The 52,911-nt window shown below is 37.3% G+C and overlaps 1 protein-coding gene across 2 annotated transcripts; it reads left to right on the plus strand.

Annotated features, from left to right (window-relative positions):
* The first annotated feature begins 14,523 nt into the window (after positions 1–14,523).
* LOC122067031 (pre-mRNA-splicing factor CWC25 homolog) lies at positions 14,524–32,632 on the plus strand. Of its 2 annotated transcripts, none has more exons than XM_042630879.1 (4): positions 14,524–14,939; positions 15,196–15,325; positions 30,609–30,773; positions 31,466–32,632. In XM_042630879.1, exons 1-4 carry the CDS (start codon positions 14,752–14,754, stop codon positions 32,315–32,317), a joined length of 1,335 nt encoding a protein of 444 aa, XP_042486813.1. In that variant the 5' UTR covers positions 14,524–14,751; the 3' UTR covers positions 32,318–32,632. The 2 variants fall into 2 exon arrangements, with proteins under 2 accessions (XP_042486813.1, XP_042486814.1); XM_042630880.1 differs by having other exon boundaries at positions 14,526–14,939; positions 30,612–30,773.
* Positions 32,633–52,911: the final 20,279 nt, after the last annotated feature.

The following is a 52,911-nucleotide window of genomic DNA, read 5'->3' on the forward strand; positions in this document are numbered from 1 at the left end:
CGTTGGAAAGATTGGATTTTTGTCGTATTGTTACATGGAGAACACTTCCTTTAAAAAATTCATCTTTAATACTGAAACTGTCCTCGACTGTCACAAATATCGTAACTTCTTCATACGGTATTAGAATGCGACAAAATCAGATGCACTGGGCTAGATAAATTACAATCTATATTTTTTATGAAGAAACTATCTTCCAAAAATGTTATTTTCACTACCAAAAATACCTCTGATCATAAATAGGACAATTTTGCCAGTTTTGACCTAGAAACCCGCACCACATACTAAGGATATATCAAACCATTCCATACATACCAAGAAGTTCTGTTATCTCATTGATAACACTAGACACTGTCATGTCATGATTTTCATTCATGTCACCAAAACTGGCCATGTCATCATTGCCACGTGACTGGGCTGCCAACAAGGACAACCATAAAACAACAATCTCCCCCTTTGGAGTTGTTGACAACCACCTCATCACTAATACACTCCAGAGCTCCGATGAGTAACTCTCTCCCCCTTTGACAACAAGTACAAAGGGTGGAACCAATGGACTCCCCCTGAGTCCAATATGGGGGTAGCAACATCAAGCAACTTGCTCCCTCTCTCTCAATGCCACTAGTGCTTTGGAAAAACCACCACTCCTAGCTTTTGTCTAAGGAACTCAAACTGATCTTTGGAAAGTGGTTTAGTGAAGATATCAACCACCTGCTCTACTGTGGGAACAAACTCCATCCTTACTTCACCTTCCATCACTTTGTCTCTTAAGAAATGATACTGGATAGCAATGTGCTTTGTTCTAGAATGCATCACCAGGTTCTTGGAGATATTGATAGCACTAGTATTGTCACAATATAGTGGCACTGCCTGCTCAACCTCCACACTCAGATCCTTCTACATTTGCTTCATCCACAACACTTGTGTACAACAAGATGTAGCTGTAATGTATTCTGCCTCTGCAGTTAAAATAGAGACTGACTCTTGCTTCTTACTATGCCATGCCACCAAGCTGCTCCCCAAATAGAATGCACCACCACTGGTGCTCTTCCTGTCATCTACACATCTGGCCCAATCTGCATCTGAAAAAGCAGACAAACTAAAGCTCTTGACTTTCGGATACCATAACCCAAACTCACTAGTCCCTTTCAGATATCTGAAAATTCTCTTCACTGCTGCCACGTGTGTCTCTTTTGGTTCTGCTTGGAATCTGGCTACCATACACACAGCTTGTAAGATGTTAGGCCTACTAGTTGTCAGATATAATAGGTTACCAATCATTGACCTATACGAGGTGTGATCAACTGATGGAGAGTCATCTTCCTTGCTCAATTTACACCCAGTCATCATAGGTGTACTAACTGGCTTGCAATCCTCCATAGTGAATCTCTTCAACATCTCCCTTACATACTTGGACTGAGATATAAAGATACCTTCCTTCTTCTGACTGATCTGCAAACCCAAGAAGAATGATAGTTCACCCAACATGGACATCTCAAACTCATCTTGCATCCTCATAGCAAAGTCTCTGCACAACTCATCTTTGTGACCCCCAAAGATGATATCCTCTACATACACAACCACCACAAGTTGACTGCTTTCTTCAGTTCTGATGTAGAGATTACTGTCCACTAAGGCTTTCTTGAAACCCAACTTGCACAAGTAAGAGTCCAATCTGGAGTACCATACCCTTAGAGCTTGTTTCAAATCATACAATGCCTTCTTCAATCTACACATAAAAGTGGGGTCCTCACTCAACTGAACCCATCAGGCTGCTATATGTAAACCTCCTCTTCTAAGTTTCCATTTTGAAAAGCTGATTTGACATCCATTTGATAGACCTTGAACCCCTTCTACACTGACAACGCCAAGAACATTCTGATAGCATCAAGTCTTGCCACTGGAGTAAAAGTTTCCTCAAAATCAATGCCTTCCGCTTGAGCATACCCCTTGCATACAAGTCTTGCTTTGTTCCTCACCACTTGACCATCTTCATTGAGTTTGTTTCTGAAAAACCATTTAGTACCAATCACATTCTTGTCAACTAGCCTAGGGACTAGATCCTAAGTGTGATTCCTCTCTATCTGATCAAGTTCTTCATTCATGGCCTTCATCCAACTCTCATCATTGCTTGCCTCATCAACAGTTTTGGGTTCAATTTTCGAAAGAAGAGAGTAGGTGTTGGTCTTCATTCTTCTAGTCTGAACACCTACAGTGGGGTCACCAATGATTAACTCATCTGTTTCCTGTTGATCAACTCTATTGTGTCTCCTCTGCTCATCTGAATCTACCTCAACCTATTCAACATCAACCTCATCTTTGCTTTTGGGTCTTCTATCAACCAAGTCATTCTCATCATCAAGATCTTCCAATTCTAGAAGATCATTTCCTGAGCCTGAAGGAATATCCATTTTTTCATCAACTATGACATCAGCACTCTCTACAATTTTTCTAAGTCTGTTGTTGTAGCATCTATAGGCCTTACTTGAAGTAGAATAGCCTAAAAATATACCCTCATCAGCCCTATCATCAAACTTACCCAAATCTTGGGTTGTGTTCTTGATGCAACACTTGCTACCAAAGACCTTGAACTGTCTTGCTGTAGCCCTTCTTCCAAACCATATTTCATATGGAGTCTTGCTTTCATGAGGTCTCAATATACTGTTATGGATGTACACTGCAGTTAGAATTGCCTCCTTCCAGAACTTTTTACCTATGTCATTCTCTGCCAACATTGTTCTAGCCATGTCTTGCACTGTTCTATTCTTTCTCTTTGCAACACCATTCTGTTGGGGTGTTCTTGGAGCTGAAGTTTGTTTTCTGATACCATGCTCATAGCAATATTCTTCAAAATCATCCCAACTATACTTACCTCCTCTGTCAGATCTCAGACACTTTATTTTCTCCCCTGTCTGATTTTCAACTTGCTTCTTAAAGATCTTAAATCTTTTTAAAGCCTCTGACTTATGTTTCAAGAACATCACCCACACCATTCTTGAATGATCATCAACAAACAACATGATGTATCTCTCTCCTGAGGTGCTAGGTGTCCTCATAGGACCACATAGGTCTGTGTGAATCAACTGCAATGGAGAACTGAAATAGTACTCCTTAGACTTGTAGGTGATTCGGTTTACTTTCCCTTCTGACAATATGCACATATAGGATTGGAGAGCTTCTTCAACTCCGGAACATCTCTCACTGCCTTCTTTGAAAAAATCTTGGTAAGGTTCTTGAAACCAATATGCCCAAGTCTTCTGTGCCACAACCGTGTCTCCTCATCTATGCTAACTATGCAAGAATCTTTCTCTAACTCTGTCAAGGTGTATAAGTTCCCTGAAGTTCTCTGTCTAGTAGCTACAACCTTTCCACTGCTTGATCTTCTTATCTCACACCCTTTATTAATAAAAGTTACTTCATGCCCTTTGTCACAAATTTTACTGATGCTGAGAAGATTGTGTTTGAGCCCTTCAACATAAAAGACATCAAGGGATTTCACCTTTTCATGGTTCAGACTTATGGACCCCTTCCCTGTAATTCTGACACCATTATTGTTGCCAAACTTCATAGATCCACCTTCAAAGTCATGTAATTGTTCAAACCTTTCCTTATCTCCTGTCATGTGGCTTGAGCAACCACTATCAAAAATCCATGGAGTAGAGTCTCCTTGAGCCTTAAAAGCTCTCTGAATAACAAATGCTGCTACATCTTCTTCATCTTCTACTCTCTCTCCCTGAACCCAGACTTTCTTGACAGATTGAGATTTCTTTGCTTTCTTCTGTCTTGAGAACTGTCTCTCCATCTCATCATCTTCTATGTTTCTGAAAACTCTCTGCCTACCTCTATTCTCCTATCTTTGTGGGGGAAACACAGTTCTACAATTCCTTGCAATATGTCCAAGGTTGTTGGATCTGTAACATTCAACTATTTTCTCCATAAGGGGAGCAAAAGGATTTCTGTCCACATAACTCCTTGGACTAATATTAAACTTGCAATCTGAGATCTTGTGTCCAAAAGTGTTGCATTTGTAACAATAACCTTGAAAGGTGTGCCTATGCATCACAGGTTCCATCTGTCATCTGTAAGGAGCTCTGAAGTTGTCAAATGCTCTAGGTCTCTGTTGAGGACCATGACTATATCCATAGCTCTCTGCTCTCCTGCTTGGCCTTGCCAACTATTGTTGTCTAGCATGGTTAGTCTTATGAAATATAGATGAATTTCATCTTCTGATTGGACCAATCTGCACTTTATTTTTTTGTACTGCTCTCTTGACATTGCCAGCAGCAGTAACATGTGCCTTTCCACTTTGAGCATTCCTATCATTGACTTTGATAGGATTATATACTGTTCCCTTACCATTTGCCTTGGTATTTTTGAAAGATTCCCCAACAAAGTGAGTTGGTCTTTGAGCATTGATGATGTCATTAAGCTTCTTACTGCTAGGATGCTCTTTTAGAGTAGAGTCATCTTTAACATCTTCATTTTCTAAGTCTTCTCTCTCAATCTCAGTTCTCCCATAGCCTTCAACGTTAGCCTTTAATAAGGTTAGCTCATCTGCATAAACATCAAATTGTGCAAGAATCTCATATTGCTCCTTTAGCTGTGTTTTCAAAGCCACTTTCTCTAACTCAAGAGTGTTGCAGTCAATGGTCTTCTGTGAGAGTTGATACTCAAGATCATCTAAGGTCTTCCTTTAACTTATTGGCTTGATCTCTCAACTCAAGAACTAATTGTTCTTGCCCCTTAAGGTCTTGAGTGACCTTTTTCACTTTCTTCCGTTCTCTTTTAAGCTCTCTAAGGGCAATTGTGAGTTCAGCCTTTAGATGTGATTTTTCACCTTCCTTTTCTTCTTCTGTAGAATCTTCCTTGCTAGAAGAATCTTCTTTGTTTTCTTCCACATCTATTGAGACCATGAATATAGCCTCATCATCTTCATCATTAAATGATTCTTCAGACTCTTCATCAATGGTCTTTAGTCTTCCCCATATATCCTTGGCTGAGTCACAATCCATTACCTTAGCCATCACACTCTTATCCAATGCTGAGAATATTGCATTCATAGCCTTCTGATTGTAACAATAAGCCTTTTTAGCTTTATTGTCAATCAGACCTCCTTCAGGTTTCGTGTACCCAATCAGAACTGATGCCCAGACATCATAACCTAATGAACCTAGGTACGACTGCATTCTCCTCTTCCACAAGATAAAATTAGATCCATCAAACTTTGGTGCATGTCCTGAATAACCTTCACCTGCTATATTGTCACTGCCACTGCCTCTGGATCACTCAGCTGTTAATCAAACTGTCACTGAGTATCGACTCTGATACTAATTGTTGTAACCCAGCAGTCACTGAGTGGGGGATGAATCAGTGAGTCTAATACTGATCTTGGGACCTGTCTGATGTCGGGCTAAGAAAAACCTGATATACCTGTCCCTGTTTGCACACAGTCGTATGCACACTCAGCCTTTCATAGGCACTTCCAAGTGTGCACACCCATTCCACATTCCATGCACTTCAATATAAAATACAAACAACAAGCACTTACAACACAGGGTTTTTACAAGGTTCGACAATTTGCCTACATCCCCGGAGTAGCGCCTGTAAAGGCTTCGTACCTACTCAATACACTACTTTTGACTACACCCATAGTCGGGAGCACCCACACCCAATTTTCTCAAACTGAAACTGAGATGGCACTCACGGTGCCGGTACAATGTTAACACCCACTACACGGGAGCACCCACTCCTAGTGCTTAGAACCCACTAAGTACTCAATAAAGAATACAGTAAATTTGGGCTTATATCAATACCCTACAATCAAGCTCTGCCTAGTATATACATCCATAACTAGCTAGCATGCTTACAGTTCATCCACAACTAACCTAGCATGTATACATTCGTCCACAAGTAACACTAACATATATACATGCATATAATGTAAATCAAAGGTTAGAGAATCTCACAACCGATTGCCTGGGATGACTGGAAACTTGTACTGACAAGTTTGGTACTTACACCTTCTCTCTCCTTGGCTTCTTGCTCTTTAAAGCAGACACCTCCTTGATTTCTTCTCTTTCTCATTGGCTTTGAGTTAATATATCATTAACACACCTCAACCAGTACAGTCAAGCTCTGCCTAGCATATACATCCACAACTAGCTAGCATACTTACAGTTCATCCACAACTAACCTAGCATGTATATATTCATCCACAACTAACACTAACATATATACATGCATATAATGTAAATCAAATGTTAGAGAATCTCATAACCAATTGCCTGGGATGATTAGAAACTTGTACAGACAATTTTAGTGCCTACACCTTCTCTCTCTCCTTGGCTTCTTACTGTTCAAAGCAAACACCTCCTTGCTTTCTTCTCTTTCTCATTGGCTTTGAGTTAATGTATCATTAACATACCTCAACCACCTCTTTTACCTCCTTTAATGGCCTAAGAACATTTATCATCAAGTATTCATGTTTATTCAAGGACCAACAAAGAGGGGAAAGCTTTTCCTATCAAAACTATAGCATTTTTTCACTCAAAACTCATTTTTCTTACTTTCATGGTGTAGGGCTTGAAAAAATGAAGAAGCTGCAACTTGGTTCATCCAAATCCGAGTTAAAATGAGGGAGATATGACCATTTAAAGTTGGAGCAATGAGATAGCCTGAAATGAAATCTTCGTAGGAGTGGTGTAGGCTATACTGGCGGTGCGCACAATAGGGGCGCAAATCTGGCCGTAGATCTCATCAAGGAGAATCTCTTAATCTAGATCGTTCGATAAAAATAATGAATAGTAAATCTCAACCACAAGATTTGAATAAGATAGTCAACTGATGACATCATGATGAAGTCAGCGGTCAGCTGGTACTTTTTGTTGTCGATCTTTGATTGGTTGCTTTTCTGGATTTTAAGGGAGCTTGTCTCCCCCTCATAAAAGTGAAAGGCTTATCGACCATTGGATCCGAATCTTTCATGATGGCTTTAATCAGCTCTCATGAGATCCTTAAGATCGGAATCCTTTTTGTACCTTCCATGCACGAGCGAAACACCACAATATACCTTGATAAGGTGTAGTGCTAGTGCATCAAGGATTATGCACCTAACCAATCAAATCCTACATGCAAGCATCTATCTCATCCATGTCAGCGCAAAATCTCAGCGGCCTTCAGATGGGCATCAAGCCTACGTGGTCGAATTTGGACCATCCATTTCACTTCCCTTTACTCCTCTTTATTACAATCAAGCCCCTGCCTCCATATATTTCAGTGCTTAAAGACCCCCTGCAACTCAGACCTTCAAAATCTTGAAATTACACAAAAGCCCTTCAAATTTCAAAAATAAATTCCAAAAAATCCACCCAACACCGAGAGCAACTGATGGATTTTCGATTTGGTTTTTCGAACTTGCTTTACAGAAACACTTATAACTTTTTCATACGATATTCGATCGAGATGAAATGAAGTGCGTTAGAACCGTAACTGGATGCTCTACGACTTTCTAGAAGACTCAATCATTTGACTCATCTATGTAAAAATACTAAAATGCCCCTAGACCTTTCTAATGATGTATCTTTCTCATATAAAATCAGAACACGATGAAATCAGAACCGTTGGAAATATTGGATTTTTGTTGTATTGTTATATGGAGAACACTTCCTTTAAAAAATTCATCTTCATTGCTGAAACTACCCTCGACTGCCACAAATGCCGTAACTTCTTCATAAGGTATTAGAATGTGAAAAAATCAGATGCACTGGACTAGATAAATTACAATCTATATTTTTTATGAAGAAACAATCTTCCAAAAATGTTATTTTCGCTACCAAAAATGCCCCCGATCGTAAATAGGCCAATTTTACCAGTTTTGACCTAGAAACCCGCACCACAGATGTATCAAACCATTCCATACATACCAAGGAGTTTTGTTATCTCATCGATGACACTAGACACTATCATGTCATCATTTTCATCCACATCACCGAAACTGGCCATGTCATCATCGCCACGTGGCCGGGTTGCCAACGAGGATAACCATAAAGCAACAAGTGTCTTACTTTATGCTAATTATATGATGACAGGCAAGCATCTTGAGGTAACAGCAAGGAGCCTACTATATGGGATGAACCATGCTAGGAAAAAAGGATGGGAGATAGACGAAATCTGGAGTGATGCAAGGGAGTTGGAGAATCTCTTGGCTACTGACAGCACATGCTTATGGCCATGGAGCGCAATACCCCTCTTCTTGGAAACTGTAGATGTTTTGTTTAAACCAAAGTTTTGTTACAGAAGTAACAATGACCTAGTTTTCTGCCTTAGCCCACAAGGCTATGAACTTAAAACACTAATTAGGGATCCTAATATCTTGATGGACACTTATTTTAGTAGTTAATAAATTTTCTTTTGTTTTGATAAAAAAAAAAAAAAAAGAATCCCATATGAGTATCAAAACCCATGAGTGAAGATTCTCTTTTTATGGTGGGTGGATAGTGGTCCTTTGACATTTGTTGAGGGACTTACTAATGAAGATCGTGTTTACAAAACTTTGTAAGGGTATGAATGAACACATTTATTGATATTTGTGTTAGCATAACAAACAATTGTAGCAATTGTTATACTGAGGAGGTCTACAATTCAAAATAATTTGACTAATTCAGAATACTATTCTTTTTTGGTATGCCAATCGAGAAATCTATTGAATTTTGTTTTACAAATTTTTCCTTCACCGCTAGAGAGGGTAATGTTGGCTTTGTACTGTTCTGAAAAACTAATTCATGTGTTTTTCCGAATTTTTGAAATAGAAATATGTTAAAAGTTGTATGGTATGCCCAGTTCAATTTCTTTTTTCTTTTTTTTTTTTTCTTTTAAATGAATGGGGCACTTTTTATAACTTGGAGTCTTTTTTTTTTTCACATGAAAACCTTTCTTTTCATACTCAGAATCGATTATGAGCAAAAGGCCCAAAATCAATTGACTCAACTTAAGTGAGGAGGGGGCATAAATGCCAAATGCCACTACAAACATAACATTCCCCTAAAAAACCTCTCATTTCTCCTTCATTACTCTCTATGCTAGAGTACGAAGTTGCAGAAGTGTAAGCTATCTTCATAATTTATCTGCAATCAAAGCTCTTGTTCTACAAAGTAGAATCTGCCAGAACTAAGTGAATATTTCTCAAGTTAGGGTTTTGGAAAACACCCAACCCAACAATGAAAGCCTTGATGACCCAGTCGTTTTCGTTCCATTGTTCCTTCCCTCAATAAATACTTTTGAAACAAAAACTTATGGCTGGTGGTGATCGATTTTTGCGGGATCTAGTCATCGAAGGTTCAAATTCTCATTTTTGGGATGGGACTCTTGTTCTAGTTTAAGGATGAGAAAGGAGGGGAAGAAGCTAAAGAATATTACAGAGGTTTTTTTTTTTGGATTGAAGATAAAAATATATTCAGCCAGGAAAACTAGCAATGTACAAAACGGGCAGCGGTAAGTCTACAGTTAGCCATATTTGCTTCCGCTATGGAAGCAAAGAAAGATACCTGGTCTTGGTTAGACAGCAACTTACATGTTATATTTGTTAGGGTTTTATACATTTCCAAAAGGTAGGTGCTACATTAAGTGGCCACAAAAAATTTTCTAGATCAAAAGTAAGTTTGTGCACTGTGTCTGAGTTAGTCCATATTTCTGTGATAGATAATCCACGTCCTATTGTAGCTTGTACTCCACATTGAATGGCCCTGGCGCTTCCTTCAGTAAGATTTCCTGTCATTAAATAATCTGTTATTAGTAAATGCCTTTCATTGCCCTTCAGTAAACCTACTGCCCAACCTGTTAAGCCTTGTTGAGGTTTATGGATAACTGCACAAATTAAAATATTGCAATGTTGACTATATGCTTTGAAAGGACTAATGGGGTTAGTCAATATGTTGCATTCATGGGGTGGTTCCGGAGGCATCTTAGATTGCCCAAAGTCTTGCACTTGCAATTGATAAATCTATCTTAAGGCCGGATCCAAAACATCATGAGGGGTTGGTTTTATATTCCTAAAAATTATGCTATTCCTATGACTCCAAATAAAGTAACATATTGTGATGAAATTGGAAAAAAATAGTTCCCGATCTTATCTTGAGAAACTATGGAATTTAAAGAAATACATAATAATATGTTGAAAGGAAGGGGCTTGGAGAACCGTGGTATTTAATCCTAATGGGCTGGCTGCCCATATGCCCTTTGAGAATTCGCATGATAGTAATAAATGCCAAGCGGTTTCTTGTTTTGAATTACACAGGACATAAAGATCGTTCATGGGAACCCATTTTCCTAAGATATCCCCTTGTTGGAAGTCCTCCGTGGGCAATCCTCTAGAAAAATAACTTAAATTTGGGGTGAATATGTATCTTCCAAAAGAAACACCACCAATGTGAGCATAGAGATAAGCAAGAGCACCTGTTAGATGATCCAATAATGTTAGTGGGTTGCTCATTACTTAAAACCTTTGCAACCAACTTGGCAATAAGGGTTCCTGATCATGCAATTTTGCATCGCCAGAAGTCCCGTTGAATTCCAGGAGAAATAGATACAATAGAGGAAACAAAATGTGCAGGGAGGAGAGAGTTTAGCAGATTAATATTCAAACAATTATCTATTAGTAAATCACTTATCTTTTTGTTCTGCAAAGATTCAGGGATGGATAACCCTGAGGCGGCTAGAGTTTTCCAAGATAGTGTGCTTGAGAGAGCTAGTATCCACGGGTCCCATACTAAATCGATATTCTGGCCATTTCCAATTATGCGAGTGCACCACTAGGATAGATAGGGTAGAATAGTAGTTAAACTATTCCACGACCAAGATCCTTTTTTCCTCAAGGTTGCAGGGTGAAATAAACTTCTAGTAGGAAAATATTTTCCTTTTAAAATTCTTACATAGAGAGATTCCTGTTCATTAATTAGTCTAAGCCTTGAGAGTTTTCCTCAATCGGTATTGTGCTTCCCTAATTTCTGATCTAAGCCTTGTATCTCCTATGGGTTTTTCTTTATCTAGGTAATGCTGAATTGAATAATCACTGGTACATGCAAGATAAATTGCAAATGCATCATCGTTTCATGAGCATTGCTTTGTTCATCTGTTAATTTGTTCACCTCCTAATCACCCAATTCATAAGTTTAAGGGCTTCTCCTTCAACAATTTCTGCTAATACTTTTATTACATTGCAAAATTATAATAATAAAATGGGTTTTTCCTCAAACGTCATGATTTAAGGCTTGTTCAACATTTCTCACTCATTTCTGTGATCTGTTGTGGCAATTGGTTGATCCCTCAATTATAAGTCCCAAGATTTCAGTTTTCCAACATTGAAGAACTTCTTCTTCTTCTTCTTCAAATTCAATCTCAACTAGCTTTCAATTACCTGTGATTTTATGATAGATTATGCCAGGATAAAGTTCTTATTTGTTAAGCCCTTGCTTTTCTCTTTTCTTTTCTTCTGTACATCATTTCCATTTATTTTTATCTGAGTAGTGCTAAAAGAAAATGAATTGGCAGATGGGTAGCGTTTAACCAATGAATGATTAATATGGCTCAGATGATTCAGATTTAACTCCCCAATCCCCAACCAGAGGGAGTGAGTCTCAAATGAATTGCTTTTCTCTTTCTTTTCCGCTGTACTACTTTTATAAATGGGTAGTGTTTAACCAATGACTGATTAATATGGCCTCAAAGATCTTTGTTTTAGGGTCTTGCAGTCTTGCTTCAAGGATCCTTGTTTTTGCTATATTGATGCAGGTGGAAATCTTGGGTTAGGAATTATAAATGATAAAAATTTATTATTACTATACTACTTTTCTAAATGCATAGTGTTAAACTATGGCATGCATATGGCTATGTTAAAACCCCAGGGTTGAAAATTGTGACTAAGTTTAGGTGATGAATGAATTGAATAAAAATGATTCAGTTAATTACAAACTATATAGGTTTCTGTTTCTTCCAAGTTGCAAATTTTTTTTTTCAGCATTACCATACAACATTTAAGATGCAGAATCACTCCAAATCACAGAAATACAAAAAAGTGTGCTGGGCCCAAGATCAAGTTTTTAAAACATAAACGTTACAGTATGGAGCCGCCCCCCCTCTCTCCTTATATATATCCCCCTCTTCCTATTGTATGGTGTTTATGAGGCACAGTGAACTAGTGGCCATTCATTGTGGCCTTAGGGAAACCTCTCTCTTATTTATTAATTTTTTTTATTCATACATTTTGAACTTGGTACAAGCCGTAATCTCGAATGTCCTGAGTTTGACTCCCACTAGGCACACCTTGGGCCACTCACACGGGGTATTTAGTGCTCTTTACTAATTTCAGTGAAAGTTGAATAGTTCTCATTCAACCCCGGTATGACCTGATCTATGCTGTTGTAGGGTCTGTATGGGCCCGCAGGACTAGTTAGGCCGAAGGCTTGGACACCCATCGTTAGCAGAAAAAAAGGAAAAAGAAATGTTAGTTAATTAAAAATATTAAGGATGTAAATTTTCTATCTTCTTACCTTTCCCGCCTCAAATCATGCAATGCTTCCTCTTACTATGACTTTGACGTCCCCCCCCTCTCTCTCTCTCTCTCTCTCTCTCTCCTTCCTCCCGATCACTTATGGTTGTCACTTTAACCAAGTATGGCCGCTTCGATCAGACACTCGAACCCTCCCTCCGCTTGCAACTCTTGGCCCCCCTTCTTGCCCCATGCTTGCAAAAAACCTCACTTCTCCAATCACCTCAATCTCTAGCCGCCTTCCGTCCCCTCTAACAAAGTCGATATCAATAGTTTTTCCACTAGTCTTCGCCACTAACAAAACTCTCCCTAATGCCCCAAAATTAGGGGTGTCAATTGGACGGTTCGGTTTGGTTTCAGTCAGGTTGAATTGGTTTCGGTCTAGGAATGAGGGAGACCAAAACCAATCCATTAAGGAACTTCGATTTTCGGTCGGTTTCAGTTTCGGTCCGGATTGGTTTCGGTTTATTTCAATTTTTCAATATCGGGTTAATACCAATTTAGATCGGTTTATTATTGGGCTTGAACCATAATGAATCTTACATTCATATGACAAGATTTGACGAAGAAAACAATTTAAATTTATGATTAAATCATGGTTTATCATTGTAAGGGAAAGATAACTAATATTGAAATCAATGGATAACAAATTACTAAGAAGATAACTAATATTGAAATCACAAAATGAACCCTATTATCCAATCATTCATTTAACTATCCATCTAGTTTTCTATAGGGAACAAAGATATCAATGGAAGCATTATTACAATTTACAAATCAATTTATCTATTCATAACCTAATATTCAATGATTTGTAACAATTTCCCTTATAATAAAAAATTTTCCCACTCATATTGTTAAAGATGGATGGTCAATTCACCAATTTATAATCTCATAATCATTTATTTTTTTATCGGTTTCATTCGGTTTGGTTATTGGTTGGTTTGGTTTGGACCGGTTTTCAATCGGTCACAACATCACTCAGTCCAAAATCAATTCAATAAGGATCAGTTTGGTTCGGTTTGGTTCAGGTTTTATCGATCGGTTTTAGTCGATTTGATCGGTTCGGACTAGGTTTTGACACCCCTACCCAAAATGGCACTCTCAACTGAAGTAACAGAAACAATGGTTAACTATCCGCTTGTCACCTACATATGTTAGTTATGTTAGAAAATAATAATATTAAGGACTGAAAGTGGCACAATGGTGGGGATGACAATACTTGGGAAGCCTTTTTTTTTTGTTTTCCCCTTTCGGGTTTTGATGAGGAGGGAGATGTGAAAATCCTAGGAACTCATGTTTTTAAATTAGTAATGGACCACTCGAGGAATCAAATTAAAACCAAAGGCACTCCTCTTGCCTCTTGGTATGATCTTGATACCCTCGAGGTCAGGAATGAATTTAAGCAGGCGACTTATTACAAATTCAATTAATTCAGTTGGACAGGTTTTTTATTTTAATTTTTCTATTTTAAAACCAAAGAAAAGAACAAACATCACTAAAACTTTTATAATATCCATTATGCCAGAGCTACAATCATATAAGGAGTTCTTTGCAGTCGAGCCTATAAATTTAACAGCTCATTACAAACTTGACCGAATTGATCTGGTATTACAAGTAGATATTGATTTATTTATTTATTTATTTTTTTGAAGAAAGTCATGGTCTTCTCAAGTAGATTGTGAAATATGCTGAAATAAATGTAATATAAAAAATTTGTACCTGAGATAAAAATTCAAACGCCATCCTGAATATTTTTTATTTAAAATCTAATGTGAATGGCATTTGAAGAAAGCTAAACCTACGATTTTTTGTTTGTTTTTGGGTGTAAGCGAAGGTGGCCACTGAAGAGCACATTAGACCACAATCGGGTGAGAGTGAATATATTTTTTCCCCTTTTTAGGAGAAAGTGTTCCCTCAATCGGAGATTCGGAATTGGGTTCACACTTCACATACCCATATTAAATTGTTTTTTGCTAAACTGTGGTCTACCGGCTACGTATCAGACTGATCTAAACTGGTCAAACCTGAACCAGGGCTCTACTTTCAGTTCGATGCCCGGTCCACCACCTGCTTTTCCAAATTTCCAATTCGGTGGAGAACAAGTGATCCCTCTGAATCTCTGATCGGTTGTTTACAAAGGATCAATCTCGCCATCGCGAGCAAGCTTCTCTATATAAACCTCTCGTGTCTGTGCGTGCTGGTGAGGTAAAATGGCTTCGAAGTTTCTGAACAAGAAGGGATGGCACACGGGAAGTCTTCGCAATATAGAGAACGTGTGGAAGGCGGAGCAGAAGCGCGACGGGGAGCAGAAGAAGTTGGAAGAGCTCCGGAAGCAGATCCAGGAGGAGAGGGAGCGTTCTGAATTTCGGCTTCTCCAGGAACAAGCAGGCCTCGTTCCGTAATTTGTTTTCCCGATCTTTGACCTTCTTCTACTTCTTTCACCCTCCCTCTTCGTACTAGGATTAGGGTTTAAAAAAAAAAAAAAAAAAAAAAATTCTCACTGTAGTCTTTCCTTTTCTCTTTTCGCCAAATCATCATGTAACCAAGCAGATGTCCTTTGCATGTCTATCATTCTCATTGCTCGTCCCGTATTTCAACAAATTTTGGTCCAAAACAATTTGTTCACTAATTTTTAATTTTGTTCGATTTTGCAGAAAGCAGGAGCGTTTGGATTTCTTGTACGACTCTGGATTGGCTGTGGGCAAAGGTAGCTCTGATGGATTCAAGGCGCTTGAAGCTTTGCCCAAGACTCAGACGGATACAACTTCCTGCTCATCCTCGAAGGTATAAATTTTGAATTTTCTTGTAATCGAATTAAGTACCGCTTACAATAGGAGTTCGTTTCCTCTCTTATTTATTTGTTGGTTGAGAAGGGGGGGGGGGTGGTGGGTTCGAGGTGTGTTGTTGTTGTTTTTTTTTTGGATAGGTAATATCAAATTAATCGAAGAAAAAACAGGGATAAGAGAACAAGAAGGAAGAATGTGCAAGAATGAAAAAGGAAAGAAAAAACTAATTGCCTCTCATGGAAAACACCAGGAGAGCAAGAACAAGAAACCTTAGGACACTAGAGCACCCCCTCCATCAAGATAACCTTCAATGAGTCAATAGGGACTGGACTCCCCAGTTCTCTACCAAAATATATGTTCCAGTTCGAGTTCTTCCCCTTAAGGGGGATAGAATGTAGATGATCCACCACATCAGATTTGATATCCTTAACAATTGTCGGATGGGGCCTTGTTTTGTTTAAAAAAAGTCTAAAATTTCTCTTCTTTCAAATATGGGGGATAGTTGAGCTGAAGGCTAGCTTCTCAATGGAGCTGACAGCCACTATCCCACCCACAACTATCCTTCTTCACTTTTCACTTCTTTTATTCTTACTTATTCTTTAATTTCTGCTGTGAGAGAGTGATCTGAGAGTTGTTTTAACCTTACTTGAAGACCTAAACAAGGATCGAATCCAGCTTGAAGACCAGCCCAAAACCCCAAGGTTGATTTCAGCTTGTCAGGGTTTTGGGGCCAAATCAACAGGGCTCTTTTCTTCTGTTCTGTCTAGCATCTGTGTGCCTCCTTTGGGGGTATTGAAGGCCACCCCAAGGGGCCCCTTCGACCACGAGCTGAGGCTGTTCTGACCAGCGAAAAGAGAGCCGCAGGTTTTCTCTTCTTTGGCCTGCTGAAACCTAATTCTGTTAGGGTCGATTGCTGGTTCTGCTACCGTATTTCAGATTTGTTCAGCTATGGTCAGGTCATCTCCAGCAGTACTTTGAGGACCCTTGTGGTCATGTTTGACAGTTCCAACATCCATTCACTTGTGAGTTTCAGTTCAGCCTTACATTAAGCTTTACTATTGCTTTATTACCTTCCCAACCTGAGTTTCAGATCTAATATTGGTTGAGGGTTGTTTATCATTGGGGTTTGTTACCTATGGTGAACTAGCCTTACATTAGGAATGCTTTGCTTCAGGCCTCTAACCACATCATAACAAATGAAAATATTATCTGCTATGGAACTACCATTGATAAATGCATATTGTTATGAGAAACCAGATAAGCAACTACAGCTTGGGGTCTATTGGCTAGAATCTTGGAAAAAAATTTGTAGAGTAAATGGCAAAGAGAAATAGGTCTATACCCATTAAACCTCGAGAGCTGGCCAGATTTGGGGATGAGGGAAATAGAAGTGTTCACTGATTGGGGCATAATAGCATGAGAGAACAAAAAATTGCACTATAGCAACAAGATCCAAGCAAACGAGGTCCCAAGAAGTCTTGAACAAGTGAGCATTGAAGCCATTTAGGCCTGGGGCTTTGTTTTTTTCTTTCGAAGTCCCCAAATTTTCTACTATATCCGATTCTGATCCTTGAAACAATGCAAGATGATGTAGAATTTTTTTTTTTTTGGTGATGCATCTCCCTTATTCTCCCATGTTTGAAGAAATTGTGCAGAGGAATAGACGAACCAAAAGTTGTAGAATTCATTTTACAAATGGTCATATGAAACTTATTTCTCATTCTGTAATATATTCTGTCTAGCAGTAACCAAATGATTATTACTTATGGCTACGAGTGTCAAAACCTAGCCCGAACTGACGAAACCAAAATTGAACCAACCGACACTGATAAGACACTGAACTGAACTTAAAAACCGGGCCCAAAACCGATAACCGATCAGAAACCCATTCCAACCCGAAATTTGTTAAAAAAAATCCCCCATAATTCTGAATATATTTACATGGCAAACCGAAACCAAACTGATAGTGAGCCGATAAGGAAACAAAACCGAACTGAACCATACTGAAATCGGTGCACCCTTATTGGATCATGTTTTGGACTTACTCATTCTAACACCGAAACTGGTCCAAACTGAGCAATTAGTAACCCTACTTATGGCACATAACATTCTCATAAATACGATTAGTAATTATACCAACCGGATTTGATGTTTGAAAAAATCTTGTTAACTCCATCTTTCTTTCTTTGGTCTCTAATAAGATACATGACCTAGCTTTGGAAGAACTAATCAAATGCTTAACAATTCGGTTCTTTTTCGGTATTAAACCCCGGGATATTCCAGCTAATAGCATTTATTAAAACTGGGGGATATGGAGAGAACCAGCCATTCAGGTGTTACCCGCATAACCCCCCAATCAGTAAACTCTGCAACCTGGCTGGCAGCATTAAACTCAGAATTATGAAGATGGGAATCATGCCTCAGATTCTTACCTCTTCTTTTGTTCTTCCCCTTGCCATCATAACCTACTTGCTGACTAGGTTCGTTGACCTTCACATGATCGACCAAAGCTTTGGAAGTCGATGATGCACTCCTATGCATGCCCTTCCTCAAAGAGTTAGATATAAACTCCTTACACATAGTACACACCTCCTGGACATAGGTAGTCCCCTTTCCCCCGAGATTGGCTGGGTTCCTCCCCGGTTGAAACTACAAGCCTGCAACATTCCTGTCCTGACTCTTATCACCTACGGGAGAGTCCATAGTTAGCAAATTCGGATTCGGGAATTATTCGGGCGGAGAATTATTCGGAATAATTCGGTTGATTAATTTAAGGATTCGGTCAAAAAAGCTTATTGGGTTTTTTTTTTTTAAATACTGTTTAATTGGACCGAATAATTCGGTTTTGGTCCGAATTATTCGCGTTTTATATTTACTTTTGAAAAAATCGCGAATTTTACCGAATTTTATTTTAAATTCGGATTCGGTCAGAATTCGGAAAAATTCGGTTCGGCCGAATAATTCGCGAATTATTCGGCCGAATTGATAACACTGGGAGTGTCACCTCCAACAATTGAACAACTAGAGCTTGCTTGAGCCTAAGATGGGGTAGCGGATAGGGCTCTATTACCCTCTTCAAGATCAGAGAAAGTTTTGAAGCAACTCCTTGGCATAGGGTCGTACCAGGGATATCCAATGCGAGAGTTTGGAGGAAAAGAGAACTTGTCTGTTCCCTCAGAAATCAGAAAATGGTTCCAATACACCCTTCTACTTGCTCCCTTGTCTAGATTCCATATTAGGGTCACCTCAATCCTTAACCCACCGGTATAAGGGATCGTATGAGTCGACCTGGAAAATGTTGGGAAGCTCGATCAGATTTTGATCACCACCGTCCATGGCTTGTATGTGTTGCATCCTAAATGTTATGATATGATGCACGTACACAAACAACTATTGTTGTTTGTGACCCAGTAGGTTACGTCTCTTGGAGTGGATGTGTGAGAATGTTGCATTTGGAGGTAGAACAAGTTTGGGAGAGCACCTTAATTGTTCTCTTTATCAAGTTAGGTGCATCTTAGAGCACCAATTATTCTCCTGCATTAGAATATTATTCATTTTAAGTGATTATACTTGGTACATAGGTATATGATTTAATGGAGACAAGATAAAAAATAATGTGGTGGACCTACCAAGTTTTGGGCTATTTCTAGTAGACTTTGCGGCTGCACGATCGAAACTCGTAAGAGCATCCCTCAAGGTATTTACCTATACTCATTTCAAACATGCCTCTCATTGGTACAAAAGTGAGTAATTACATTCCTTACACCAATGCAATGTGGAACAAGATGTCACGTATATTAAGAAGGTTGCTGAAGAGGTCTTAGGGGAATCGAAAGGAAAATGACATGCCTCTAGGGAGATTTGGTGGTGGGGTAATGAGGTTCAAGTAACCATTATGACTAAGAAAACTAGTTTTGGACTTGATGATGTAGATCAAAGCATGAAGAACTAGGACTAGAATATTCGCGACTTACTGTTCATGTGAACAGTACCACGTGTTACTGTTCACGTGAACAGTAACAGAAGGAGATATGGACATCTGTTCAGTCTTGGACAGAAAGCAATGGAAGATTCTTCTAGCCTTGGACAAGCAAGATCAATTGGGAGTTCCAAAAGATTTACTTCAATATTTTGTTTCCTTTTTTGTAATTGGTGACTTGTCTTTGCTCAAGTCCACAGACAACCAAAAGTTTCTTGTCTTAGGAGTTACCAAAGTTGTTAGTTTCCTTTTCAAATCTGTTTCCTATTTCATAAGTTTATCCTTGCCTGTTTAATGTAATTGACTCCAAGGGAGTCCGAACAAGTTTAAAATAAAAAGAGAGCTTTGGCTTGGAAGCTGTGAGAGGCAGTGGCTGTGAGATGCTGTGGCGATGAGAGGCCCGTGGGTGTGAGACCCGAATCTGAGAGTGACTACCTTACTCCCCTTCCCTACCTCTCCTTCTTCCCTTTTTTTTTTTCTTCTCTATTTTCTGTTTTATATTTCAGTTGATTTCATTTTATGATCTGCTACAAATTCTGCCATTGGAACGCTTTAAAGTCTATTAGGAATTCTGAGATTGGTTGCGGTGATTTATTACTTGAATATGAGATTTATTGATCATGTTTAAGATTTTGCTTGGGGCTAGGTCCTTCATGAACTAGCCTTATGTTACTTGGCAAAGGACTAAAGATGTAGAGGATAAAAAAAGGTATATATTTGACAGAAATGAAGCTATAAGATGATTGTAGGGAAAGCAGGGGCAAAGAAATATTTGGACCTTTATAACAACCTGAGCACAAAGGAAGGAGAAAAAACTATCTAGAATGAGAGAAGGAAGAGTATAGATTTTGTGATGCAGCTAGACATTGGATCGATTAGGGATTCTTTATATTTTTCTTTATTTTATTTTATTTTATTTTAGTCCTGTTATTAGAGTTGTTCTTTACTTCAATTTCAGAATAGGAATTAGATTTGTTTCGGTTTTGAGTCCAAGATAGACTAGAACTCTTTCTCAGTTTCAAGATAGGATTAGAAGTTAATTTTTCTTCATATACTTTGCTGTACCCAACTATTGGGATCTGGATTTTGACATTGAAAGAATGGTTTTGGTTAATACCTGACTGCTGAGAGCTGCACATTCCTCTATCTCTTTTCTGATTCTCTCCTCAAAATTCACAATCCCCTTCCCTCTTCTTCTTTCCATCTATTGCTTTATATTACTGTTCTTTTTTTTTTTTCTTCTGTTTGGGCAATACTTGCAGCCCTCTACAGTTAAATCGAGCTCACTCAATCCTCAACTATTGTGGCTGAAATTTTATATGTATATTCCTTACCTGAGGGCGACTTAACCTGCAGAGTTTGGTATCCACATCTCACTTGTGTGGAGAGAATCGACCTACTGTTGGAACAGCAACTATTTCAGCAACCAGATCTGATTTCAGAGCTTCAGTTTCAATTATTTGGTGAACAACTTGATCTGCTTCCGGTCGGAATCAAGTGGTGTTTGAATATCATTATATCAATGACTCTCTCAGAATTGCATTTCGATTGGACAGCCATAGGAGTTTGATGGGTTAAAAGAAATCTAGGTTTCATGTTGTATTTTGGGTTTCTATTCTTCCTGGAGGTTGAAGAAGAGGTTCAAGTTTGCCCTTGTCTTAAAGTGCTTCGACTCTTTACCTTTTGTTTTAATTTCGCAAAATACCCCCACTTATTTATGTGCTTCCATTTAAACCCATAAACTGTTCCTTTATTTGTTGTCTTGAACTTCACTTTAATTACATCCCTACAACTCGCCCTTGATAACGCCAATCTATTGCGAAATTGCCATTGCTAACTAACTTTGGTAGTTAGCATTTGGGTAAAGCCCATGGCGAACCCAACTGGGTATTTTGACTTGGGTTCCGCATCATTTCGACCATGTAAGATGTATTAAAAGTGAATATGGTAGAGTAATAATAAGGGGTGAAGACATTAAGGAGAGAGGAAAGAATATTTTTACAGATTACTCAATGAAGTCGTTACGAGTATTAGTACCCCCAAAAGATTGCATTACTCATCTAGACACCACATTGTATTTATATACGCAAAATTAGGGTGTCTAAAGTGAAAGAGGCTTTAAGAACGATGAAAGTAAGCAAGGCACTTGGCCCAGGCGGGGTTTCAATAGAGATGTGGAAGAACCTAGGAATCTGTGGTTTATTTTGGTTACCAAGGTGTTTAATAAGATTATGATCACAAAGAAAATGCCATACGAATGGAAGAGAAGCAATGTGGTCTCGATTTACAAAAATAAAGGTGATTTACAAAACTGCAATAACTATGGTGGCATAAAACTGATGAGCCATACTATGGAGTTATGGGAGAGGGTCATGAAAACCCACCTAAGAAAGGAAACTACTATTTTAGAGAACCAATTTGGTTTGTGCTTGGAAGATCCACGATGGAAGCTATTTTATTACTTAGAAGGCTCATGGGAAGACATAGAGAGGGCAAGAAGGATCTCCATATGGTCATTATTGACTAGAAAAAATCTATGACATAGTCCCTTGAGATTTAATTTGGCATATTCTAAAGAAGAGAATGTTTCAAGTAAATATGTGGACATAATTAAAGATATATATGATGTAGTGACTAGCGTAAGAACAGTGGGCGGTCATGGTAGTGAATTCCCAATTACTGATGCAGATATGCATTAGTGGAGCGATCCATACCCATCTGGATCCAGATAGAGATGAACCGGATCCATATTTGAGATTTTGGAATCTAGTAGGATTTTAGGAAGCTTTATTTATATTGGAATATTATGTAATCTTTTATTTGAAGTAGGATACGTAGGTGGCAGTGGTTTCTTAATTTATTTTAGCTTCCTTAGATTGAGTTAGTTTCCTATTTAGAGTTGGTTTCTAGTTTAGTAGTTTTCTTTCATTTAAATACATGTGACCTTGCAATGAAGAGATTAAAATAGGAGAATGATTGAGTTGGTAATAAGTGGTGCTTGCGTGGCCTGGCAGCCTTTGACTGTGTGTCTCCTTCCTCCCCTTTCTCTTATGTGAATCATCTCTCTCCACTGCAACTCTGAGTTCTCTAATAGATTTCTACCCTCCCTCTACTAGCCCTTCATCACTTACATTTGGGTCTCATCAAGGATCAATCATAAGCCCTCATTTGCTTGCGCTTATTATGGATGATTTAACTAGAGACATTGAAGATGAGGTTCCTTAGTGTATGCTTTTCATTGATATTGTTTTGGTGGATGGGATGAAAGCAGAGATTAATGCCAAGTTGGAGCTATGGATATCAACCTTGGAATTGAAAGGTTTTAAGATAAGTAGATCGAAGACAAAGTATATGGTGTGTAACTTTAGTAGTTTAGTCACACTAGGATGACCATTGAGATGGTGAATGTTGAGCAGTTAAGAAGCATCATTTAGATAAACTAAGTGTAGTGGAGAGGAGGATGGTGAGATGGATGTGTGGAAAAACTAGAAAGGTCAAAGTAAGGAATGACCACGTTAGAGCTAAGTTGGGTGTAGCTCCGGTACATGATAAGCTACGAGAAAGTCGTTTGAGGTGGTATGACCATGTTCAATGGAGGCCTTCAGATGCTCCAGTCCAAGGAGTGATTTGATTTAGATTTAAATGTCTAAAAAATCCAAGGGTAGGCCTAAAATAACCGTAGGTTAGGTGGTCAGCAAAGGCATGCATAACTTAGGCCTTCTATCATGTATGACTTCAAATAGAGCTGATTGGAGGGCAAGGATCCATGTAGCCGACCTCATTTAGTTGGGATAAGGCTTTGTTGTTTTTGTATAAATACTAGACAAATTGGTGACTACTAAGTCTCACCTTATTATTGCATTTCGTCTTTATACTTGTATTAGTCTCCAACTTGGCCACTGTTAGAGTATGAGAGCATGTATTGGTTGGAGGGCTATGGGTGACCATAGACCTCCATACCATGGGATTATATTTGATGTCTTTGTTAGTGTTCTGTTGGGTTTAGGATAGTTGTTAGCTAAGTTAGAGTTAGTTTCATATTTTGATTATGCATTCTACTTTCCTATTTGGGTTATGACTATGTGATAGGTAGTCTATATATTGAATGAAAAGGGAAGAACCAACCACACGGTTGTGACTCCCAAGTTACAGCAATCTCTCTCTCTCTCTCTCTTATTTCTTCTTCTTTGATTCTGGTTCTCAAATCTTTACATGGTATCAGAGCCATAATTTGTAGCTGGTTTGAGAGTCGTTTTAAGATCTCATGTTATTGTGAAGCTCTAATTCTTAGAAAAATAAGAACTAGGGTTACAATGATTTTGTTCGTGTAAGTCGTCGGTTCCTTTTGCTTAGTTTGCTGGTTCGTGTCTGGTGTGAGAGGTATCTCACTCGATTAAAATTATATCTGCTATTGTCGAGAGGTTGAAGGACACCCATTTGTCTTTGCTTGGCTTGGTTTCCTGTTGAAGAAAGTTGCTGGTTTCTTATAAAAAAAAAAGAAAAAAGTGGGACACTAGGGTATCGATGGAGATTCTCATTGAGTCAAAGGTTTGCTTCTGCTGGTTCAATCGTCTCAACTTGATGCTTGTGTTTTCTGATTTGGAAGTCTCTCTGTCGAAGTCTGAATCTACTGCTTGGTTATCGTTTTGAAGCAATCGTCGCTGCCCAAGTTGACACTCGATTTCTTCTGGTTGAAGATGTTTCGCTTGAAGTCGATGGCTTTCTTATATTGTGGTTGCATAACTGTCCAGGTAACCACATGTTGTGACTGGTCATCTGCTACTGATTTGCAACTGATTTGGCCGTCTTATGTTGGTCTCTTGTCTGCGTATTTATGGGTCTGATTTCAAATCTGATTTCTGCTGTCTCCATCGTGGTTCTCTTGCTGGTGCATTGTTGATTATCAATTTTTGCTACTACTCCATAGTTGCCGCCCTCCTCTAAGCTGGTTTCTTGCTTGCGACATCTTCGCAATCCCTTTCATGGTAGGAATGGGATTTTCTTTGCTGCAGTAAGACTCCATGGTTTCTGCCTCTTTCTTCCTTGTTTATCTGTCACAAGAAGTGAATGAAGAAACTATACTGGTTTGTGCGACTGTCAAGAGGACAATTTCCTTTCTATTATTTGAGTTTCCTAAATTACCCCCATCTTTTCCTTAATTACCCACTAGTTTACCCTTGCCGCTGGACTCCTGTTTGTTTCGTGAGGTTGAAGACAACCTCATAAAGTGGGTTGTCTTAAACCCTTCTCCCTAGATTCCTAAAGTACCCTTGTCTTTTGCTTTTATTCTCCACTATTCCTTATTTTTATCTTCATTCCAAGAATACCCTTTCTTCTTCAACGTGACATCCTACTTGTGAGTTGTTTCTTTGTTAAAGTGACATTCTTTAATTACCAGATTGCCATTCACCCCTTACTTTTGGCTATTATATGCTTGGATGGCCCATAATTGTGGTTAGTGATGGGTTTTAAACCCAGGATTGATGGATTAGTTACAAACTTGCCATCGACTTTGGATTAATCGAGTTCTATTGTTTGAAGTGGGTCCATATCGAACCCAATTGAGGATTTTGATCTGAGGTTCCACATCATTTGGGGATTATATGAATTAATTACAGAATTGCCATTAGGCATAAATTTGTGCGTTTTATTGCTTTGGTGGGCTTGAGATTGCCTCAGTTTAGAATTTGCACTTTTTTGGGAAATTTGGTACTTGCATGCGTGGTAATTGGAGTTACTTGTTCAGATTTGCTAGCTTCAGGGGGAGTTTGGAAAATATTTTTTTTTTTGTGGTGCTCTTGGTTATGGGGTTCTTTGTGGTGTTGGTTGTTGGAAAATATTTGTCTTTGCGTACCCCTACGCATGAGTGGGAAAATATTGGTACTTGCATCTGCTTGGTCTGATTGATTGTCTGTTCAAGATTATGTCTACTCAAGATTATTTTGTTTGAAGACGTTTATGTTCGTGTTTGTCCTCAGCAACTATTCTATCTTTTGAAGATGGTATATTCAGCAACCTGATGCTGCCTATTTACCTGTGGAATTTTCTGGGAGATCTCTGTTTGAGGCATGTGAATACTTTTGTTGTAGCTATTGGGAGTTACAGATTTGTTGGAACACCTTCTTTGGGAACGCCTTTTGTTGTTGGAATGCCTTCTTTGAAAGGGTTTTGTTGATATTGGATTGCCTTCTTTGAGAAGGACTTTCGTTGTTTTTTAGAGTTGCTGATGGCTTTATGATGGTTGATTGAAGTTCTTTCTGTGCTCATTAGAGTTCTTGTTGATCCAAGCTAGAGTTGTCTGTTGCTATGTGTATACTCCAGCTTGAGGGGGAGTGTTAGAGTATATGAGAGCATGTATCGGTTGGAGGGCTATGGGTGACTATAAACCTCCATACCATGGGATTGTATTTGATGTCTTTGTTAGTGTCTTGTTGGGTTTAGAATAGTTGTTAGCTAAGTTAGAGTCAGTTTCCTATTTTGATTATGCATTCTCCTTTCTTATTTGGGTTATGACTATGTAATAGGTAGTCTATATATTGAATGAAAGGGGAAGAACCAACCACACAATTGTGACTCCCAAGTTATAGCAATCTCTCTCTCTCTCTCTCTCTCTCTCTCTCTCTCTCTCTCTCTTATTTCTTCTTCTTTGATTCTGGTTCTCAAATCTTTACAGCCACCACATTTTCCACTGCAGTGATCATCCATCCCAAGTCGACGCTTGTAGTGCTTCTCAGGTGATGCAGTTGCACGATGGACTTAGGAAAGAAAAATCTTTGATTTGATTTTCTTTTGTTTTAGAAACAATTTCTTTGAAATTAGTTAATTTCTAATTTTAAATTAGTTTCCATTTTAAATTAGTTGCCATTAATTTTTTTGATTTTTTTCTTTATATTGGACATGTAAACGATGAAGAAGTTCAGTTTTAGTTTTGAAGACTAGAAATTTGATTAAGAGTTTTGGTATGAAACCCATGGTTGCCGATTACCCCTTCTTCTTCCTCTAAAATTTTCCAATTTCTTCTCTTTTTTCTCTTTTCATTCTCCTTTTTATTACTCTTTCATTTCCTTTGGTCACTGTTTTCCTGTCTCTGCTGGGCGGTAAAACCATCAGACAAAAGGGAGCTTGCTGATCCCTGTTTTGTGATCGATTGAGTCAGAGGTTTGGGACGAAGGAAGCTGCCATGGAGGCGACTCAAATCGAGTAACATTAACCCCAAAGCTTTGATCCTGTTGTGTGAATCGATCGATTGCAGATCTGGTCTCTGTTTATCGCCTGATGAAAACTCAAAATTGGAATATTAGGTCTAAGTTCTTTGTTTGACATCTGTGAGGGACAGAACCGACAGAGCTGGTGATGTATTGAACCTGCATGTGATCTTCCATGTACCTGGACCTTGTTTGAAGAGCTGGGACGAGTTGAAGATGACTGGCTGTCGTTGGTCTTGAGTTCCATTGCGGCCTAAGGTTGAAGAAGACCTCATAAATTAGGTTTTGCATCCTTACTTTATCAAATTCCAGATTTACCCCTTATCTTCTCAATTAACTTATTTTACTTCTTAGTTCCAATTCTACCCCTCCCCATCTTGTACGTTGTTTCCCTTTTGAGAATTCCCCTTATGTTTGAGTCATCATCTATTTACCATTTTGCCACCCTTTATTAGAAACTTCAAGTTATTCACAATTCTACCACTTTTCTTAAAAAAAATTCAGAATAAGCCCTTATATTAAAGTTTTTAGTTCTAGAACTACCCCAACTGTCATATAATTATTTCTAAGGCCCTGCTTGTTTCTGAAATTACAAGAATACCCTTCAACCATTAAATTTGAGATTTTTAGTCATTCTTGTGGGCCCTAAGCGATCCAATTTTAGTCCTTGGAATCCGGATCCGCATCATCAGGCCTGCAATCATTGTCAGTTCATCAGAGGCAGCCCCTGTGGGCTGCTGTTGTTGGGTCTCTCTAACATTGCCTCATCAAACTTATCTCTTGCCTTTTGCATTTCTGCCTTCTTCTGTCTCCCTCCCTTCAACAACTTAGCCATGACTGGCGTACCTCATAAGGAACCTAGGTGCATTTTGCCACATCTCTATGGCCATAAGCAAATGCCACTTCTTTCTAGTGGCTCCTCCTGAATTTAGTATCTTCTATCAATACCTACATTGGGACCTTTTTTTTCTTAAATCATTTCCTATAGAATCCTTGTGCCTCCATGCTATATCTCCACCTCCACCCTCAGCCATTGTGCAACAATCTTATTACTTTTTACGCTGTTTCATAAACAAAATGCATTCATTTTTAGCTATTTTACATCATTTTCAAACTCCTAAAACAATCATGTAGCTATTTCCTAATTTTCTCAAAGTCTTATTTTTTTAATTAAAAATAAAAATTATAACTTTTTTTGAAATATTAATATTAGAATTTGTCAAAAATAATCGAATGAGACATGAATCATCTTTTTCAGTTGTAAATACAAAAAACAGTACTTTCATCAATTTTAAAGATTTTTCAAACCAATACAGAAAGTTTTTCCTATTTTTCTGAATTTTCTGTTATTTTGTAAAATAATTTAAAACATACAGAAATTAAAGTAATTAATTTTTGGGCGAGAAAAAAAAAAAAAAAAACGACTCCATGAGGTTGTAGATCGGCTAAGGAGGTCCAACCTAGATAAAATTTACCTCCTAACATCATGTTTAACCTACTTTTTTTTTTTAATACCCAAGTTGTCCGTTCCTAACCGCTGGACGACAATGGAATTGTTTAATTTTGTTGCAAGAAAATTAATTTTTTTTCGTCTAGAAATTTAAAAACTATCTTGAAAACAGAATGAAATCTGGCTCTATGAAGTCATAGATTGGGCACAATGTTTGACACACCCCCCTTTTTTTCTGCAAAAAATAGTTTTGTGGAAAATTGAATTACCTTCAACTTTGGATCTTGCAAAAATTTTGTTGTTGGGCAGAAAATCGTTGCTTCCACTGTGTTCCTCGACTGCCCAAGTACTGTGTTTAATGCAGGAGTAGATTACAAGAAATTACCCTAGCAGTTTATAACCCCAAATAGAACAAATAGGACGAGGAAACAAGGAAATAAGACCATCAAATAAACGCCCAAGGATACAATACCCATACAGGAGCAAAACCAGCCCAAAACCCAACCCGATAGGAGAGAGAAAGACCTGCTATAGAGCTGGAGAGAGGGTGGTGCGGCTAAGGCTGTAGGAGTCCGATTGAGTTGCACTCTTGGGCATAAATAGTCCCTAGGGAGGGTACAAAAACCTCCAAAGTTGAGAGGATTCTGACGGCTGGTTGTGAAGTTACAAGCTTTCTTGATTTTCTGACCTTGGAGAGAAAACTAAGAAGAACCTTTAAGAACAACAACTGAATGCTTCCAATAGTGACTAGGTAAGGATCGTGGGACCCTTATGAGGCCTGGAATACCCTGATTGAAGACTTGGCTAAACAGAGTACAGAAGAGAGAAAGAGAGGAGATCGATCTCTCTCCTATTCACACTAGGATTGCTGATCAGTTTTGATTTCTGGAGACTTTTATCAAAATCTGAATTATACTTCTTGAATGTTACAGCAAATAAAATAAAAAAGAAGAATAAAACAGATGGGGGGGGTTGAGAAGGGTGAAAGAGAATAAAGGAAGTAGCTATCTCAGCCTGGGCTTCTCACCCACATCTATCTCAGCTGCTCTAAGCATTTAGTTGCAAACTTTCTTTCATTCAAATCTGTTCAATAATGGTACATATGCCTCTCTATTTATAGAGGGGAAGTTTACAATCATACTAAGACTAGGAGTTAGTTTCCAAAGAAGACTAGACACTCCTACTACAACTAGGAATTCAAAATAGGACTAGGACTTGATTTTATGACTCCAATATGGAGTTGGACTAACTAACTAATAGTCCATGTAGGACTTTACAACCAACTAATGGCCTAATGGGCCTTTATTGAATTAAATAACAATTAATTAAACTAATGACTTAAATCCCGTTTTCCTACCTTCTACCCATATTTTAGGCCCATTAAAATGGCCAATTTCAAAGAAAACCCATGGGATCAAAGGCCCAACACATACATAACACAACCTAAGGCTTGTTTGCAATAAAATAAGCCCAAGTGACTTATCTACATCAGTGTTCCTCTACTATCCAAGCACTGGTTCCAAGCAAATCGTGTTAAAGTGTAAACATGATAGGGGAGTCCCCCTATCATGGTGTGTGTGTGTTAAGAGTGGTAGGGTTTAAGTTTATGTATGTTTATGTGTTTTAGTTATTTACTTCAAAATGCAAGGTGTAATTAGACTTGGGACTCTTAGTGGTTCGTACTACGAGTCTAATGCGAGAATATGTTATTCAGGCACTGCTGGACAACGATAGGATTTAACTCTCAATCCTATTGGGTTCTAGAATCTAGATTTCCCTCTCTTTCTCTTGTAGAGACTGGTTATCCAATTCTCTGCTGCTACAAAGTTAATGTTGGTTGATTATTGACAAGCCAAGGAAGCTGTAGCTTTTAATTCAAGGAGTACCTAGGTATCTCTTTCTTCTTTATGTGTGACTCACTTCATGAGGGATATGAGGTAATATGCCTTATATGCATATCGGCTTTTAGAGGAGCCTCAGCCAGTATTCAGTGCCTTTGAAACTGATTGTGGTACACTAATACTTGGGTTTCCATTTTCTGTTATGAAGTTGAGTTTTGAGATTCTTGCTTATATCTTTTGTTTTTGCCCTCTTGTAAAAGAAACCTCTGATTGCACCCTTTAGAAGTTGGATGGAAATTGGAAACAAAGACTGCAATTTTCTTTGGCTTTTCTCAATTAGAAGTCAGAAGGCAAATTATTTTTTCTGATAAATTCCCTCAGGTTGGCTTAACTTTCCCAAATTGCTTTCTTTGTTTTTGTGTCTGGTACTTTCTTCAGCAAGAACTTTGATATATGAGTGATCTGACATCCTTTAGTTTTTTTTTTTAATGGCGTGGACTTGTTTTGTAGTAATTCAATTTCATCATGTATGCAGATGAGACTTGTATCATTGCTTTAAGTTACATGGAGAAGCTTCATAGGCTTCTTTTGAACTTTTATTTGAATCAACATCTTGACTTCAACGGCTTTGCCCAGTGATATGCATCTTTCTTTGCAGTTTCACCTTGGAGTATTGGTTTATGGCATTGTGTTTTACCTGTTGATGGCTGAATACATGTCCATATGGTTTTTGCAGCATCTTTTGGCTGTTTATGTTTCATTGGGAATACTCATAAAGCCATTTCTCAACATTTCTGTTTCATCAGCAGGCAACTGTTCCAGGAGCTCTATTTGAGGACAAGCCTCAATCCGCCAATGATGCATGGAGGAAACTCCACTCTGATCCCTTGCTTCTGATACGGCAGAGAGAGCAAGAAGCCTTTGCCCGGGTTAAGAACAATCCCATCCAAATGGCCATGATTCGCAAATCAGTGCGTCCCCTCTCATTTTTTATTTTAACCTTCACACACACACCATGTTGATGCCCATGTGTGCCCCCTCATTGTCCCCTGTGCTGGCCTGGGGACCACGACCAGGGAGTGTTCTTTTATATATATATATATATATATATATGCCCATATGTGCCCCCTCATTGTCCCCCGTGCTGGCATGGGGACCACGATATATCCCAGTGTGGGGGAGGAATCTACACGCCACACTTATGGATGTCTTAAAAAAGGTATCATCCATACGGGGCTTACATTTTCAGAGCAAGTAAAGAGAAAATGATAAGATTATAAAAAAGTTCGTGTTGAGTGGAAAACTGCACATTGACATCGTGGCATTCTTTTGCCCTGTATATACTAGCAAACTTGCATGTGTGTGGGCATTTTGTTAGGTGGCAGAAAGTAATTGTCTGAGATAAACTGAATGCATTTCAATTACATCTTCCATTTGTTAACGTAACCACCGTTTCTGTCATAAAAATGTGGCGACATCTCTCATTACATAAACATAAACATAAACATAAACATTATATAGCCACCCATCTCCACTTTATTGGAGATGGGTTGTGGTGTAGTGGACCCTATCTATCTGGCATTAGTTATTGTCTCTTTCTTTAATACAAACTTGGCTTTTAGTTTGTAATTTTGCTGCTAAATACCTGAGTTGATCTTTGTAGGTTGAAGAAAATAAGGACAAAGGGAAGATACATCGTAAACTTGAACGCAAGAAGATGCATAAAGATGAGAGATCAAAGGATGAGAAGCGTTCATCTTGGAAAGACCGAATGGAGTCAGAGAAGGCCTCTAGTGACGAGGATGAAAGAGTAAGTAGTCATGACAAGAACTCAAAGGGGGAGAAGAGGTCACAGAAAGGGTGGTCACAGTCGGAACATGCTTCAGATGAAAGGGTGGAAAAAGGTAAATGCGGTCATCACAAAACACTGAAGCATGAGGTGCATTCCTCCAAAGGCCTATCAAGCTCAGAAGCTCCCATGAGGAAAAAAGAGAAGAGAAGAAAGAGTAGTGACAGGAACCATCCGAAGTTGAAGCATGAGAAGCAAATACCCAAAGAACCATCAGTTTTCGGACATGCCTCAAGGGAGTACAGGAGTCATCAAGCAGACGATGGTCATAAGAGTCCTGATCCCATCAGGCGGCCAAAAACCAACAGCACCGAAATTGGTGCTCCTACAGCATTATGTTGGCAGAGGTCGTCCGGTAAGCACTTAAAACCTGCCCCAAAGCTTTCTGAGGAGGAGAGAGCTGCCAGGTTGCAGGAGATGCAAATGGATGCTCAGCTGCATGAGGAGCAAAGATGGAAGCGGCTGAAAAAGGCGTCGGAAGATGATGCTCGGGAAGTGAGACAAGTGGGTACATCCGCTGGACAAAGTTTCTTAGATGTTGCGCAGAAGAGTGTATATGGGGCTGATAAAGGGGGCAGCTCCACGATTGAGGAGAGTGTGCGTCGTCGCACATATTATCTACAGAAGCAGTCAGAAGCAGTTGAATGCAACGCTTTCCGACGATGAGTGTGTTCTTCAATAAAACCAGTTGTATCCCTACCTGTCACAGTAATTTTAATTTGCTCCCAAGATCGCCCTCACCACGTGCTGCAACAGGTGCCACGAGGTTGATCCAAGTATCCAACTACTAACAAGGTTGGTTCCAATTAATTAATCTCTTTCCGGTTCATACTCAGTCATGTTCTGGATTACTTGTGGGAAACTATCCGAAATTTACTTCTGATTGGGTATTTTACTGTAATTATATCGGTACACATTCTTCTGTGACAAAATACTCGAGGACATGTAGAAGAATTACATGATAATTGGGTTCTGAACTAATCAGTTTGATGGGTTTTGCTCTGTCGCACGGTTCTCTAATAGGGGCTTCCCACATGTCCTGGCCCTATAAAAAGGCAATTGAATTAAAAGAGGGGTGAAGTTCAATAAAAATTTCTTCAGAATTCCCTTGGGTATGCTTGGTTGACAACAACAACAGCCATAACATTATCCCAACTTGATGGAGTCGATTACATGGATCCGATAAGGTTTAAGATGCATGTAAGTAAAAGAATAGACGTTCTAAAAAGAGGTTTAAAAAAAAAAAGAAAAAGAAAGAAAGAAGGTAAAAGGAGGTAAAAAGAAGAAGTTAGCAGTAGTCAAAGCAACATCCTTGGATCATCCTTTATAGGGGTTGACTACATGGGTCCTTGTCCGTCACTTACCTTTATCTGCAGTCATACTAAGATCGATTCCTTCTAGCTGCATATCTTTTCTTGGTTAACAAGAAAAGAAAATATAAAATCTTTTGAAGAAAAAGAGTAAGATTCGGCATCAAATTTTTCTAAGATTCGTCATCAAATTTTTCTTCCTTTTTGTTCATCCATTTTTTGCCAACAAACATAAATTGGTTCCTAGTGCAAAATTCCCAATAGGGTAGCAACATTCATGCTTCCAGAAATTTTCCCTTTTTACGAAAAAAAATTGGGAATATAATACTTTTTAGATTTGATTTAAAAAAAAAAAAAAAAAGATTAGTTACACGCTTACACTGACATGTTATGATGAGCATTATACCATCGGATTGGTGAAAATTTTCGTTCACCAATATAGAAGGAAGAATTCTTTTACAATGGGTTGAGTTGCTTCATAATTCAACTCTTGAGTCATCTATCGATGGAGCCAAAAATATCCTCCCAGTCATACTACTCCATCTATCACACCGTATCTATGTGGGTGTGACTAATGCTAGTAATAATATATCTTGTTAGGCTACTTGTATTATTAATTTATTATTAAAGGAAAATGTGTCTCATTATATATTAATTATATAATGATAGAAAAAATCATGAGGAAATTTTACTTTCCTCCCTTGGACTATGGCTTAATATCAAGTTCCCCCATGTACTTTCATATATACCAACCCCCTCCCCTCTAGTTTGAAGCTGCTTTCGATCGTACCCCTTCCGTTAGATAGCCCTGTTAAGTGATGACCTCATTATTCAAACATGTAATTTTACACCGAAATGACCCTTCTCTTATGAATTAAGAATTAAGCCCTAAAATGCTAAATAGAACCTCCTTCATGATTTGCCCCTTCTTCCCCTTCTTCATTGCTGTGCTTCACTGTCGTTTGCTGAAATATGTTATTGAGCATGTTTTATATGCAAATTAATACAATTATTTACATTATTTAATTCCCAGAACATGGTTTCTTTAGGTATTTTCTCTTGTTTTCAGAATTCAGGCTAAAAGTGGACCAAGTGGAGTACAAGTGTCAAATTCGGCTCAAGAAACTGAACTTTAGTCATTATAGAAGATTCCCTTTTGGCAAAATCTGTAAAATAAAATCCAAGGATTTTCTATAAGGTGAACGATTTCTACAAGGAAGATTTAGGCTGAGTCAACCTTCTATTTTGGTATTTAACCACATGTTGGGATGAATTTTTAATAGTTTCATAATTATGATCTTCTATATTGGACAAAATCATATTATATCTTCTATTTTGGGATTAAGGGAAACATTGTAAAGGGAATTGGATTATTAATTTTGGCTAGTTTCTATTATAAATTTTGATTTTTATTTGTTTTCTATTTTTCTTTTTCTCATTCTTTAGGTAGCTGAACTCTATAAATAGATGAGCTCTCCTCTCTATGAGAACACCAAGCTCCTTCTTTTCTCCATTTCTTCTTTCATTTCATTAGTTTAGCTTTGAATAATTTATTTTTACAAGTTGTAATTTTTTTTCAAGTTGTAATTTTACTTTAAGTTAATAGGAAGATTTAGCAATTTTCATTTTTTATAATCTCCATACAAGTTATTGGAAATAAGGAAGATTTGAAGATTATTTTACAAGTTGGATTTTTTTTCTTCTTAAACCTCTGCGTTTCTCCATTCAGGCGAGTTATTTATTTATTTTATTTAATCTCCATTGCTATGTTTTTTATTTTTAATTAAATTAGTATAATCAACTTTCTGGATGTTTGCACTTTGCCTAATTTGAAAGTGTGTTAATTAAGCACTCGGCCTCCCTGAGTTCAACTTGTAGCTACAGTTGACACTGTGCACTTGCGGTTAGAATTATTAGTGTGGCTTACATTTGAGTCCAACATCTGTCGTCGATTTGCTCCGTCGACTTTTTTTTTCCTGGAATCAACAAATGAGCTGGAACGAAAACGAACAAACATATATGAGATACCCACTAAGAATGGAAGAAGAAGGGATTTTTAAGGAAAAGGGGAAGCCATTATTGATCGAACTTAGAAAGACTCAAACAAAATGTGCAGATGCGCGTGGAGGAGAAAAAGAAGAAAATAAAAATAAGAGGAAACCAAATCTAATTGTTTATTGACATTACCTTCATACTTTCAGATGGGAGTGTATGGTGTGAGGGAGAGATGAGATTTCGTACTGCATGACCAAAACTGAAACTCAGGATCTTCTTGTTTGTGGAGTCCAACTTCTTCAAGAGTTTGATAAGCTTAAGGATCCAGAGATTATTCTTGTAAGCGTCGCTACAACTCGCCTGATCATGAAATGATTGGAGCATTCCAACTCCTCATCCTCTAGGAAATTGCCACGGGCGACCCGTAGGGGTCCCATGTCTCATCCTTCATACTATTGATGGAGCCAAAAATATCCTCTCTCTTTCTTCAGATTGATCGATAGATTCAGAGTCGTTGCCGCTGTCCTCACCCTGTGCTTCTCTTCATCTCCTCGATTCGCGTTCGTGCTGTCAAGGGACGCAAAGGGCTCTCCTGGATTATATGGGACGGTTTCATTTTGCTTTGCATGTGTATGACTTGTTAGCTTCATTAAAATGACCAGAGAATATTTAATGAAATCTACAGATGTGCCCTTTAATTTCTAGTTTTACTCAGTAGGAGGTCGGAATTGTCTTTACCACTCGTCAAACTATCCTACTGGTTCCGACTGTTTTGATTGGGCCGTGGCTCCCATAGTAAGGAATAGGGGGAAATTAGGGATGGAGAGTGACAGACACAGCCTTGGTTCCCATTTGGATTATCACATGATTGACATAATCTCGCTTTTTTTTGCCAGTGGTAATGTGCAAAATGCGTAATATACCCAAACAAAAAGGGAGTCGGTTCCAATTAAAGTGGCATTTGGGCAATGTGACATTAATTCTCTACTTTTATTTTGCTTATAGTGCCTTGATATGTTCCTTTGTGGTGTTTGGTTATTTTTGCAGGAAGGTCTGCTCCTTGGGCTGCACCTATGCGTAATCCCCCACAACCAGGTATTGCAGTAAACCTGTTTATGCATTACCGATTTCTTCGATGAGGATGCGAAGGAGAGGAAGCCTACTTGAGAGCAAGGTGCAGTTGAGCGAGCTTTCTTCTAACCATGAGAGATGTTTCATAACAGAGAAATGGGATGGTGATGAAGAAAAGAGAAGGAAGTATAGATAGATTCTAGAAGGGTAAACTAGTCTTTGTACAGGTCAGTTTAACACAGTCAACCACTTATGGGATGATTGAAAAAATCTTCAAATTAGAGGGGAGGGGTTGGTATTTATGAAAGTACGTGGGGGGAAATTTGATATTAGGCTATAGTTCAGGGGAGGGGAATGTAATTTCCTCAAAAATATTGATGTCAATGTAGGTGTCTTCTCTATGGGATAAAACAGGCAGAGGAGGGGGGATGAAGCTTAGGGGAAATATGGAGTGACTCAGAAGAATTAGAATCGTCCTTTTACTAATAGCAGTACCACATCGTGGCCTTAGAGTGCGGTCCCTCTTTTTTTGGATGTTTATACTTCTTTGTTTATACCATATTTTTGTCTCAGTCCTATAAACAAAGTGCTACTTCTATTGCTTAGGATAGCACATATGGTGTGACCAAACAAACTCATGCTCAAACATTGATGTTTTAAGTTATATTTCTTATTAATTGAAGCTCTTTCTTTCTATTAAAAAACAAGTATCCTCCCTATCAAGACTCGGGATCGGTCAAAGCTGATACTGATCAAATCTTGATTTGGATTGGCCTGGATAAGATCGTACTGAATACATTTACCCCTTATTTATTTTTCTTAATAAAAATTATGATTATGACATTTTGCTTTTGGCTGTACCTATGTATTGGGATTGGATCGGTCAAGACTGATATTGATCCAATCGGGCCTATATTGACTGATCTGATCCAAGTTTTAGAACCATGCTTCCTGTTTGAGTTTAAAAATGTGTTACCGCAAGCATACGGTATATTGTAGCCAACGGGTCGATCACAAGGAGATTAGTCACTCTATCTTATCTATTCTAAGTATGATGAGAGTGAACAAGAGATGGTTGATTTTAAATTACGGTCCTAGAACATGCAAATAAAGGAAAGAAAACGACCTACACATTCAACATCTAAATTAAACAGTTCTAACGTCGGATTACTTTAATTAGAGAAATAAAAAAAATATAGAAAATAACAACTAAAAAAAAAAGAATCTGTAATTAATAAAACTAAACTAACAAATAAAAAACTGAAAAAGAAAGCAAGTACAGAAAAATTCTCAATACATCGGCCGAATTTTTGGAGAGGCACTACTGTAGGCATCAGCTTCAATTATAGCACATATGTAAATAAGAACACAAGGGGAAAAAAAAAAGAAAAGCATAAAAATTCTAATTCCACTACTTTTATTTAAATAAAAATCTTAATTCTACTAATAAACATACATTGATTATGTGCAAGCTGAATTGAAACTTGATTGATTTGGAATGATGATATTGGAATAGAATTGTTGATGAAGAACTTACTCTCTTGAATTTGAAAATTCTTGATTCTTGTCACTTAAACCAATTCTTTTCTAAAACTAGAAAATTTGAAAGCTAGAACTATGGATTGCACTAATTAAATTGAACTAAATTAACAAAGTAAACTAATAATTAAACAAACTAACAATTAAAAATTGAATTTCATTATCATTAATCACTTGAAGAAATATAAGGAGAGAGAGAAGAGAACTAAGCATAAATTAGAAAATAAACTAAGAGGAATCATCATTTTAGGAGGGGTAGGAAGGGCCTTTTATAGGGCTTTGGTCTTGCCTCCTTCCTTCTACAAGTCTTTTTTAAGAAAATAAAGAAAATAAAATAAAATTCAATCTTAGTAAAAACCCTCATTCTCTGAGATATTGTGTGATAAAAGAGAGAATTTGTTTCCAAAATTAACAAATTCTATTCCTTCCTTACAATATTAACCAATATCTTACAATCTTGATTAAATCAGGAAGGAATCTCCGCATAGCATCTTCAAGATCTTGTGAGGTGACAAGGAGAGAGAATAATCTTCAGAATTTTGTAGGAGAGAGGATGTGGTACCAATGAGTGGGTCCCACCTTTGGACAAGTTAGTTTAAGCTTAGATTGGTTCTTGATTCATTTTAAGCACTTTCTCTTGTAGACTTGAAAACTAAAAAAAAAAAAAAAAAAAAAAAAAAAAACAGAAGTAGTACTTTCCAAAATGGGGCAAAATGTACACTTATATCCTTAAGATTTCATACATTATTGTGCTCATCAAATTTTTCTATACTTGACTTTTGCTCGTCCTTGAGCAAGACAAAGGAATAGAGAAACGAAAAAAAAACTCACTTTTGTAGGAATTACGATTGCATTTAGCACGTGCAACAAGCCTTTAAATCTCTAAGTTACCGCAGTAAATGAATTGTGTCTCATTGATATTTACAGTGAATATACACCCAAAATTCAAATTAACTTGAAAAATTATACTTTAAAGCTTTCAATAACTACAAAACACACACCGTCTTTTAATTAGAGCACATCAATCGAGGAACCCCCACACTTGAACTTTAATACTCCATCTAGATTTAGGAACAAATACACATCTCAAATATGGATGACCCTTATATTTTCTAAAGCACAACCTATCCTATGGCAAACCACAATGTAAAGTAGGGATCATGAACTAGGGTTTTGGAGCATTGACCAATCATAAACAATAAGGCATAATGGTATCTTTTCTCTTTTTTTTTTTTTTTGAGAATTTTTTTTTTTCGTTCTTTAGTAAAGAACTCATTCTACTCCACTACATTTGGACTGAATAACATGATGGAGCAAACACCAAAAATTCAAGTTAATAAGTAGCTTCGCTTTATACGTATGCCAACAAAGACAGTGATGCTAAGTTCTTTTCGAAAGTATTCCTTCCTAAGAGGTTCGATCAAAACACTCCGTTTCATGAGGCACAGTATTCTGTTTAGCTCCTAAAAATTCTATACTTACTTTCTACTTTTTGACCAATTTTCACTTTCTTTGCATATTCATATCAAATATTTTTATACTATGCCAAGAATATGGTCTCAACTCCTAACCTAAGAACAAAGACACCAACTAACAAATGGTCCTACACCTTAAAACAAGTATCTCTAAATCATTTAAGGAAGATCCCACTTCAAGACATATACTCATTACCATCCTCTCAATAGGGATTATAATACCAAGAATGGTAATAGGTCTCAATTTTCTTTTTTTGTAGGGTGTGTATAAAGCACAGAAAAACTCTAAAACGTAACCTCAAATTCTAAACGGTCAAACCCTCCCCTATACTTAAATTGTGCAATGTTCTCAATGCGAAAAAAGAAAGAAATAATAAGTCAAAAGAATAAGAAGGACACATAAGAGAAAATTACCAAATGAGATCAAATATCATCATAAAGAGGCTCATGGAGAACCATAACCTCTGCATCATGCATTGAAGGTAGCTCAAGGAATGGCTTCAGACAATGCCCATTGACTTTAAAAATTTTTTAGGTGGATGGATTCATGATCTCTATGGCACCATGGGGAAAACAGTTTGCACAAGATAAGGACATTCCCACTGAGAACGAAGTTTTCTTGGAAAAACATGCAGTCTAGAATTGTACAATAAAACTTTATTATTAGGCATAAAAGATTTCATAACAAGGTGCCAATCATGAAAATCTTTAGTTTTTTCCTTGGAAATTTTTGCACTATCATAGGCATCATTTCGTAATTCCTCCAACTCAGATAGTTGGAGGCCTCTATAAGCTCCTGCAGCAGACAAATCAAAATTGAATTTCTTAATCGCCTAAAAGGAACGATGCTCTAACTCAATAGGAAGGTAGTAGGCTTTCCCGTATACCAAACGGTATGGGGATTGACCAAGTATGCTCTTATAAACAGTCATATACATCCACAAAGCATCCAACAAACTGTTAGACCAATCCTTTCGATTTGGGTTAACTGTCTTCTCTAGAATCTACTTGATCTGTCTGTTGGACACTTCTACCTACCCACTGGTTTGGGGGTGGTATAGGGTAACCAACTTATGGATAATCGCATACTTCTTCACTAAGGCCTCAAAAGGCTTATTACAAAAATGCTTGCTCCTATCACTAATGATAGCTTTAGGAGTACCAAATCAGGAAAAAATATTTTTCCTTAAGAATTAAATAACCACCTTGTGGTCATTGTTCTTACAAGCATGAGCCTCAATCCATTTGGACACATAGTCCACAGCCAATAAAATACATTCATATCCACATGACTTAGGGAAGGGACCCTTAAAATCTATTTCCCAAACATCAAAAACCTCAACCACGAGGATTGGGTTGAGAGGCATCATGTTCCTTCTATTGATTTTTCCTAAAGACTGACAAGAAGGACAAGCCTTACAATAAGAAAAGGCATCCTTGAATAGATTGGGCCAATAAAATCCACATTACAATACCTTGACCGCAGTCTTAGTAGGCCCAAAATGGCTGTCACAAGCCTGATCATGGTAAAAGAAAAGAATAGGATGGTGCTCATGATCAGAGATACATCTCCGGATAATTTGGTCAGTGCATGACTTAGAAAGGTAAGGATCATCTCAAAAGAAATACTTAACCTATGAGTGAAAATGGTACTTATCTTAGGAAGACCAATGATCCGGAGTCTTGTTTGTAACTAAAAATTTTACAATATCTACAAACCAAGGTTCACTAGATGCTGCAAAGAGTTTGCTCATCAAAAAAATACTTGTTAACTGGAGTATTCACAGTCAAAGAATTGGGTAACGGGGACAAATGGTCTACAACCAAATTTTCATTACCTTTCTTATCCCTAATTTCTAGGCAAATTCCTACAAAAGCAAAACCCATCTAATGAGATGAGGTTTGATATCCTTTTTTTGAACAAGGTATCTGATAGCTACATAGTCAATGTAAATAATTACATAAGAACCTATCAGAGATGCACGAAACTTTTTTAATTCAAATACAATAGTTAAAAATTCTTTTTCAGTTGTGATGTAGTTCAACTATGCATCATTGAGAGTTCTACTGTCATAATAGATAATACGAGGAAGCTTATCAATTCTCTGCCTTAAGAGTGCACCTATAGCAGAATTAGATTCATTCACATTAATTCAAAGGGTTCAGTCCATAAGGGAGCTTGAATAATGGGGGTTGTAGTTAACACCTTCTTTAATTGCCCAAATCATATGAGGCATTCACTAGAAAATTCGAATGGTTGCTCTTTAGCCAAAAGATTGGTGAGAGGTCTAGCCATATGACTGAAGTTCTTGATGAACTGATAATAGAACCCTACATGACCCAAGAAGGAATAAATGTCCTTAACTAACTTGGGTGGTGGTAAATTAAAAATTAAGTCCACCTTAGTTCTATCAACCTTGATCTCTTCTTTGAATATGAAATGACCCAACACCATATCCTGTGTAACCATGAAATGACATTTCTCACAATTGAGAACTAAATTAGTCATTTTGCATTGTTTGAATACTAAAGAAAGATGTTATAAACAATTAGAAAATGAGGGGCCATAAATAAAAAAATCATTTATAAATACTTCCAAAAAGTGCTCCACCATATCAGAGAAAATTCTCATCATGCATCTTTGGAACGTGGCAGGGACATTACAAAGCCCAAAAGGCATGCGCCGATAAGCAAAGGTTTCATAGGGACATATAAAGGTGGTCTTGTGTTGGTCATCTAAGGTAATGGAAATTTGGTTATAGCCGGAATAACCATCAAGAAAATAATAATACTCATATTTGGCTAACGGCTCTAACATTTGATCAATAAAAGGCAAAGGGAAGTGGTCTTTCCAAGTTACCGCATTTAACTTCTTGTAGTCAATGCACACGAGCCATCCTATTTGGACACTGGTAGAAATCAACTCATTTTCAGTATTTTAGACTACTGTGACCCTTGACTTCTTTGGCACCACGTGCACTGAACTTACCCACTCACTATCAGAAATAGGGTAGATGATATCATGATCCAAGCACTTTAGGATCTCTTTCTTAATAGCTTATTGCATCACAGGATTAACCCTTCTTTGTGGTTCCGTAGAAGGTTTTGAATCCTCCATGAGGTGAATATGATGTTGAACAATTGAGGGTGCTAATTCCTTTAATGTCTGCCATGGTCCAACCTAAGGCTTCCTTGTTTTCTTTTAAAACTTTGATCAACTCTTCCTCTTGACTTGAAGTTAAATCTGAGCGATAATAACTGGCATTTGATCTTCTCCTAAGAAGGCATACCTTAAGTTAGAGGGCAACTCTTTCAAATCAAGCTTAAGGGGCTCAACAATTGAGGGTTTAGGAAGAGAATTTGATGGAGGACCAATGAGCTCCATGGGTGTATAAAGGCTCCAAACCTCGGAGAAGAAATTTTCAGTATCATCCTCTAATTCTTTCATACACTCTTGGAATTCTGAATCAAAGTTAATGTCAAAAGTTTTAACAATATCATCAAAAAAATCCTCAAGCATATTTAAATTTTCATCAATTGTGGGTTGCTTACTCAACCTATACATGTTGAACTCTATAGTGTGGTTGCCAAAAGATATCCTTAGTAGACTATTCTGACAATTGATTAATGCATTGCTGGTAGCCAGAAATGGTCTTCCAAGAATGATAGGGATCTCATTCCTAGTGATGAAGGGTTTAGTGCCCAAAACAATAAAATCAACTAGGAGAATAAATTCTTCTACCTTAAGTAGGACATCTTCGACCATCCCTTTTGAAATCTTGATAGAACGATCGATCAATTGGAGAGTGTCTCTGTGGCTTTCAAATCTCCTAATCAAAGTTGCTGATAAACATGATAAGGTAGAAGGTTCACACTTGCACCAAGGTCAAGAAGGGCATGATCAATACTAGTGTTGTCAATGACATAAGCGATGATGGGACACCTAAGATCCTTATACTTGGATGCTATAAGTTGTGTGATCATTGAACTGCTATTAACTACCAAGAATGCCTTTTTGGGCACATTGTTGTGCGTTTGTGAGTGCATAAGTCTTTGAGGACTTTGGCATAAACTGAGATTTGAATTATGGCATCCAAAAGAGGGATGTTTACCTCTACCTTCTTGAAGACTTCTAAATTTTTTTTCATGGAAGCTGTCTTCTTCTTATTCATCAAACGGTTAGGATAGGGGATAATAAGAACATAAACACTGTCAGAAGTTCTCTCATTAATAGAATTATTTTTTGTGGCTTCCACCAAATCATCTTTAATTTCTTCAGGGCCATCTGGAAAACCTGAAATGGGAGACACAATAGTAGCCTTGATAGTCAGAGGGTCAACAGAAAGGTCAGATGGTGGAGGAGTGATACCATTCCGTAGATACTCTTGGCCACTCCATAGGGCATATACCACATTACATTGGTTGGAGGGACCTTGGTATTATTGACTCTGTACAACATTGAGCTGAGGATCAGGTAACCCTTGTGGAGTCAGCACCTGATGTCTAGGATTCGACTCTGGCTGACTAGAAAATTTTTCTTTCTCTTTCTCATGCATGATTGCGACAAGTTGGGTCAATTGCTTCTCCACATTATTATGGCTTGTTATGAGAAGGGCCATGCTTTTCTCTAGTTCGCTAATTCTTGTCGCATCTTCAATGGATGTAAATCCTGAGGTTTATTGATAAGGTGCTTAGAGAGGGGGCCTAGTAAGATTTGACTGAGGGCATAGATTACATCAAGGGAAAGAATTAGGTAGTGGTGCAAAATTGGGCCTCTGGGGACTAAGCTGCCCTTGGTTGTGAAAGTTGTATGGACCTCCGTGAGCCTTTTGGCTCCATAAAAAATTAGGGTGATTTCTCTACCCTGTATTGTAAGTGTTGCTAAATGGGTTATTCGGGTAAAGAGCATTAACACTTTCATTGCCCCAGAACTGTTGGGGTATTCTTCCATTACATGTTCAGGGGAGTGACAACAATTACATATAGAGATTTGATTTTGGACTTGGTGGACTGGGGTATGTACTTTAGGGACAAGGGCTTCTATTCTCTTAATGAGGCTATCTAAATAGGTCTCCTTGGCTACTATCACATCGAATTAGTATTATTTACCTCCTATAGTTCTCTCACTTTTTTTAGCAGACTCCCATTCTCTTATCTTTTCAACTAGGTCAATCAAAGAGTTTCAAGCTGCGTTTTCGTCCGTATAAACTGTAAAGCCTGTGAGACATATAGATTCTAACATCTGCTTGATATAGTAGTCTATTCCTTCACAAATTATTTGGCAAAGATATCATTTATCAATACCATGGTGGGAACACTCTTGAAGAAGGTCTTGGAATCTTTCCATAAGTCTAAAAAATGACTCTTGAGGTTTTTGTCCAAATTGCATGATCTCACTCTTGAGTTTGTTTGTTTTATGCAAGGAAAATTGTTTTTTCAAGAACGTTACCGTAAACTGATCCCATGTGGTAATGGAATTAGTTGGTAGCTCATATAGCCATCTTTTTGCTCCATCCTTGAACAAAAAGGTAGTGCATCTAAGTTTAACAGCATCATCATTGAGCTGTTGTATCTTAATGAGGACACAAACCTCCTCAGATTCTCTCAGGAACAAACAAGCATCTTTGGAGGATAGCCCAAAGAAGTGGGGTAACATAGTGATGAACTGAGTTTTAAGCTCATAGCTGTTCCCCGTGGCAATTGGTAATATAATGCAAGAAGGTTGGGCTGCCCTTGTTTTGTAGAATCTATCATTTAAAGTAGGCTTCGGTTGTTCTGCTATTCTTAAAATAGGTACTCTTACTAAACGATTGGTAAAATTATGGGTCCCCACACTCATGCACTAACCACTTAAGATAAAATTGTGGTCTCTGAAAAATTAATTAATATGACCCCTCAAAATTTAAATAATGTGTCTAAAGCTATAAGGCTACCCGTAGGTTGACACTTAGGGCTCCCCGGCAATGGCGTCAAAAATTTGTTCTAGTTTAAAAATGTGTTACAGCAGGCATATGGTATATTGTAGCCAATGGGTCAATCAGAAGGAGATTAGTCACTCTATCTTACCTATTCTAAGTACGACGAGAGTGAACAAGGGATGGTTGATTTTAAATTACGGTACTAGAACATACATATAAAAGAAAGAAAATGACCTACACATTCAACATCTAAATTAAATAGTTCTAATGTCGCATTACTTTAATTAGAGAAATAAAATAAATGCAGAAAATAACAAAAAAAAAAAAAAAGAATCTGTAATTAATAAAACTAAACTAACAAATAAAAAATTGAAAAAGAAAACAAGTAAAAAAAAAATTCTCAATACATCGATCGAATTTTCGGGAGAGGCACTACTGTAAGCATCACCTTTAATTATAGTACATATGCAAATAAGAACACAAAGGGGAAAAAAAGCATAAAAATCCTGATTTCACTACTTTTATTTAAATAAAAATTTTAAATCTACTAATAAACATACCTTGATTATGTGTAAGCTGAATTGAATCTTAATTGATTTGGAGTGATGGTATTGGAATAGAATTATTGATGAAGAACTTGCTCTCTTGAACTTGAAAATTCTTGATTCTTGTCATTTGAGCCAATTCTTTCCTAGAACTAGAAAATTTGAAAGCTAGAACTATGGATTGCACTAATTAAATTAAACTAAATTATCAACTAAATTAACAAAGTAAACTAATAATTAAACAAACTAACAATTAAAAATTGAATTTCATTATCATTAATCACTTGAAGAAACATAAAGAGAGAGAGAGAAGAGAACTAAGCATAAACTAGAAAATAAACTAAGGGGAATCATCATTTTAGGAGAGGGAGGAAGGGCCTTTTATAGGGCTTTGGTCTGGCCTCCTTCCTTCTATAAGTCTTCTTTAAGAAAAATAAAATAAAATAAAATTCAATCTTGGTAAAAATCCTCATTCTCTGAGATGTTGTGTGAGAAAAAAGAGAATCTGTGTCTAAAATTAACAAATTCTATTCTTTCCCTGTAATATTAACCAATATCTTACAATCTTGACTAAATCAGGAAGGAATCTCTGCATAGCATCTTTAAGATCTTGTGAGGTGGCAAGGAGAGAGAATAATTTTCAAGATTTTGTAGGAGAGAGGATGTGATACCAATGAGTGAGTCCCACCTTTAGACAAGTTAGTTCAAGCTTAGACCGGTTCTTAATTCACTTTAAGCACTTTCTCTTATAGACTTAAAAAAAAAAAAAAAAAAAAAAATAGAAGTAGTACTATCCAAAGTGGGGCAAAATGTATACTTATATTCCTAAGATTTCACACATTATTATGTTCATCACTTCCTATGGCCATGTGACTATAGCCATGGTACCGATGTTGGTGAATGCCTTTTACATTCTCCTGGAGTTTTTTTTTTTTTTTTTTCCTAATGGAAAGTAAACAAAGAAAAGTAGTTCCAAGGAAGAGGATAATATAAAAAGTCTCCAAAACTCAAATTAATCAAAGATTTACAAGCAAAATTTTAAAACCATCCAACCAGATCACTATGCTCTTTGAAACAAAAAGTCACTGTTAGGGATATACCCACACTCCTATAGTTGGTTTTGATGATAACAAACATATGAAGGTATGTCACAATTTTCCTTTAAGTATTGTTTTGTAGAGACTTCATATCAAAGATCGAATTTGGTGAATGAAACGAAGAAAAGAAGATTGAAGTCATCAAATGAAGAGTATCAACAAGTTGGTATCAATGCTTGAAGAATATATCATAAGAATTTAAGCTTCAAGATGTCAAGACATGAAGCTTAAAGACATGGAAATGCAAACAAGAAGAAAAGAAGATAAAATACCAAAGAGTGGAAGGTTCAACTGAAGAAGAAGACCACTAGGATAGATTGGTCATTTTTAATGTAATTTGTAACTTTCACATATATATATATATATGCACTCACTACATGCATGTGCATTGCATCATACTAGAATGACCATAGAGCATACCTTGACCAAGTATGGAGAGTCTCTAAGTGGTAAGGAACATATTAGGAAAAATGTGTTATAGTGAAATTCTATGAAAACCACATTAACCTGGCTTAAGGGTATTTTGGATAATCTTATATTCAGTATTAGAAGATAAAACCTTCATAGAAGTTATAGGAAATCGAGTCACGATTTCAACACAATTGATATTAGTCATTCCAAGGTCAGACCAAAAAGTTATGATCAAAACACTGGCGACTGGTCAGTATGACATTATTCTGTCAAAACAGTTTGTCATGTTGGCGGTCGACCGGCTAGAAGCCCCGATAGATCGGAACTGTCCGAGACCATAGACGATCGATCGGTAAAAAGTCCCAATCGATCGGTGACTGCCTGAAAGTGCCCCAACGGTTATATTTTACCTCAACGGCTCTTGGTGGTCGACCAGCTACCGATGGCGATCGATTGGTGGACTTAGAATATGATCGTTTAAGTGAGATTTACTACTAAAATGCTTTCCTAAGCTCACCTATAAATACCTCTAATACTACTCATTAATTAACAATTAATCTCAACTTTAGATAAACATTATTTGAGTATTAGAAGTGAGAATTGGTCTACACCATCTCTTGAGTTCAAGTTCTTTATTTTACATTCAAGAGGAACTCAAGACCATCTACAAGTCTTCATCTATATCTTGGCATTTACATTGCAAGCATCAAGAAGACTTTAAAAGGTGCATTCATTCTATCATCATTGCATATTTCATTTGCACCACACCGGAGGTAATTCTCTTTTATTCCACTTCTCCATTTTCTATTTTACATTAAGTTTAGACTGTACTTAGGCTTGTGTAAGGACTCTCTCATCCTTAAGAGATTGTAAGGATCCTCTTATCCTTAAAAGAGTGTAAGGTGCCTCTCTACCTACAAAGGAGATTGTAAGGTGCCTCTCTACCTGCAAAGGAGATTGTAAGGTGCCTCTCTACCTGCAAAGGAGATTGTAAAGGTGTCTCTCTGCCTGTAAAGAAGATTTGTAAGGATACTCTTATCCGTGAAAAAGATTGTAAAGGTTTTCTTCCTTACCTACCGTACTGAAAGGGAGAACTAGTGAAATATCTTACAAGAGGATTCTTGTAGGGAGTGGACTAGACTCGGATTGAGTCAACCACTATAAATCTTGTGTTGTGTGATTGTGCTTATTTTATTTATTTAGCATTATTTTTAACTTGCAATTACACTTGGGACCTATACATCGAAAAGAGTTAATTTCCACTAGTATAACCTATTCACCCCCCTTCTAGGTTATTTCAATTGGTATCAGAGTAGGAGCTCAATATAAAAGACTAAGTTGTCTTAAAGTGAGTCAAAGACCATGATTACATTTAATCGACCACCTGAAGGAATGGATGCATCTAGGCCTCCATACTTCAATGGAGAAAACTTCTCCTTCTAAAAATGTAGATTTAAGAATTTTATTTGTAGATATAATTTTTTTGTTTAGAGAACTATAGAAAGAGGACCATATGTCATCACCAAAATTGTTAATGGAAAGACGGTGCTAAAGGATGAATTAGAATTGATAGCCGATTATCTAGTACTTCTTCAATACAATTTCAGGGCTCTCACCTACCTCCACTGTGCTTTAAATGAGGAAGAATTCAACAGAGTAAGTATGTGTGAAAATGCAAAAGAAATTTGGGACACACTTGTAGTAACACATGAAGGTACTACAGAGGTAAGAGAAAGAAAAGTAGACATACTTATACAAGAATATGAATTATTTCAAATGCATGAATATGAAAATATTTCTGACATGTTTACTAGATTTATTAATATTGTAAATTCCTTAAAAGGACTTGGTAAGACTTACACCAAATCTGAGATGGCCAGAAAAATTCTTAGATCACTACCTACCAACTGAAAACCAAAAACGACTGCTATCAATGAAGCCTGAGACTTGAACGAGATAAGTCTATATGAATTAATGGGTTCACTTCTTACCCATAAAAAGGATCTCTTTGAAGAATTCAAGAAAGCACATCCCAAATTCATTACTTTAAAAGCATCCAAAGAATTGGATGAAGTAAGTGAAGAAGAAAATGATGAGGAAGTCTCATCGAATGAAGATGAAAGTGACTCCGATAAAGAAGTCACAGACCTCACCTTAATGGTTTATGAAGACAAAGAACGAGAGGTAAGTTCTCAATCTCATTATTTAGATACTTCAAATAATGAATCTAATGATGATGATCTTCAACAAGATTTTGAAGCTTTATATGAAGAAAGTTTAAAACTTGAGACTGAAAAGTCTAATTTGGAAAAGGAGGTTCTTTCCCTTAACAAGATGATAGAATCCTTGACATCTAAAATGTATGAACTTGAGGAGGATAACTCAAAGTTAACTACCATATTTCATACATTTACTAAAGGTCAAAAGACTTTGGATATATTATTAGGATCCCAATGCAAAAGTCCTCAAGACAAAGGACTTGGCTATGATGGTGGAACCTCACCTCAAGGGAAAGAAAAAGAAAATATAGTTTCTCCAAAGAGAAGAAATCTCCATTATGACCAAAGGAAAGTTCTAAAAAGGAATAACATCCATTATGCGTATTATTACACTCCCTCCAAGAGGCATGATAGACCTCAAAGGAATTTCAAATCTCAAAGGGATTTTAGACCACATACTCGTTATTGGCCACAAACACATCAAAGGTCTTATCCATTTTATAGACCATATAAGACTCAAAGAGATTTTAAATCTTACAGGCCACCTGCACATTATGAAATATATGATTCACAAAGGGCATACACACCATTTAGACCTCACACACCCAAAAGGGTTTGGAAACCGAAGGGATATTTTGATTGTAATATGGATGGACCCATGAGATTATGGGGACCAATATATGCTTGATTCTATTGGCTTAAAAAGCCAAAGTAAAAGATGGATGATGCATTGATAGTTATTTTGATATCATTAGAGAAGGGATGAAATATCCTACTCCAAAAGGTTCTCTGATAGATATATTTGCTGGAAGATTTGAAACAGTAGAATGTTTGTCAAAATTGACAATGATTGGCATCATCAACCATCTTAGAATTTTTAATGATCTATCTTGCTTGAATGTATGTTAGCTTTATTGACATCTATTACATATTTTTAGGGGGACCTTCACCTTAATACTCGTTTTTTGAATGCATTTTTTACATGATGCATATGCTTAGGGGGAGCATGTTTTAGTCTTGACTACATACTTATTTTTTTTTTAAGCATACCCTTAGAGGGGGCTATTTTGCCCACACTCCTTGTTAAGGTTACAATAGAAAAAAGTCAATATACAGATTTTTAATACCCCACTTTTTGCTGTTGACAAAGGGGGAGAAATTGTGAAATGATTCTCTAATTTATTGATAGTTGATTATTTATTTTATTTGAGAATCATCTGTTTGTCATCATCAAAAAGGGGGAGATTGTAAGGGATATGCCCACACTCCTATAGTTGGTTTTGATGATAACAAACATATGAAGGTATGTCACAATTTTTCTTTAAGTATTGTTTTGTAGAGATTTCATATCAAAGATCGAATTTGGTGAATGAAACGAAGAAATGAAGATTAAAGTCATCAAATGAAGGGTATCAACAAGTTGGCATCAATGCTTGAAGAAGATATCATAAGAATTTAAGCTTCAAGATGTCAAGACATGAGGCTTAAAGACATGGAAGTGCAAACAAGAAGAAAAGAAGATAAAGTGTCAAAGAGTGGAAGGTTCAAGTGAAGAAGAAGACCACTATGATAGATTGGTCATTTTTAATGTAATTTGTAACTTTCACATATATATATATATATATATATGCACTCACCACATGCATGTGCATTACATCATATTAGAATGACCATAGAGCATACCTTGACCAAGTATGGAGAGTCTCTAAGTGGTAAGGAACTTATTAGGAAAAATGTGTTCTAGTGAAATTCTATGAAAACCACATTAACTTGACTTAAGGGTATTTTGGATAATCTTAGATTCAGTATCAGGAGATAAAACCTTCATAGAAGTTGTAGGAAATTGAGTCATAATTTCAACGCAACTGATATTAGGTCATTCCGAGGTCAGACCAAAAAGTTATGATCAAAACACTGACAACTGGTTAGTATGACAGCATTCTATCAAAACAGTCTGTCATGTTGGCGGTCGACCGACTGGAAGCCCCGATCGATCGGAACTGTCCGAGATCATAGATGGTTGACCGGTAAAAAGTTCTGATTGATTGGTGACTGCCTGGAAGTGCCCCAACGGTTATATTTTACCTCAACGGCTCTTAGCGGTCGACTAACTACCGATGGCGGTCGACCGGTGGACCTAGAATATGACCGTTTAAGTGAGATATACTGCCTAAAATGCTCTCCTAAGCTCACCTATAAATACCTCTAATACTACTCATTAATTAACAATTAATCTCAACTTTAGAGAAGCATTATTTGAGCATTAGAAGTGAGAATTGGTCTACACCATCTCTTGAGTTCAAGTTCTTTATTTTACATTCAAGAGGAACTCAAGACCATCTGCAAGTCTTCATCTACATCTTGACATTTATATTACAAGCATCAAGAAGATTTTAAAAGGTGCATTCATTCTATCATCATTGCATATTTCATTTGCACCACACCGGAGGTAATTCTCTTTTATTTTACTTCTCCATTTTCTATTTTACATTAAGTTTAGACTGTACTTAGGCTTGTGTAAGGACTCTCTCATCCTTAAGAGATTGTAAGGATCCTCTTATCCTTAAAAGAGTGTAAGGTGCCTCTCTACCTGCAAAGGAGATTGTAAGGTGCCTCTCTACCTGCAAAGGAGATTGTAAAGGTGTCTCTCTTCCTGTAAAGAAGATTTGTAAGGATACTCTTATCCGTGAAAAAGATTGTAAAGGTTTTCTTCCTTACCTACCGTACTGAAAGGGAGAACTAGTGGAATATCTTACAAGAGGATTATTGTAGGGAGTGGACTAGACTCGGATTGAGTCGAACCACTATAAATCTTGTGTTGTGTGATTGTGCTTATTTTATTTATTTAGCATTGTTTTTAACTTGTAATCGCACTTGGGACCTATACATCGAAAATAGTTAATTTCCACTAGTATACCCTATTCACCCCCCCTCTAAGTTATTTTAGTCACATCCGACATCATAGAATGAAGCTCCAAGAATAATGGGATAGAGCTCTATGGCCAACAACAATTATTCTAGTCTGAAAGCATGGTCCCTAAATCTCTCGAATTGCTCTAGATTTCCACCACCTGCAAGCCTAGTTCATATGTCTTTTTGAGACCAGAGAGAAGGCCACGAGCTTCAATTTCAATCTTTTGTTGTGTCATCAAAAAATTTGAAACTATTGAAACAAAATGGCCCTGATAATGGATAGTACCAAAGGCCCAACCTTATTCGTTCAAAGAGACATTAGTAAATCCTATGCATATCAATATAGGATAACTCAAGTTGGGCGAACAAGTGGGATATCTGGACAAGTTAGCATGAATACAAAATATATATTATCAGATTGAATAACCTCAAAATCAAGGGAGATATGAAGATCAGAAATCCAACGATTAATATTATGAATAATGAGTGGAGGCTTGCTTTGGTTGTTAGGAGAAGTTTGAGTATATATCACACTATTATATAAGTTCATGTACTCATGCTTCGTGACTAATCTTTCCCTTAACTATTTTGTTCTTCATTTTTACTTAAATTATCTTTCTATTTTCTTATATTTTTTTTAATTAATTTTTTATTATTTTCCCTCAATTTTAATTTAATTAAGAAAATCTTCTATTTCTTTTTCTTTCCTTAACTCTTCCCTTATCCACGGTTAGAATTTTTTTGGTAAATAATCTTTTTTTTTTTTT

This window comes from Macadamia integrifolia, unplaced genomic scaffold (genome assembly GCF_013358625.1).
Source record: "Macadamia integrifolia cultivar HAES 741 unplaced genomic scaffold, SCU_Mint_v3 scaffold2678, whole genome shotgun sequence".
In the NCBI taxonomy this organism is placed as follows: domain Eukaryota; kingdom Viridiplantae; phylum Streptophyta; class Magnoliopsida; order Proteales; family Proteaceae; genus Macadamia; species Macadamia integrifolia.

What these genes read in the sequence shown, in the direction of transcription:
- LOC122067031 (XM_042630879.1), top strand. Translation starts at nt 14,752, where the DNA reads ATGGCTTCGAAGTTTCTGAACAAGAAGGGATGGCACACGGGAAGTCTT. An exon ending in CTTCCTGCTCATCCTCGAAG is followed by an intron (nt 15,326 to 30,608) that starts GTATAAATTTTG and finishes CTGTTTCATCAG; the next exon opens with CAGGCAACTGTTCCAGGAGC. An exon ending in TGGCCATGATTCGCAAATCA is followed by an intron (nt 30,774 to 31,465) that starts GTGCGTCCCCTC and finishes TGATCTTTGTAG; the next exon opens with GTTGAAGAAAATAAGGACAA.